This window comes from Hypanus sabinus, chromosome 13, assembly GCF_030144855.1.
Source record: "Hypanus sabinus isolate sHypSab1 chromosome 13, sHypSab1.hap1, whole genome shotgun sequence".
Taxonomy (NCBI): Eukaryota; Metazoa; Chordata; class Chondrichthyes; order Myliobatiformes; family Dasyatidae; genus Hypanus; species Hypanus sabinus.
Genome location: NC_082718.1, coordinates 49,071,788 through 49,143,876, shown reverse-complemented (window position 1 = coordinate 49,143,876; position 72,089 = coordinate 49,071,788). Strand labels below are relative to the sequence as shown.

The 72,089-nt window shown below is 39.1% G+C and overlaps 2 protein-coding genes across 7 annotated transcripts in view; one reads left to right on the top strand and one right to left on the bottom strand.

Moving 5' to 3' along the window:
* Nucleotides 1–566, bottom strand: part of LOC132403489 (troponin I, slow skeletal muscle-like) — a 12,957-nt gene extending 12,391 nt beyond the window's left edge. The window contains exon 1 of the mRNA XM_059986887.1: nucleotides 508–566. The gene's annotated coding sequence lies outside the window, so the exon portion shown is untranslated. The remainder of the gene's footprint in view (nucleotides 1–507) is intronic.
* Nucleotides 567–18,989: 18,423 nt separating this feature from the next.
* Nucleotides 18,990–61,436, top strand: cwf19l1 (CWF19 like cell cycle control factor 1). Of its 6 annotated transcripts, none has more exons than XM_059987579.1 (14): nucleotides 18,990–20,403; nucleotides 25,548–25,632; nucleotides 26,320–26,404; nucleotides 27,409–27,510; nucleotides 27,685–27,899; nucleotides 35,165–35,283; nucleotides 36,886–36,970; nucleotides 37,491–37,631; nucleotides 50,430–50,535; nucleotides 51,467–51,546; nucleotides 53,260–53,469; nucleotides 53,973–54,092; nucleotides 58,809–58,906; nucleotides 60,782–61,436. In XM_059987579.1, the coding sequence occupies exons 4-14, from the start codon at nucleotides 27,414–27,416 to the stop codon at nucleotides 60,924–60,926; spliced, it is 1,416 nt and encodes a 471-aa protein (XP_059843562.1). In that variant the 5' UTR covers nucleotides 18,990–20,403; nucleotides 25,548–25,632; nucleotides 26,320–26,404; nucleotides 27,409–27,413; the 3' UTR covers nucleotides 60,927–61,436. The 6 variants fall into 6 exon arrangements, with proteins under 6 accessions (XP_059843562.1, XP_059843558.1, XP_059843563.1 ...); XM_059987575.1 differs by lacking the exon at nucleotides 18,990–20,403 and adding an exon at nucleotides 20,436–20,570; XM_059987577.1 differs by lacking the exon at nucleotides 18,990–20,403 and adding an exon at nucleotides 20,460–20,666.
* Nucleotides 61,437–72,089: the final 10,653 nt, after the last annotated feature.

The window sequence follows — 72,089 nt, the reverse complement described above, 5'->3', positions numbered from 1 at the left end:
CACTAGCACTACGGAAAAGATGTATGTTAGATATTAGTTTGGATGCATCTGTTCACCACATCTTTTATAACCATATAGTACAACTACTTTTAAGTTAAAATCTACAGGTTAACATTTCCTACAAAAAACTATTTAACACTTATCATTTAACAATGAATTTGCTACTGTCATTTGTTATACTTTTCCAGAGTACTAACTTCCCCAGATGCTGATACTTAATTTTCCTTTAAAAGTATTTTAACTAATTGGATTGCATTATACTATAATACATACTTCTCACATAAACAAGTTTTACTATAAACATCTAATGTCTATAGTGTTAGTGATTTTTCAAGTTGATGCAAAATGTAAGTGACTGAAAATATTAATCTGTTATCATTCATAACTGTGAAACAAAGGGATAGATAGCCTTGAACTCCCAAAGCTTTCTTTTTTTTCTTAAATGCACAGATTTGTCTGTTATTAACTCCAGTTCTCACTTGTAAGAAATGTTGGAACCATTCTTACCTTCCTTAGCACTTATCAGACCTCTTAGTTGGGAAACAAAGGTAAGGGTGAAAGGATTCATGCTGGTTTTTATCATAAAACACCAAATGGAACCAGCATCCGATTGGATAATAATTTTAGCTGTAAGACGTGAAAAGATGTCATAGTTTATTTTTAGCAATCAATCAACATCTGACATACAATCCTTAGTTAAACTCAGGAAACACTTTATTATCTTTCTGCTAACATTATAATATGTTTATCCTGGCATTACATAAACTGTACAGTTTTATTTTGAAAAAAATTAAAGCATATGCACATTAGCATTTAAAATACTCAATGGCATTGTTTGTCACATTCAAACAAAATAATGTTCTTCCTCTAGTAAGTTACATTTTGCTATCAGTTTTATTTCAGTCAAAAAAATCCTCGTGGTGCCAACACTATTAATATAATATGTAGGTCAACTGTTCAACTATTAATTCTTTCAGCGTGTACTGTATAGATTTCTTTCAGAAAAGGAAAATGAACTCCCTAATAATCCACAGTAAGCATTTTAGAAATCACTCTCATTATTTTGTCCAAGAAAGACATGTAAGACATTGTTGTATATGAGTTTTGTTTAGCATTTGGCCTTCTTTTGCACATTGTATGTTTGTCAGTCTTTGTTTGTGTGTAGTGATTCTATTGTACTTCTATGTTGTATTATGTATGCCTGAAAAAAACTCAAAATGACATATACCCACTTTGATAATAAACTTACTTTGAACTTAGATAATTTTGCACAAAATAGTAAATTTCTAATAGATTTTATGTTCTGTTGAAAATTCATTAACTTATGACCCATAAAAATACACAAACACTAGCCAGCTTTGGCTTTGGTATATAACTTCAATTGGAGTTGAAAGATGGGAGCAAAGGAATCCTTCAATCTCCGTATAACAAATGGTTGTGACTTATCAAAAGCAATGAACAGCTGATACCACAAGAATCTGCTTGAACTACTTGCAAATTTATTTTTACTTTGAGATTAAATTTTTAAAAATTAGTTATTACTTCAAAAGTAGATCAGTGATCGTATAAACATTAATTAATTTAAGCTTGATCCGAGCAATCACTGACTTTGGTTGCAGATTTCTTACAGTACAAAAGTGACTACAAAGGGACATCATTGGCTGTAAACACTTTAGGATGTTTGACACCAATGCAAGGCATTTCAAAAATACATGCCTTGTCTCTCTATCTTTATTAAATAGTTGAATATAAAGTTTAATTTTGATAGGAAAAGAATAATGACATTCAAACAAATTCAATATATGTGAAGTCACGGAAGTAAAAGCTGTTTAACTTCATTGGTGATATCCCTCGTCCTAAAGTATTAACTATCAGAATGCTTTTCATTGGTACATTGCAAACTATTTCAATGCATTGGATTCAATTTGCAAAAACATATATGAATACAATTTGGATTGTTTTATTGGGGGTTAGGAGATTTTTGTCTAACAATCTGATAATCCAGGAATGCAAGACATGCTGTTATCAAATTGAGGAATGCGTGTCTGAAATCCTTACGACTAGCGCATATATTTCAGTTGTCTATGTAGCAAATGGTTTCACCTTAACTTCTGGCATCTTACTGCATATTGTGCATTTAAAACGCATATTGCAAGCTTGATATACTTATGATACCATGTCAAGTTATATAAAAATAAATTGTATCTACAGATAATGATGCAAATATCATTGTCAATACATTGTTGAGATTAATTATATTGGCAGTTATTAATGTGCAAACATTACAGTGAACCAGAGGTACAGTTAAATCTGCCAGTTGCTATATAAAGCCTGCTTCTCCATAAACTATGTAACAATGGTATCTTGCCATCTGAACTGCCATTGCTATATTAACAGTATGATACTACTGCAGACATTGTAGATATAGGGCAAGAAAAAGTTTGTGAACCCTTGGCAATTCCCTGATTTTCTGCATTAATTACTCATAAAACATGCTCTGATCTTTACCTAAATCACAATAATAGACAAACACAATCCGCCTAAACTAATAATGTACAATTGTATTTTTCATGTCTTTATTGAGAACATTGTTATATGACCCACAGTCTAGGCTGGATAAAGTATTTGAACCCTTGTACTTAATAACTGGCAGAACCTCCTTTAGCAGCAATAATCTCCACCAAATGTTTCTTGTAGCTACTGATCAGACTTGCATAATAGTGAGGAGAAATTTTAGACCATTCCTCCATTCAAAACTGTTTCAGTCCATCAATATTTCTGGATACCTTGCATGAACAATGCTCTTCAGGTTGTGTTACAGCATCTCAATTGGGTTAAAGTTTGGACTCTGTCTTGGCCATTCCAAAACAGAAGTTTTCTTCTTTTCAGGCTATTCTGTTGTTGATTTACTCTTGTGTTTCGGATCATTGTCTTGTTGCATCATCTAACTTCTATTAAGCTTCAGGGGACAGAGTGCCACCCTGGCATCCTTCTGTACAATGTCTTGATACTATTTTGAATTAGTTGCTCCCTCAATGATTGCAATCTGTTCAGGCCGTGAGGTAGCAAAGCAGCCCCAACCATGATGTTTCTTCCATGTTTCACAGCTAGGATGAGCTTTTGGTGTTGGTGTACAGTTTACTTTTTCCCTCCAAAACATAGTGGTGTGCATTTTTGCCAAAAAGTTCACTCTTATCTCATCTGTCCACAGGACATTGTCCCAGAAGCATTGTGGAACATCCAGGTGGTCTTTTGCAAACTTGAGATGTGCAGCAATGTTTTTTTGGAGAACAGTGGTTTCCTCCATGATGCCCTTCCATAAACACCATTTTGTTCAATGTTTTTCTTATAGTGGGCTCATGAACAGAGACTTAAGCAAGTTCTAGATTTCTGCAGGTCTTTTGCTGTTACCTTTGGGTTTTTTTCATCTCCTTCAGCGTTCATTGATTGGAACACCTGACTCCAAAAAGGTTTTGTAGAAGGCATTACCCCAGAGCTTCACACTTTTTTGAACCTAGACTGTGGTTGGTATTGACAAGAAGTTTGTGTGTTATTAGTTTGGGCAGATTGTGTTTTTCTATTATTAGGACTTAAATGAAAATTAGACCACATTTTATGAGTAATTAATGCAAAAAAGCAGGTTAATGTCAATGGCTCATGAACTTTTTCTTGCAACTTGCACAAAATAAAGTGGAGTAAGTATTAATTCCCAACATACAGCCTCTCTAACATTAAAACTTAACTTCCAGATTTGTAGCTTTATTATTTCAGATGTTAATTATTGTTTAACATTTAATATTTTTTCTTATGTTTATTGTTTTATCCAGCCTTAATTTCTGTCTCTTTTTCTTTCTGTGTCTAAAGCTGCTGATACGATTCACTGGCCTAATCACTTTGGGTGATTTCAGATGCCCCTATGGACAGCAACTCACCATAAAAGTCCCATTGAAACTCTGTGGATAACTGCAAGCTAACCAATAACAGGAAATGTTTGTTTAATATGCATAGAAATTGCTGGCTAAGGGTATAACATAACATTATCACCAATGAATTAAGGTTTTCATAAGATTTTTAAAGTGAATCTTTCATTAAGTCTTTTGAAGGGAAAAAGAGGGGACTTGCAGTTATTGCAGCTTATTCAAGTCCAAAATTATTTCACAACAAAGTACCGTACTTTCAAATTATCATGCAAACATAGAAGTCAAACTGTGCACAACCAGGAACAAAGAAATAAAACTACAAAATAGTTCATGTTACTTATTCAGATATTGTCTCTTCAGTGGAAAAAATTTGTCCATGGTTTCTGGTGAATTACCTAGACCAGGGGTCAGCAACCTTTACCACTGAAAGAGCCACTTGAACCCGTTTCCCACAGAAAAGAAAACACTGGGAGCCGCAAAACCCGTTTGACATTTAAAATGAAATAACACTGCATACAACGTTTTGTTTTGCCTTTATGCTATGTATAAACAAACTATAATGTGTTGCATTTATGAAATTGATGAACTCCTGCAGAGAAAACGAAATTACATTTCTGCATGCAACAAAAAACATTTTGAACTCCGAAAAAAAGACGTTGGGTTGAAGGTTACTTTTAAGTAAAATACTCAACGTCTATTTGAGTCCTTCTTGTGTTTATGAAAAACGCCAAACTTAAATTTGCCGCCAGCAGCAAACCAAAAATAACGTCAGCCAGCTGTCAACCTGAAAAATAAAAGGACTATTTCACTGAACAATGAAAACATATGAATATACGTAAAATAATAGGCAATTAAAATATTTATCATACTTGGTCAGGTTGACTCACACCTGACAATGCAGTCGTATTCAGTAGGGAAGGATCGATGCTTAGGGGAGTGACCGGGAAGGATAATGTGTTTTTTTCCTCTCTGAACTCACAGAAGCGTTTCCCAAACAATGTTTGCATTGCGATGATTGCAGAATGTAAATACTCCGAATTTATCATGTCGTGACCTTGTTTGAACTCTCTCAAATTGGGGAAGTGAGACAATGTGCCTTTCTGTAAATCTCTGGCAAGCACTGTAAACTTGCGCTCGAATGCCAAAACATCCTCCAACATGTGCAGGGCTGTACGTCCTTACCCCTGAAGAGCTGTGTTCAGCGTGTTCAGGTGTGCTGTCATGTCTACCATGAAGTGTAGCTTTTCCAGCCACTCTGGCTGTTCCAGCTTAGGAAAGGTGAGCCCTTTGCTGCCCAGGAAAGTTTTCACTTCTTCCAGACACGCGACAAAGCGTTTCAGCACCTCCCCTCTGGACAGCCAGCGATAAAAACACGTTGTAGCGGTGTGCTACACGCAGTCAGTAAACTGCAGTCAAAGATAGCTTTATTCGAACTAAACAGCCTTGCTTTTAAGCCTCCCTCAACCCGCCCCCCCATGGACGCGGATGCTGCAAAAGACACGTACTCACAAACCCCCGTAGGCTATCTCCCTTAGCCTGAACGCTGGCTAATTGTGAGCCAGTTCGGATGTGTCAGGAAATGGGTCGCCACAACGTCTTATTTAGATTGTACAAGATCACCATAATCTTCAAATTTAGATTTACATTTCAAAAACTAACAAACTAACATAAAATACATTTTAATTAAATACTGACCATGTAGCGGTGTGCTACACGCAGCGCTAAAATTACGACACGGAGTCGGTAACTGCAGTCGAAGGAAAAAACTTTATTCGAAATCTTCAGCCTCACTTTTAAGCCTCCCTCAACCTGCCCCCCATGGCGCAGAGGCTCCAAAGCTCTGTGCTCGCAAACCCCCGTAGGCTATCTAATTGTGAGCAGGTTCGGATGTGCCAGGAAAAGGGTCGCCACAACCAATTATTTCCCAAAGCAACAGGGAGCCGCAGCACAGACGTAAAAGAGCCACATGTGGCTCCGGAGCCGCGGGTTGCCGACCCCCGACCTAGACAAAGAATAACAGCTTGAAGTGCTTTGGTGGTTGTTCACACAACAAGCAAAGTAAGAAAGACGAGTGAGCAGTTTAAAAAAATTTATAAATATTAAATAGATCCCTAGAACATTAAGTTTGATTCTTGACCTTACAATTTTCCACGTTATGATATTGTATCTTATGGTTTACCTGCACTGTGCTTCCACTGTAGTTGTTACACATTATTCTGCATTGTTATCCTTTTACCACCTCAATGCACTGTGTAATTAATTGATCTGTATGAATGGTATGCAAGACAATCTTTTCACTGTAACTGAGTACACGCAACAATAATAAAACAATTCCAATTTCCGAGCATTGGACATTAATTTCAAAATAAAATGTCATTACTTGGAAACTTGCATTTATGAAGAAGGAGAGTCATGAGTCAAATTGAAGAGTCTTTGAAAGTAAGCATGGGGAAAACAATAATCTCTAAACAGTGAGGCCAACATTACCCAACCACAAGAAAATCGGTGTGTCATGTAGTGCTAATGACTAGTCAGCAGGTCAATAGAGAATTTCCTTTTGGTTGCAGTTTATACAAGTCTGTCCTGGACATTTGTACCTGTACACATCAGGATGAACATATGCATCATGCATGAAGTTAGATCAGGGAAATTCTCTAATGACTTCAGCAAAGTGTTTTGGAGTGGTAGCAAGACACTTCATATCTGGCCCCTCAGCTTTCTTGGGTGCACCTATGGGGTTGTCAGTTTACAATAAAATGATGAGTAAAAGTGATTGGCCATTTTTTCAGGAACTTTTATGTCACTATTTTAAATAAATTATGTCTTAACTGTGTTTTGAATTTATTATTTATAAATAACTTTTTACTCATTCTAGCTATTAAATTTCTTTGAGTGTTTCAACTTTTTATTTATTTTATGTATGTATTTATTTAGAGTTTCAGTGTGAAATAGGCCCTTCTGACCCTTTGGGCTACACTATCTAGCAATGCATAGATTTGACCCTAGCTAGCCCAATCACAGGACATTTACAATGACCAATTAACCTAGTAACTGGTATGTCTTTGCACTGTGGGAGGGAACAGGGTCACCCGGAGGACCCCACGTACTCACAAGGAAGGAACTTACAAACTTGCTTACAGAGGTCACGGGATTGTCTCTGTCTGATCATTAGGGACATTTGGAAATAATGATAAGATTTGATTTTGTGATCTACCAAAAGGTTATCAAGGCTGTCTTTGGGATAGGCCTCACAGTTGCTTGAGCTTATTTGGTACTTTGCTGGAAGAAAACTACAGCCAAGATCAGTGGTTATTAGGGGCCATGTGGTTGAGGGATTGGTATAAGAGATAACTCTCCATGTGGGACAAATTCTGTGTGATCTGACCCAATGAACCACCAGATGCCTTATCTTACCACAAACCCTACCAGTCTCATAACTCTGCTGTCTGACAGAGCTTAGTGCATCTTCCCATCACTCATCTACCAACAATTTGTATCTACAAAACAAACTCAGGCCTACCATTCTATTACCCTACATTTTCACATATCTAGCATTAATTTAATACCCACAACTATATCTCAGAACTTTTACACAATAGCAGCTACATTGCTGTGGCAAGCTGACAAGAACATCGTATCTGAACACTGTGTTCTGAAGCACTTGCCTCTCTCTTACAGGAAAAAGTATACATAGAAATAGTTAATGTACATGGCAGTAGGATATCCAGGTGCCTGACCATGATGGAAGAGATAATATAAGCTATCAGTGAAATGGCCATTGTTGGGGTGCTGACCTGAAAGGTAATGGTATTCTCCATAACTGTTCCACTTTCTCACATCCTACTTCTCCCCCAAATTATAGTGGTTTAAGCTTATAACTCTTACTTCTGCTCCCTTTCTCAGATGCCACCCCACTCCTTTCTTCTTTCAGACAGTCAAGAGCTGCCAACATTTGAAGCAGTGGTGAAAGGGTAAGAAGTCAGTGAAATTCAGAAATACTGTCTTCTGACCCACTTTCCAGCACACTCTAACTGACTCACAAAATGGCACACGCCGGCAGAGAGGCCGGACCCAAAAAGGGCATCAGGCCTTCTTCACCAGCAAGGGGAAAAGCCCGCGTGCAGGAAGGTACTGTGAATATGCGCCCCCTATAGCATTCCTGCCCGGGGAGGGCGGAAATGGGAAGGCTTAAAAGTGAGTCCATGAAGTTTGAATGAATTTTTTACGCAGCTGCAACTCACCGTCTGCGTGTCGTTATTTCACACACCGCTACAATTGGTGACCCCGACGGTCCAAATATCATGGAGATGAACAACGCCGCATCTGTTCATGCAGTTTTGTTAAAACTGCCAAGCTTCTGGACGCTGCGACCTCACCTATGATTCCAACAAGCAAAAGCCCAATTCCACATTCGGCAGATAACCTCGGATGCCGCACGTTACTACTATGTGGTGAGCTCCCTCAACCAGGAGACAGCCGCCCAGGTTGAGGAGTTCATACAGTCGCCCCCAGAGGATGGCAAATACACAGCATTCAAAGCCCTGCTCATAAAGACTTTTGGACTCTCATGGCACAAGCGAGCTGCCGGCTTACTGCACCTGGATGGTTTGGGAGACAGGCTGCCGTTGGCATTAATGAACGAGATGCTGGCCTTGGCAGAAGGACACAAGCCCTGCCTCATGTTTGAGCAGGCGATCCTAGAGCAGCTGCCCAAGGACATATGCCTGCTGCTGTCCCACATGGATTTCAGCGACCCCCGGAAGGTGGCGGCCCAGGCAGATGTGTTGTGGAAAGCCAAGAAGGAGAGTGGGGCGTCCGTCGCACAGATCACCAAGCCACGCGCCCAGCAGCAGACCAGACCAGGCCCAGCAGCAGAGCCCACAAAACCCAGAGGCAGAAGTGCAGAGGCCAATGAACAATGGTGCTTCTACCACTGGCGGTGGGGTACAGAAGCCATCGCTGTAGCCCACCCTGCAACTTCCCGGGAAACGCCAGGGCCAGCCGCTGCTGATGGCTTCGTTGGCTGGCCATCAGGATAGCCTCCTGTATGTCTGGGACAAAAAGTCAGGATGCCGCTTTTTGGTCGACACCAGAGCCGAGATCAGCATCTTACCTCTGACGAGTTACGACATCCGCAACAGAGAACCGGGATCCACCATGAGGGCCGCAAATGGCAGCACAATACAGACCTACGGCACCCGTACAGTGCGGCAACAGTTTGGTTCCAGCCGGTTCACGTGGGACTTTACCCTGGCCGCTGTGGCTTAACCATGCTGGGGGCGGATTTTTTGCGAGCTCACAGCCTGCTGGTCGACCTGCAAGGGAAGAGACTTGGCCATGCCGAGACCTTTCAAATGTTCTTCCTGGGTGAAGCTCAGTTGCCAGCCCCACACCTGGACTCCATCATGCTGTCCGACAACAAATTCACCAGAGTCCTGGCGGACTTCCCATCAGTTCTGGCACCGCAGTTCACGGCAGCCATGCCCAGACATGGAGTACAGCACCACATTCCAACCCAGGGACCACCCCTCCATGCCTGTGTTCGAAGGCTTCCCCTGAACAAGCCGACTGGCGGAGGAGGAGTTCAAGAGGATGGAGCATTTGGGGATCATACGGCGGTCCGACAGCCCACGGGCCTCTCCCCTGTACATGGTACCCAAAGCAACAGGGGGCTGGAGACCATGCAGCGAATTCCGCAGACTGAACGAGGCTACAACATCGGACTGCTACCCTGTGCCACACATCCAGGACCTTGCAGCAAACCTGCACGGCACAAGGATTTTCTCCAAGGTAGACCTCATCCGGGGATACCATCAAATCCCGATGCATCCGGACGACATCCCCAAAACAGCACTCATCACTCCGTTCGGCCTTTTCGAATTCCTCCGAATGCCATTCAGCCTAAAGAATGCCGCACAGACATTCCAGTGGCTCATTGACGCGGTGGGACGTGAGCTGGACTTTGCATTCATCTATTTGGATGACATCCTCATAGCCAGCAGTACTCATCAGGAGCATCTGTCCCACCTCCATCAACTCTACGCCCGACTGAGTGAATATGGCCTAACAATCAACCCGGCCAAATGCCAGTTCGGACTCAACACCATCGACTTCCTGGGTCACAGGATCACTCTAGATGGGGCAACCCCTCTGCCCGCTAAGGTAGATACAGTCCGCCACTTCCCCCGACCCAACACAATCAAAGGCCTGCAGGAATTCGTGGGTATGGTGAATTTCTACCACCGCTTACTCCCCTCAGCAGCCCGAATCATGCGCCGCCTATTCACCCTGATGTCGGGTAAGGACAAGAACATTACCTGGGACGAAGAGGCCGCAGCCGCTTTCGTTAAAACCAAAGAAGCCTTGGCAAAATCCATGATGCTAATGCACCCCAGAATGGACGTCCTTACCGCCCTCATGGTGGACGCATCCAACACAGCAGGTGGTGGAGTGCTGGAACAACTCATCGAGGGTTGCTGGCAACCCCTGGCGTTCTTCAGCTAACACCTACAACCACCCAAACTCAAATACAGTGCTTTCAACCGGGAGCTGTTGGCACTACACCTGGCAATCCGGCATTTCAGGTATTTCTTAGAAGGTAAGCACTTCACCGCGTTCACGGACCACAAACCACTTACCTTTGCATTCACGAAGGCATCAGATCCCTGGTTGTCCTGCCAGCAGCGACATCTGTCCTACATCTCCGAATACATGACGGACATTTGGCATGTCTCGGGAAAGGACAATGTCGTGGCGGACGCACCATCCAGACCCTGTCTCAGAGGTGGATTATGAAGCACTGGCGGAGGCGCAGCAGGCAGACAATGAGATTCCTAGTTACAGAACTGCAGTCTCTGGTTTGCCACGACTTCCTCAAAGGCCCAGGTGAGAAGACCCTACTGTGTGACATAGCTACCGGCCAACCTCGCCCTATTGTCCTGGCAGTGGCAAGTTTTCAATTCCATTCACAACTTAGCGCACCCCTCCATCAGGACAACCATCCAGATGGTCTCTAACAGGTTCATTTGGCACAGACTCCACAAGCAGGTCAGTGAATGGACCAAAACGTGCATGCAGTGCCAAACAGCCAAGGTGCAGTGCCACACCAAAGTCCTGCTGCAGTTCCACCCCACCCGCTGGTGTTTCAACCACATTCATGTGGATATCGTGGGGCCCCTGCCAGTGTCACGAGGAGTGCGGCACCTCCTAACTATCGTAGACCGGTTCACAAGATGGCCAGAAGCAGTCCCGCTCACTGACACCACCTCTGAATCCTGTGCCTGAGCACTGATTGCAACCTGGGTATCTTGCTTTGGTGTACCAGCCCATATTACCTCCGACAGAGGCGCCCAGTTCACCTCCAGCCTGTCATCGCTATGGCCAGCCTTTTGGGGACACAGCTGCACCACACAACTGCCTACCACCCACAATCAAACTTACTAGTGGAGCGTTCCCACCATCACCTGAAGTCGGCTCTCATGGCCCGCCTGAAAGGGCCTAACTGGGCGGACGAACTTCCCTGGGTCCTGCTTGGAATCCGCAAGGCGCCCAAAGACGATCTGCACACCTCGTCGGTTGAGTTGGTGTACGGTGCACCCCTGGTTGTCCCAGGAGAGTTCATACCAGCCCCAAGGGGGCAAGAGGAAGAACCCGCAGCAGTCCTGGGCAGACTACGTGACAGGCTCGGTAACCTGGCCCCCATACCCATTTCACAGTATGGACTGTAGCACTGTAAGTTTGTTTTTGTACAACAGGGTGGACATTGGGCACCGCTACAGTAGTCCTACGAGGGGCCGTTTAAGGTGATCTGGAACAACGGGTCCACGTTCGTGCTGGACATTGGGGGGAAAGAGGTGGTTTTCACAGTGGACTGACTCAAACTGGCCCATGTGGACTTGGCGCAGCCGGTCGGAGCTCAGGCACCGTGGTGTAGAGGCAGACCTCCCAAACAGAGGCCGACTCAGACTGTGGACATTGAGGGGTGTATCGCCGGTTCTGGGGGGGGGTAGGGGGTTATGTGGTGACCCACTTTCCAGCACACTCGAACCGGCTCACAAAATGGCAGAGAGGCCGGACCCAAAAAGGGCACCAGGCCTTCTTCACCAGCAAGGGGAAAAGCCCGCACACAGGAAGGGACTGTGAATATGCACCCTCTATAGCATTCCCACCGGGGGAGGGCAGAAACGGGAAGGCTTAAAAGTGAGGCCGTGAAGTTTGAATAAATCTTTTATGCAACTGCAACTCAACGTCTGCATGTTGTTATTCCAGCGCTGTGTCTAGCACACCACTACAGTCCCACAATTTAGAAATTGCTGCCACCAATTAAGATACTAACAGAAAGAAAGAAACAGGAAGGATTAATTTTATTTGTCTCATATACATCGAAACATACAGTGAAATGTGTTGTTTGCTTCAGTGACCAACACAGAGACTGAGCATTGTGTTGGGGGCAGTACACAGTGTCACCATTCTTCCAGCAGCAATGTAGCATGCCCACACAATTCATGAACCCTAACCTTTATGTTTTTGGTATGTGGGAGGAAACCTGAGCACCTGGAGGAAACACAGGTGGTCGCCGGAAGAATGTACAAACTCCTTGAACCTGAACTGTGATTGACAGTGCTATGCTAACAATGCAAGTTCGCTTACAATGTGGTTGATAGCTCAGAGGTGAGATCTGCAAATGGTGAAGCATGAGATATAAATGGCCTGTAACCATGGGAGATACATGATCATTTTTCTATGCAGCACTTTTTGCTTTAATTTTCAAATTTGGTTTGAAATAATTCAGTTATGTTGGCTTTTGATTTTGTGTTGTGGTGAAATGATCAGTATCATGATAAACATCAGAGGAAAGGTGAGCTTTATTGGTGCTTAAGGAGATGAGAAGGCAAATGCAAATATTGCAATTGGATGAGCTATTTATTGTTAGCTTGGCAATTCAGAGGATGCCTGGATTAGATCTACCATTTATCTTTCTCCAGGCAACATTAACATTCTTTCACCGTGCCAATGATTTTAGCAATCATATTCTAGCTGTGTAGTTTTACATGCCTTGATGTCTCAATCTTCCTCAATGCTTTAATTGGCAAAATGGAGTCAAACATTGGGTCACACTGCATCTTGAAGTCTCTTCGCCTCAAGGCAGTCCAAGAATGCACTGGCTTCCCAGAATCTTCTTGAAGACATGTTAAGTGCTGGATCATTCGTACAATCTCCAGACTGTAGATCACAGTTTCAGAAACACAGGTAAGATGAAAAACAGATGTAAAAAAAGTAAAACAGAGATTTTCAAGGGCCATCTGGAAGATGTTGAGTGAGGGAGTGTTGTATGCTGGCACCATCTTGACCAGCAATGTGCCATGTGTTCAGCCATGGCACTCAATGTCATAGAGGAAGTCTGCAATCTTTCCAGTGCTCTATGTCGATTCATCTGATGTTGTTTGACAAAGGAGGATTAAATGTACTCATTGGCTTTGAACAGAGAGTATTATGTATCCGAGGCAACAGAGGATGGCAAACAGGGTGTTGTTAATACGTATCTCCAGTTCTAGTTTGGAGATGCTCAATTTATAGAGTTACTTTGAAGATAACCAAAGACCTTCTTGCCTGTCTTCTCTTCCAACGGTTGAACTTTGTGCATTCTCCCAAGCATGCTGGACTTGAAACCTACTAAAGCACGTACATCTATGAGCAATTGGTTTGGACAGAAACTTTAAAGCTAAAACAATTCTTTAGCCTTCAGAATCCAGATTGTCAACTTTAAAGAAACTTGTGAAACTTTAAAGAAACAAAGCAGCAACTTCAGATAGTGCTGATGTAGGAATGGGGAATGAGGGAGGACTGGTGAAGGTGTGAGTGGGTTCCTTTCTGCATGTGTCCACCTGTGCCTTAGGATATCAATCAGCATTGTATACCAATGTTTCAATCTGCCTACTCTGTACAATACCAGCTAATATTAGCTATTCACCCTTAGCCAATATTTAATTCAGCATGATTTGCACCATATCAGCATCTTTAATTCATAAAAAAGTGGTCACCTTAGGACAAAATGTTATGGGCATTTACTCCATACAAGAACTTGTAACAGTGCATGCTATAAAACATGCGATGGATTTCTAAATCAGAAACAAAATGAAGGTCATCTGAGAAATACCCTTCAGCAATATCTGAAATGCTTGAACTGCACCAGCTGCTCCAAATGTCACCTCTGCCTACCTTCTAGAAGCTACTATATTTGTGGTAGTTTTATTCCAGTGAAGGCAGGGCACATTGTACTGTCGACATTGTTACTAACTTTGGAATCCTGCTAAATCTAGATCACTGTTTGTTTTAACTTTGGGCATTTATCCCAACATAAAGAGAATTGATTCAATGGAAAATGTCAAGTGTTTTAGTAATCTTAAACAGTCAGCCAATCATATCATTATTGATGTGTGAAGAATTAGCAGATTTGAAAAAGTATTTTTTATATGCATGGTAGCTAGAAAAATGCGATTGATTGTGTTAGAATAGTTTAATTAAACGGGAGATTACAACGTTAATGTAAGTCTTTCTACTCAGTGCTTTTAGTAATTCTTCCTTATAAAGAAATAAAATACATTCACAATTTTCACAGTGTCTCATATTTAGCTTTCATTACCTAACAAATTATCTTCGTCAAGAAAAAATGAAGGAAAATAATTATTTTTCTGTATTTTTTTTTAGGCTTTACAAAGGACATTCAACCACTGCAGTTCATTAAAGATACTGTCAAGTATCAGCAGTATTAAAGGACTTAATCTAAAAGCAGAGTGAATACAACTATGAAAGTGCAACTGGGAGGGAATGAGTTTGACTAGCAGTAAAATAAAACTTCGTATTGCTTGTGAACTCATGCCATGGTGTGCCACTCACAGCCACCACTGACATAGGAAAGAAATTTTCATTGGCATCTCACGATTCTACCAATGGGATTTATAGAGGGAAACCAATTCTATCACTGTGAGGTGTTGCAAGGATAGGAATCCTTCTGTTATCCCATCACGTACAGATATACAGTACTGTGCAAAGGTCTTGGGCACATGGCCTACCTAAGACTTTTTGCACAGTACTGATTTGTCAATATGGAGAGCAAGTTTATAAATCTGGCAGGAGTAAAGGATGTTGGTAATGGCGAGGGTGGAATGCTGTGGGAGGGATGTGCGATAGGTGGCAGAGAAGGAATGCTAGGGGTGTGGGAGGTGCCGCAGGTGCAGACAGTCCAAGCCCTCTGGCACCAGGCAAGGTTATTTGATTCCAAACAGTTAGTTTATTGATTATTACAAAAAGTCTCTCTGGTGCTTCCCGTTCCCTTCCCTGTCCCTTCCCCTTTTGCCAACTATGATTCCACCCTCCCTGCCACTTCCCATTCTCAGTCCACAAATAAGACCCACATCAGAATCAGATTTATCATCACTCACAAATCAGAATCAAATTTAATATCACCAGCATATGTTGCGTAATTTGTTAACTTTATGGCAGCAGTAGAATACATGATAAATACAGAAAAAACAAATTACAATAAATATATTTAGGTCTATTAACTAGTTAACTTACAATAAGTAGTACAAAGTGGAAATAAAAAAGTTGTGAGGTAGTGTACATGGGTTCAATATTTATTCAGAAATCGGATGGCAGAGGGGAAGAAGCTGTTCCCGAATCATTTTGTGTGTGCCTTCAGGATTCTGTACCTCCTTCCTGATGGTAACAATGAGAAGAGAGCATGTCCTGGATAGTGGGGATCCTTAATGACAGCACCCAAGGCACTGCTTAAGTGTTTTAGTTGACAAACCAAACCTCCTCAAACCGCTAATGGAAAACAGCCTCTGTCTTGCCTTCTTTATAGCTATATCAATATGCTGCGTCCAGGTTAGGTCCACAGAGATATTGTCACCCACTCCACTTATGATCTTTACAGCTGCATCAATACGTTGACTTAGATCTTCAGAGATCCTTACACCCAGGAATTTGAAATTCCTCACTCTCTCCACTTCTTATCCCTCAATGAGGATTGGTTCATACTCCCTCATCTTACCCTTCCTGAAGTCCACCACTGACATTGAGCACATGGTTGTTGCTGCAACACCACACAACTAGCTGGTATATCGTGCTCCTGTACACCTTCTTGTCTGACATTCCACCAACAGTGGTTGTATCATCAGCAAATTTATAGACGATATTTGAGCTATACCTAGCCACAGTCATTGGTATAGGGAGAGTAGAGCAGTGGGCTAAGCACACACCTCAGAGGTGTGCCAGTATTGATAGTCAGCAAGGTGGAGATGTTATCATCGATCTATGCAGATTGTGGTCTTCAGGTTAGGAAATCGAGGATCCAATTGCAGAGGGAGGTACAAAGACCTAGGTTCTTTAACATATTAATCAAGATTGAGGGAATGATAGTGTTAAATGCTGAGCTATAGTCAATAAACAGCATCCTGACATATGTAGGTGTTTGTATTGTCCAGGTGATCTAAGGCCATGTGGAGAGCCATTGAGATTGCACCTATTGTGGCGACAGGCAAATTGCAGTGGGTCCAGGTCCTTGCTGAGGCTGGAGTTCATTCTAGTCATGACCAATGTTTTAAAGCAGTTAATCACTATAGATGTGAGTGCTACTGGGTGATAGTCATTAAGGCAGTTCACACTATTTTTCTTAGGCACAGGTATAACTGTTGCCTTTTTGAAGCAGATGGGAACTTCTGAACATTGCAGTGAGAGGTTGAAATGTCCTTGAATACTCCTGCCAGTTGGTTGGCACAAGTTTTCAGAGCCTTCCCAGGTAGACTATCGGGGCCTGCCCCCTAGCAAGGTTTCACCCTCCTTAAAGACAGTCGAGCATCGGCCTCGGAATAGAGATCACAGGATCACTGGGTGCAGCAGGGATCTTCATAGCTGTAATTATATTCTCCCTTTCAAAGTGGGCTTAGAAGGCATTGAGCTCATCTGGTAGTGAAGCATCCCTGCCATTCATGCTACTAGGTTTTGCTTTGTAGAAATTAATGTCTTGAGAACCTGCCAGAGTTGTTGTGCATCTGATGTCGCCTCCAGCCTTGCTCAGAATTGGGCATTCACCCTTGAAATAGCCTACTGCAAGTCATACGTGGTTTTCTTGCGCAAACCTAAGTCACCAGACTTAAATGCCTTAGATCTAGCCCTCAGCAGACCTCCTGATTCATCCATGGCTTTTGGTTTGATAATGCACAGGCTTTAATGAAATTTGGAACAACTGCAGCATATTCATCCAGATTCAAAGATGAATCCCATCCCTGAGTACAGTCCAGTCCAATTCAAAGCAGTCCTGTAATCACTTGTTCATACCTTCCTGGTCCTCACGACTGGGGCTGCAGTTTTGTCTCTGCCTATACTCATGGAGTAGAAGTACATCCAGGTTATCAGACTTTCCGAAATGAGGGCGTTGATAACACAGTAGGCATTCTTCAAAGGTTCAAATTAACGTCAGAGAAATGTATACAATATACATCCTGAAATGCTTTTCCTTTGCAAAACATCCAGGAAAATAGAGAAGTGCCCCAAGATTGAACAACAGTTAAATGTGAGAACCCCAAAGCTCCCCCCAGCTTCCCCCTCCAGCGTAAGTGGCAGTGAGCAACAATCCCCCTTCCCCCACCAGCAAAACAAATACTGTTGCAGGGTACTGTATGATAACTAAAATAATTTTAAACTGATGGTTTGCTTAAACTTTTATTTCTTTTTGCAGTGCAACTTGACTGAATCACAAGATCTAACCAACAGAGTGGGATTTAACACCATCATCCCTTCAAAACCAATCATTAACTCCATAACCTGGGCCTCAATATCCCCTTGTGCGACTCTATCCTGGATTTCCTCACTTGTCAACCCCAGTCAGTTCAGATTGGCAAAATTATCTCCTCCACAATCTCCATCAGCACACGAGCTCCGCAGGGATGTGTACTTCGCCCCCTGCTCTACTCGCTTTACACCTATGACTGTCTGGCTAAGTACAGCTCCAACACCATACACAAATTTGCTGATGACACCACTGTTATGGGCTGCTTCAAAGGGGGTGATGAATCAGCATACAGGAGGGAGTTTGAAAATTGACTGAATGGTGTAATAATAATGTTATCTCACTCAATGTCAATAAGATCAAGGAACTGATTGTAGCCTTCAGGAGAGGGAAACCAGAGGTCATGAGCCAGTAATCATCAGAGGATCAGAGGTGAAGAAGATCAGTAACTTTAAGTTCCTGGGTGTCACTATCTGAGAGGACTTGTCCTGGACCCATCATATAAGTATTTTTGAAAAGAAAGCATGACAGCGCCTCTACTTCCTCAGGAGTTTTCAAAGATTTGGCATGTCATCAAAAACCCTGACAAACTTCTATAGATTTGTGGAAAGTGTGCTGACTGGCCGCATTATGACCTGAGGTGGGAACACCAATGCCTTTGAGCTGTAAATCCTACAAAAGGTAGTGGAATTGGCTGAGAACATCCCAGATAAAACGTCCCAAGCATTGAGCACATCTACATGAAACATTGCTGTAGAAAAGCAGCATCCATCATCAAAGATCCTCACCATTCTAGACCATGCACTTTTCTCACTGCTCCCATCAGGCAGAAGGCACAGATGCCTCAGGATTTGCACCACCAGATTCAAGAGCAATTATTACCCCTCAAACATCAGGTTCCTGCTCAAAAGAGGGCAGCTACATTCATTTAAGGACTTTATTATATTGTTACTTCATGCTCATTATTTATTGCTATTTATGTCTGCATTTGCAGTTTGTTTACAGTTAACAGTTGCTGATGTTTAGTTACTGTTCTATAGATTTGCTAAGTATGCCCGCAGAAAAAGAATCTCAGGGTTGCATGTGGTGACATCTCTGATAATGAATTTTACCTTGTACTTTAAATTTTGAGTGGTAATTGCACTGCTAAATGTTAGAATAATGACATTTTCAAAGATTCATAACAGATGCCCAGAATGAAATGCAGTAGCCAATGTTAGAAGATACAATTTACATTAAGTAATCTAGAACAGTTCATTGATAACCCTACATTCGCATCAGGGAGGGCCAATGCAACATCCATGCCAGGTTCAACACTCAAAAGCCGTTACTTTTTCCAAGCAGTAAGGCTGATCAACACATCATCCCCAAATGCAACCCCACCACAACCACTACTTTATTACTTCTGTCACTCACCTTATGTAGACACTCCTGTGCCTAGCATCATTTTATGGGCATACAATCAATATATGTATATAAACTGGCTTATGTATATATGCGCATTTTTGTGTTCCTTAACTTACTGTTTTTTTTTGTGTGCTGCATTGGATCCGTGTAACAATTATTTCATTCGACTTTATACTGGTGTACTGGAAATTACCTTAAAACAATCTTGACATGAAGTACATATTATATGCAGTAACAACGTCTCTTGCCTCAGTACCATGAATATACTTATACCAAGCCTCTCAACAATTAATTTGAAATTGTAAAAAAAGCATTTCAATTTATAATTTGAACGCATGCTCAATGGTTACCGGAAGACTTAAGTGCACTGACAATCCTTCTGGCAGACTATGCTATTCAGACTATCGATGAGCAAGGAAGGTGCTGGTTCATTAGGAGAAATTGTACTCAATACAAGAGCACTGCACTGTTCAAGAATCCACTTTTATTTCCATCGAGTGCAAACATGAAAAGTGAACAGGTGCAGGACAGAAATGGCAACTGGGGAATGGAATTTCTGGATGGCTGTCCTTGGGTGTCTTTCTGGCACAATGACAACTAATACTATGGTTTGTTTAATCATCTTCAGATGCATCAAAATGATTTGGTGATTGAAAGCAAATGTTGTGACAGATGTCAGAGGAACCTGAAAGAGTGCAATTGTCCCATACAAGCATAATTGGAAAATGCAACCTTGGGTGGTTGAGGCTGTTCACAAGCCCCAACGTACACAGACCCTGAACACACCTACACCTGCATCCAGACACAATCCCTGCCCACATGTGCTGCTGCTTGCTGTCTGAATTAGGATTTTTTTGGGTTGTTATTCTACTGTTCAATAAACTCTTTACATCTTATTAATATGCAGGTACTACAGTTACCTGTATTGTAATCTATTGTTATTAGGCCAAAATCTTAATAATTAGCGTGACATAGCACACTAATTATGGAACCTATAAGTCTTTGAAACAGATGTTGCTTTAGTGGCGGTCGATTATTTCAAACCTAAAGTCTGTCCATACCTCTAACTGCGTCTATACCCAGTCAAATACAGTACTTTGCAACACCAGGGCAACAGCTTGACCAAAACCTTGGTAGCTACTCGGCACCAAAGCCTGGTGCTTCATCGAACGTCCCCATTCTACTTCTGACAACAGTTCTGGTGTTTATATCTCTTGAGGTCCGCACTGAAGCAAACAGAGTGATGCTGTAAATCCGGACCACGTAGTCGTTCGGTTCGCACAGGTACCGGTACCGCGACTGTCGCCGCCGAGCGGCTCCGTTCCCCCTCCCGCCCGCCAAGCGTTTTACCCACAATGCCGCAGGTGAGCGGCCGTTGCCGCTGAGAATTTAAACCCAGGTCGCGCTCCGCCCGGCCCCGCGGGAGTCATGTCCGCCAGGCCTCTGAGGATGTGAGTGCGCAGGGAGTAGGGTGGGGTCAACGTGTACCCTCCGAGGTAGGGGTGTGCGAGCCCGGGCCTCCGCCGCGTCATCGTTTACCCTCCGAGGTAGGGGTGTGCGAGCCCGGGCCTCCGCCGCGTCACCGTTTACCCTCCGAGGTAGGGGTGTGCGAGCCCGGGCCTCCGCCGCGTCACCGTTTACCCTCCGAAGTAGGGGTGTGCGAGCCCGGGCCTCCGCCGCGTCACCGTTTACCCTCCGAGGTAGGGGTGTGCGAGCCCGGGCCTCCGCCGCGTCACCGTTTACCCTCCGAGGTAGGGGTGTGCGAGCCTGGGCCTCCGCCGCGTCACCGTTTACCCTCCGAGGTAGGGGTGTGCGAGCCCGGGCCTCCGCCGCCTCACCGTTTACCCTCCGAGGTTAGGGGTGTGCGAGCCCGGGCCTCCGCCGCGTCACCGTTTACCCTCCGAGGTAGGGGTGTGCGAGCTTCCCAGGCCTCCGCCGGGCAAGGTGGCCCTCTCGGTTATAGGGGAACGCAAGGGCCAGGTTAGGTTCATCCCTGGGATTGTCTGATAAGCAACCCGTTTTTCAGCAGCATAGGGGCAGCTGACGACTTGGGCCTGGCGTCCGGGCTGGTCTTCCAAGTAAAGCTCCGACGGCTTCACCCATTAGCTCGGGATGCTGGTTACGAGGTTCCAGGCTTATGATTTTCCTGAATTCCGAAGTTCGGGCAGGCTGTGTCTTATTGCAAAAAGCTTTAAGAGCATGGTGACAGTAGGCCACGTGGCCAGTCATTTTACTTTATTATCCCATCCCCCAGTCACTGGATTCGCCCACTCTCTAATTTATATTTTGCATGTTGTAAATTGGAACGTCATCCAAGATTTGAGGATTAATGTCTAGTATTGCTGCTAAGGACACACACCTGGGCTACCAGGGCTGGCGAGTAGTGATTGTGTTTAAAAGAAAAGTTGTACATGGTCTAATCTTTAAACAGAATGATTCCTCTGTAACACACAAAATGATGGAAGAACTCAGCAGGTCAGGCAGCATCTGTGGAAATGAACAAACGGTCGATGTTTCGAGGCCCTTCATCAGGACTAGAAAGGAAGGGGGAAATCGTCAAAATATAAAGGCGGGGTAGCAGTGAGAGAGGGTAGCTGGGTGATAGTTGAAGCCAGGGAGGTGGGAAAGGTAAAGACCTAAAGAAGGAATCTGATAGAGAAGAGTGGGCCATGGGAGAAAGGAAAGAAGGAGCAGGGAGAAGAGGTAAGAGGCCAGAGTGGGAATAGAAGAGGAGGGGAGTGAATATTTTTTCTCTGGAAGGAGAAATCTATATTCATGCCATCAGATTGAAGGCTACCCCTACAGAATATAAGGTGTTGCTCTTCCACCCTGAAGGTGACTTCGTAGCACAAGACGAGGCCATGGGCCAACATGTTGAAATGGGAATTAAAATGTTTGGCCACTGGGAGTTCTGCTTTAGGCAGATGGACCTAATTTAGGCAGGTATTCCTCGTAGTTGGGTGGTTGGAGGCAGAAAGGCAGGTATCAGTGTATTGCAAGTTGTATTGTTTAAGACTGTTCATGCAGAAGGTTCACACAACCTACTCCACCTGATTTGGAGTTATTCAGGTTGGCATTGCAGTGATTCAGTAGCATGGTCAGTAGAATTGCTTGAGTATGAAGTTGTAGTTGCTATGGTATTGTCATTTGCCTTAAGGGAAGCAAGCATGCTTCTGTTGCTCCTTGTCTGTCAAAGTATCATTGCATGTTTCTTTTAATGTGCAAGTGGACATGTTAGTGACATGAATTTTTGCTTCATCAGTTTCTGAAGCAAAATAACTAGAATGTTCTGATTTGGTTTTCTGTAGTAGCTATGTTGCTGCATCAAAGGAGAATAGATATTAATGCTTCAGTAATGTGCTAAATAGTTATGGAATATGAAGCCTGTTACCAAGTTAGTACTTTGGACATGCATTGAACAAATTTTGTATTCTAAATTTAGTTTGCATCAACTTGATCTTCTGTATCTTGATTCCTGGGTGAAAAAAATCCTGTCTTTCAAAAATATATTAAAATGCTTGAAATATTCAGCAAGCCAGGCAGTCTCTATGGGCAGAGAAACAAAGCTTAATGTTCTGCCCAATGATGCTGTGTGTATTTGATGGTTAGGTTTTTCTGTGAGAAGGTTGGGTGACATGCCTGAAGCATTATGCATGTTAGCGGTACTTGGGTCCCTTAAAATGGGAAAAAGTTATTTTGGTGAATAAAGCAATAACAAAGAAAGTAAGTAAATATTTTGTTTCAGTGCTATGTCTATTGAATATTTTGCATACATCACCATTTGACAACAGTTAATGTTGGAAAATGTCCTAATTTCAGCCTGCACTGTTCCAAATGAAATGGTATTGAGAGAAATAAGAAATTGCATTTTATTATCTGCTTAATTTGAATTTGTTTCAGATTCTGTAATTTTTTTAAGTTTGTCAAATAAATTACCAAAATATTTTTCTATTCAGATTTACAAATATAATTATTAACTGAATGACAAAGATCTATTTTCTGACACTGCTGTCCAGAGAGGTTAAATTTTTATACTTGGTAGTAAACTTCCTTCTTTCTTTTATTTCAGAGTTTGACAGCACTTTTTTTTGTGTAAAAGCAATTTTTAAAAAAATACTGTAATTAACATTAACTCACTAAGATGGTATTTGAAGTAAATTGATTAATATTGATTCTGGTCTGGTTCATAAAAGATATTCAGACATTGGCAGTTTTGCTTTGACACACAAACTATTGTCTCGTTAACCACATTCAAGAAGGGCCTGGGCTGCTTCCAGGTACATTTTGCATGTGTTGCTCTGAGAGATGCCTATCTCTTCAAATACTGTGCAAACAGACCAAAAGGGGAAATTTGAAATCTGCCTCTACTATAGTTATATAAAAGTTTGGAATTCTGGATGAAGTTAATTTTGGCAGTGGATGAATGTGCTCTCCAAAATGGGGTTTAGGAAGGAAATCTTTAATTGGATACAATTGCTGAACCAGACAACTGGTCTGTAGCACAGTTAAGTTACCAGCTGCAAAACAAAATCTGGAGTTGGACAAACGTGCCCTCTCTCTGGTCTTGTATGTCGTATTAAGTATTTTGACAAATTTCTCATGAGTGATGTGGGCATAAGAGCACCCTGATCATAGAAGATTTGGCTGACTTGATTGGGTGGACCGATGGTCTGCTATTACTGCAATGAGTTTCGGCACGCATGAAGAACTGATGGAACATACGGCCAAGATTTAATGGCATCTGAGAAATTGGGAGTGATATTCCCTCCCACTTTCAAGTCAGAACCATGTCATCGGATGTAAGGTACGCTCAATATTGCTCTACACAGCACTATTATGGTCTGCACCACCTGTTCTTTCATCACTTGAATTGACTTCCATTACATCTGGAGATCCAAAGTGGATCATGTGTATGGGAATGCCATATACAAATTTCCAGAGAAAATGGCTTTTATCCTGATGGTTTTGTGTGTGGCTCCATCAAGATGTGCATGAGTCTTGTTCACTTTCCCTGTGTTCCAGTGATGTGGAACACTGCCTATGTCATGTTGCCAAGTAATACTCCCTCACTGAAAAGTTTCAGCAGAAATATACTTTCGACTATGACTTGATTAGGCACTGTTCTGTAGGTAGTGCACTTCAGGCTTTTCAGGAAAGATGGGCATTCAACCCTATCATTGGTTTTCTGAAAAAATTGTCAAAATAAATAGGCATACTGTCTATGCCTAGTACTATGCTATAAACCATGTATCAGACTTATTAGAGGTGAAAAGGGCCTATCACTGCTGATTAACACACAGATCTTTAATGCACAGCTGAAGATTTAACCTCACTGTAGGCTGACTGATGGCTGTGATGTTTGTGAGACTCTCCTACGTCTTCAAGAGTGTGAAATTGCCAAGAGTTCTGGAAAGATGCAGTGATCTTTGGCAAGGTTAATCGTGAGCAGTGGCATAACTCTGTACCCCATGGATAATTCCCAGGGATACATATATCAACTGATTATATACTGATCAAATATCAACTGCTATTAGAAAATCATCAACAGAGTGAAAGATACACTTTGGTCCACTGACACTTTTTTTTCCAGTATAATGACATGGTTAGCAATTGAATGCTGCCAATTGACACTGCAAGGAAGGGGAAGTACATGCTACTGGAGTATGATGCAGCTTTGCAAATTGTGTAGAAGGGTCACAGTGCATGCCATTGGAGGGCTGTGTCATGTGTCATAAATCATATTACCCATTCTAATATTAGGAATGAAAATTATGACTTTTTTGTGAATGTAAGCATTACTAGTGAATATAACAATATGCTGAGAATAAGAAATTGCCCCAATTGCCCTTTTTGGTAGATTTGAAACACTTTTCCCCATCAGAGGGCAAGAGGTGAATGTCTTGTATATTTGGAAATTTTAGGCATTAAAAGTAGTCTTTTTTGGGGGGGGGGGATGCTTAGTTGGCAGATGGAATTTCTTTGAAATATGGTGAAACAGAAAGCTAAGGAAACTCAGTTACCTGGTCATTGTTCATGGGATAGTCTCTTTAAAATGTGGCATTATGTCTGCTATGGTCTTGTAAGCAGATTAATAATGGAATAAGAGTTTGATTCATATATGTGGAACTAATTTTCATTATGTTGTAGTCTTGACAGGCAAGTCAGTAATATATTATTGAAGGAAACTTTCTAGCCTCTAATAGGGAGATGTGTGGTTCAAACCTTTCTAAAAAGATTTAAACTTTCGAGGCAAATGATTGGCTCTCAGCTTTGGCTGTGCCGATCATTCTAATAATACGTATAACTGTTCTGTTTCCCCTTCAGTCTTTTGTTATTAATTGGCTGATATATTGACTTCTAGTTTTATCTAATAATGGGATTCTGCTGGTTTTAACAACATAATGGTGTACATTTCTTTGACTTTTCAGACTGGCTTGTGGCGATGTTGAAGGGAAATTGAATGTATTGTTTAACAGAGTACGATCAATTCAAAAGAAAAGTGGAGATTTTGATGTGAGAACATTTTTGTCTATAAACGAGTTTTGTCAAATGATCTTGTACTTCGCTTTTAAAAGTAATAATTGAAATAATGTGTATTAGCAAGCTCTTTGGCTATTAAGTTCAGTTATTGTAATTCTGTTCCAAACTAAGCTGGTGATGGCTAAAAATGTGAATTATATTTAAGCTTAGCACAATTTGGCCACTTGTGGGTAGTTATATTGGTTAAGGTTATCTGTAAAGTTGATTTCAGTTCTGGGGTCATGGTTCTACATTGAAAGTATAATTTCTTAAAGCAGCTATACGAAGTGAAAAATATCATTTTGACCTTTTATTCTTTTAAAATTGCATGTTGAATACATTACATTAGGATTTAAGCTGATCTGTGATGTTTTATCATCCCTTTAAAATGACTCAAAATATAACATATCCTGTTGAGACTTTATTGATAGGTATGATATTTTTGTTAGTCTTTTTGTATACCAGAAGTGGAATTAAAATTCTGAACTTGTTTAGTAATTTTTTTAAGAAAATAAATTTTAATTTATTTGTTGGACTAGAAATTAATAATAAAGTTCACGTAAATTCATGAAAAATGACAAATAATTAAAAACAATGTTAAAAAGCTTTTTACTTGTTAACATCAGCATTTTGGATGGCATAGAAGAATGTTATTTTTCTTGTTCATTTTTATATTTGTAGCTGCTACTGTGTGTAGGAAACTTCTTTGGAACTACTGCAGAGGCAGAATCAGAATGGGCAGATTACAAATCTGGAGCCAAGAAAGGTAAATGAGTAACTATTTATATCTTTTTAATATTCATTTGGTGTTGGAAATAGAATTCACACTAATTGGGCCTGTTATAGTAGATGGCCATCTGTTAACAATAGATATTTTTAATCAAAAATCTTTATAACAAATGTGATGCTAGCAGTGCTTTAATTATCTTGGCCACCTCATGCAGATTTGTTCAATAAACTCTGCTGCAGTAATTGTTAGCACTTAACTTTTGCATGTTTTTTACGGTCTGATTTAGGGCAACTTTTTGGTGGTTCAGCTGCTCAATAAATTGCATTTAATAAATGTGCAGGTGAATCTATTGTCAGGCCAGAATATTTTAAAGAAAACTTCTCATTGTAGATATATTTTGTTAACGTCAATTAGTATGAGGCCTGTATTCTGGAACTTGGAATTCTCTGCAAACAGAAAATGCGTTAATGTTTGTAGAGCATTTTCATCCTGCATAACTTTGAACAAACCAAGGAAGGATGGTAGCATTGCCTTATGAAGCATAAATGTTAGAACTGTTGTATAACATTGTCTTACTGGGAGAGTTGATGAGAATTAAAAAAAGCAGGAACAATGTAGGATCGGTGTAAATGGATGGTTAGTTCTCAGTAGAGAGGCGAGCCAAAGGATCTGTTTCTCTGTTGTGTATTTCTATCACTCTAAATGTGATCAATGGTTGAAATAAAGGGAAACACAAAAGCCTACACCTCTGAAAAATAGTTAGCATTTATGCGTGTTGTGGTTATGACAAGGAACACTTCGTAACTAATCTGTATTGTTGATCCTTCTATGGATTTGCCATACTCCCAATATAATTTCCATTCCTGTCTTTTGGTGCATTTAAATTTTGTTAACACTTTACCGATAGGCTTCAACTTGAACTGAATGTGCAAACAAAATGCAGAAACTCGATAGATATGAATTTTCTTCCCTGTGCAGTTGAATAAAAGTGTTCTTTTGGTGTCATAGCTTCTTGACGTGTATGGATTTCCTTTTTCCAGCTCCAATGCAAACTTGTATATTGGGTGCCAACTCTCAAGAAACCACAAAATATTTCCCCACTTCAGATGGATGTGAATTGGCAGAAAACATTACATATTTAGGTAAGTTCCATGTTCTTGTCAGTTGAATTATCCATATTATGGTAATGTGCATGCTTTACAGTGTTTAGCAATTTATGATCTGGTGTACAGATGTTTGGTTTCAAAAGCTATACTAAATATTTTCAATGCTAAATTGGTAGGATGCTTCTTCAGTTTTTATATGCTCCCCCCTAGGTCGGAAAGGCATTTTTACAGGAGTATCTGGTTTACAAATAGTTTACCTGAGTGGTACTGAAGCCCAGAATGATCCGGCGCCTGCTTACTGCTTTACCTCTAGTGATGTGATAACATTGAAGACGTCATTAACAGCCAGCTCCAGTTTCAAGGGTGTGGATATCTTATTGACATCACAGTGGCCAAAAGGAGTGTGGAGATATGGAAACAGTCTGGTCAGTTTATTATCATTGTATTTTTTTATACTTATTTAAGAAAGTGAAATGGCCAGTTTAATAAAATTACTTACAGGTTGACCACTGATTTTTCTGGAAACTAATAGCTTGGGACCTCTTTTAATTCAGGTGAAATTACAAGGCCAAGTATTGCTCACATGAAACATCTGTTAGATGAGGTGAATGCTGGCAATTCTGTACAGGCATTTATTAAAGAATTTAACATGAAGGACATTGCTCAAGGGTGGAAGAAGGGAGAACATTCAGCACTAAAAGAATGGCTGGCATATGTTGTGACCTGCCTTGATGTTTGATAATGTGCTTGAAGAAAAGCTTGACAACGATTTTGCAGGATTTCGTGTACCAAAGGAGAAAGTAGCTGTTCATGATTTGCTTGTGCGCAAGAAGTGTTACAGGACCTGCTTTCAAAGATATAGCAAGTAGTCTTAATGAAGAAAATCTACTTGTGTGGATGATTGTTGGTGATAAAATACCTGTTGTGCCTTACCTTATGGACTCAGAAATTACAGACTCAGTTTTGAATACTGTTCTGCAAGTGATAAAGGTGGCAGCGATGATGATAAAACTGAAAGATTTGCTATTGACAAGTTAATTGAGTTGGGTGATTTAATCAAAAGGTTAGATCAGTGTACCTTCGTGACAGAACCAGAGCTAATGAATTTTTATTTGATGCAAGAAAAGTTACATGGAGAAATCAAAACACATTTGTTCTTTTACCAAAATGCATTATCATACATTTCCCAACAATATTCCATCTGCCACTTTTTTGCCCATTCTTTCAATTTGTCTAACTCCTGCTGCAATAGCATTGCTTCCTCAGCACTACCTACCTTTCCACCTATCTTTGTATCATCCACAAACTTTGCCACAAAGCCAGTGATTCCATTATTTAAATCACTGACAAACAATGTGAACGGTGGAGGTCCCAGTATTGACCCTGAGGAATAGCGCTAGTCACTGGCAGCCAACCAGAAAAAATCCCCTTTATTCCCACTTGCTGCCTCTTTCCTGTCAGTCATTTCTCTATCCATGCCAGTATCTTTCCTGTAATGCCATAGAATTTTATTTTGTTAAGCAGCCTCACATGTGACACCTTTATCAGTGCCTTCTGAAAATCCAAGTAAGTAACATCCACTGCCTCTTCTTTGTCCACCGTGCTTGTTACTTCCTCAAACCCTAAGAGATTTGTCAGGCAATAATGGACTCCCAACACTTTCCCAACCACTGTGTTTAGGCTAACTGGCCTATAATTTCCTTTCTTTTGCCTTTCTCCCTTCTTAGAGAGTGGAATGACATTTGCAATTTTCCATACCTTTAGGACCATGCCAGAATCAATATGACCAACGCATCCATTAACTCTTCAGCAACCTCTCTAGGAACTCTGGGATGTAGTTCATCTGTTCCAGGTGACTTATTCACTTTAACACCTTTTGAGTTTGCCTAGTACTTTATACTTAGTAATAGCAATGGCATTCAGTCCTGCTCCCTGACACTTAAGGACCTCTGGCACACTGCTAGTGTCTTCCACAGCGAAGACAGATGCAAAGTACCCATTAAGTTCATCTGCCATTTCTTTGTCCCCCCCATTACAACCTCACCAGCATCATTTTCCAGTGGTCCAATATCAACTCTTTTACCTTTTTAAGCATTTCATCCAGGCAAAGTTCTAAGGTAACCAAGAAGTAACATTCTTTGTAAGCATCATAATTAAATTTACACTTAATTTTTTGTTTAATTAATAATCTTCTTGTTCCACGGTCCATTTTTGCCATTGTAATTGTGTGAATTTAATCCAGCAAGTCTCGGAAACCAAATGTGCTGGAAAATTGGTGGTCAACCTGTGTGTTGTATTTGTGTACCTAGTATTTTCATAGCAGCATTGAGTATTGCTTTTACAATATATTTATAAATTATTTTTAAAAACTGGTGAAAATTTAGTCTTTTTATTTGTGGATTCAAACTGTTAGAAAAATTCATGTTTAAGGAAAATTTCAAACCAACAGTAATATTCTGATGATGAGGGATGATAATTAAGCTCTTCAGATGAGACAGTGCTACTATAGGGATGGCCTAGTGCCATGCTATTCCCAGGCAGAAGTAGACAAGTGATTGAAGAGTCAGTGCGTTAAGATTTTGACAATAATTTTAAATTCCAAACTAATAATGGAAAGGTAGTCAGGAAATTGTGTCTAAGTTGGAAGAAAACAAATTTCTGTAATTTTGTGTAATCTGGAAATGTAGATGGAGAGTGACTACCGTAAATTCCGGACTATAAGCCGCTACTTTTTTCCCACGCTTTGAACACTGCGGCAACACCGCGGCCTATACTACGGTGCAGCTAATGCATGTTTTTTTTCATGCCGCTAAAAACATTTTGCCTCGTAACAATAGACCAATAAAATTGATGAGTAGTTCACAGAGGTCCAATGAAATTGTACGATAAATCAAGCGCACTTTCACAATTAAATTATTGTAAATCAGTCACTTGTACTCACCCTCATCAACATGGAAAACACTCGAAGAAAAGCATATGATGCAGCTTTTAAGTTAAAGGTGATCAATCTGGCGGTTGAAGAAGGAAATTGAGCTGCTGCACATAATCTTGGCATAAATAAATCGATGTTGAGACGCCTGCGTGAAGAACTGAGTCAATGCAAAAAGACAACAAAAGCTTTCAGAGGTAATCATAGCAGATGGCCCGAACTTGAAAACTTTCTTGAAGACTGGGTTAACGCACAGAGAGCAGGCGGCCGCGGTGTTTCCACCGTGCAGATCAGACTGAAGGCTAAAGCAATCGCCACCAAAATGAAAATCGAAGATTTTAGAGGTGAGCCATCGTGGTGTTTTAGATTTATGAGACGAAAAGGCCTGTCTGTCAGGGTATGCACGACTCTGTCAGCAGCTCCCTCCCGACCACGAGGAACAACTTGCTAACTTCCGCACATTCACTCAAACAAAGATAGCGGAGAATTCTATCGGGTCAGATGATATCAGAAATATGGATGAAGTACCTTTGACGTTTGACCTGCCTCTCACTCGGACTTTTTTAATAAAAAAGGTGACTCGTCCATCACACTGAAAACAAGTGGCCATGAGAGAACGCATTTTACTTGTGTTCTGAGCTGCACAGCATCCGGACTAAAGCTTCCACTGATGGTGATTTTTTAAGCGGCTGACAATGAAAGTTCAGTGAAAGCTGCCATCAAGAGTACAAACTCAATTCCAGCTGTGATTCCTGGGGGCACCACGAAGTATTTGCAGCCACTGGACATCAGCGTGAACCGGGCATTTAAAGTGGCGCTGCGCGTTGAGTGGGAGGCTTGGATGACGAGCGGCGAGAAATCCTTTACCAAAACAGGACGCATGCGAAGAGCATCTTTAACTCAAGTCTGCCAGTGGATCCTAAATGCATGGAGCGGTGTCACAACTTCCACCATCACCAGCGGGTTTCGAAAGGCTGGACTGCTGCGTGATGAAGAGGACCGCGTGCGCTCAAGTGAGAGCGACAACGAAGAGACTGAAGTGAGTGATGAGATCCTGAGGTTTTATTCAATTCGGACACTGAAGGACTTTGATGGTTTTAGAGCGCAGGAGGAAGATGAAGAAGGCGATCAATAACTTTTCCTGGTAGGCTGCAGTATATATATTTTTTTTACCGGTCAATAGGAGATATTGGAACGATGTTCGTGCACTGTTCAGTAAAAAAGTATACGCAACGTAATTTGTGTGTTACCGATACGTATGTATATTTAAAAGTAGCTGTGTTACAGGCACTGTTCGAAAAAAAGCATTTGCAATATGTATTTGTTTATGTTACCATACGGATTTAATTAAAAGTTAAAAAATCCTCACGTGTAATATCTTTCTGTGTAAATATCTCATATTACAACGTGGGACACCTGCGGCTTAAAATCCGGTGCGGCTTGTACAAGTACAAAATTGATTTTCTTTCTAAAATTAGAGCGTGCGGCTTTTAATCAGGTGTGCTCTGTAGTCCGGAATCTATGGTACTTGCAGGTAGATCTACATCTGGGGAAATGTGAGTCTTTGAAATAGTGTGAATTTAGGGATAAGCTATTCCTACGAAGGGCAAGGATAATTGGACCAAGGAGCCCTGGATGTCGAGGGATATAAAGGGTCTCTTTTATGTAAGAGGAAGCATTGTAAGAATAGAGTGCTGAAAATGGGGAAGACTCTAGGAGTAGTAGGCAGCTGTCAATCCCAGGGGATCATGGGTTTGTGCCTCTGGTGGTCTGTGTCCTCTCCAGGATGCAAGCCTGGGCAAGAAGATTTGAAGAACCGGCTGTTATCCATGTAGCAGGTTCCCCCTCTCCACAGCACTGATGTAATCCCAGGGAAGGGCAAACACCGATACAACTTGGTACCAGTGTTGTCTCAGAGGTTGCCATAGTGAAGTTGTAATCAGCATCAAGCTGTCTTAGGGACCCCGGCTCTGATTTCTTCCTCGGGGGTTACTCCTGAAGTCTTTCCTGTGATTGGGTATGGCCGAAAGGCAGCAGAGGTTTGTTTGTTTGTTTTTTTTTAATTAGTTTTTTTTATGCGTTTTCTACATCGCTACAGATAGGGAAAAAAACCCCAAATCTAAATGAAGAACATTAATACAGTGCAAAAATAAACATGCAATAATGTAATACAAAAAAGATAATTGAGAAAGCACCCAAATTGAAGACATGTAAAATTAGTATCCTCCCCAAGCCCCACAACAAAAAAACACTCCAGAACAACCACAACACAATATAGAGAATATAAATCAGGACATTCAAACCCCCAAAACTGTAAATACACTTAAAAACAGAAGATAATAATGCCTACTACCAAAAAAAAAGAGCTGAAAGCAAGGAACCGGAAAAAGAAACAAAAGACAAAACCTTAGTTAAGAGGAAGGTTATGAAAGTACTCAATAAAAGGTCCCCAGACCTTATGGAAGTTTATATCCGAATTAAGAACTGAATAATGAATTTTTTCAAGGTCTAAGCAGGACATAATATCATTAAGCCATTGAGCATGCGTGGGCGGGGCAACATCTCTCCATCTAAGGAGGATTAAACGTCTAGCCAGGAGAGAAGCAAAAGATAATATTTGACACTTAGTCGAACTCAAATGTAAATCTGTCTCACCCAAAAAACCAAACAAAGCAATTAAAGGGTTAGGTTCTACGTGGTGATTCAGAATATAAGATAAAGTTATGAAGACATCTTTCCAAAATTTCTCCAAGCTAGGACAGAACCAGTACATATGAATAAGAGAGGCCTCGCCCCTTTTGCATTTATCACAAAGAGGACTAATATTAGGGTAAAATCGGGATAGTTTGGCAGCAGAGGTTTAAATTCAGAGTTTTCCTCTTCCTAGGTGGGCTGCTGTCCCAGGCTGACAAGCCACACCTGCCCAAAGCAACTGGTTTTGAGGCGACAGTAGTCCGCCTTTGCCCCTTTTGTCAGTAGAAACAGTTCTGCCGGGCCTAGTAGCTAAGCCACACATGAAGGCCAAGAGTTGGACTTGGTTGTCAGAGGCTGTTAAAGTTGCACGCCATGGAGAACACTTTATAGGTAGTGGGAGCTTATCCTCAATATCCCCACTATTGCCCCAGCTATGACAACCTTTGGAACCACTCTCGGAGTATAGAAGTAAAAATACTAATTGAACTGCAAAATTTCTTTGCAGATGAGATTGAGATGAGAGCAAGACTGTAACCAGGAAAGGAAAGGGTACCTTTAGGATCCAAAGGAGTAGTCTATGCAGGGGTATAATTTTTAATGGTTACTTAATTAGAAAGTGCATGTGAAAAGACACTTTTCACTTCAGTTAAAATAGTGAAATTCTAGAGAACATATTAAGATTAAGTATTGGATATTTTAGCTGCAAAAAGTTGGATAAATTCTTAGGATCTAATTACATGCATCCCAAGCTGCAAAGGGGCCCAATAGCTGAGGCCTTGATGGATATTATTAAATCTTTGACTACAGGTGAGGTTTCAGTTGACTGGATGACAGCAAATATAGCAGCAATTAGCTAGGCTATTATAGGCCAGTTAATGTTATGTCCCAAGTAAGAAAATTATTTAAATTATTTAAATTTGTGGCACAGCATTAGTAAAATTGGAGAGGCAGGAATTGATCAAGGATAACCAATGGGGATCTAATTTAAATCATCTCACAACATTTAAGCATTTGGATAAGTACTTGAAAAGTCAAATAGGCTACATCCAATTAAATGGTGATAGTACATGTTAGTCCATGTGGACATAATGGTTAGCATAGACATGGTGAGCCAAAAAGCCTGTTTTTGTGCTGCATGACTCTGGCAATAGAGAAATGCTTATGTTTCGACATTTGGCTTGGTTATGATATTTGATAGTGTGAGAAGCTTGCCAGGTTTACATGAGTGCAGTTTTATAATGTGTTCGTTGTCCATTGTTTTCCAACTATGATGTAAACCTGTGCAGGAGGAGTTTTATAGTGGAAAAAGCTGTTGCCTGGGGCAGTTCCACTCTCTTGGTCTCAAAATCTGGTTTAATTGTACAAAAAATCGTCGCAACTGGAGACTTCATCACCTGCAGGGGATAGCCCTGACACCTTCTGTGCCTTGTCATGCTCTTTGCTCTCCACAAAGTGTTGCAGCACTGCCTTTTTGGCCGTTGGATCTTATAGATGATCTCATCCACCCAGTCTGCCAGAACTGGTTTCACATGCTGGGGTAGGGATATCCCTAACTCATTGGGGTTGGACATTCCCTTCTACCCTCACTTGGTTTAGCCTGCCTATCGAAGTTGTGTACCCAGGTGTGGCCACTGTTGCATGCAAACGGTTACTTGGAGTCACAGGCGAGAGCTGGTGGGGAACAAAGGTGGACAAGCTGCCCCTGGGCAGTGCATGACAAGCCTGCTACCAGAGGTGCTACCCCTCCCTGGACACCCCATACACCCCCTTTCTATAATATGGAACATCTAAAAAAGTGAATTTAAAATGTATTTTGATTTTAATAGGAAAAATACCCAATTGTCTGGAAAATTTGTCTATCTCTGCACCACCATTGTCTTGAGCATGTTAGATTATCATATTTACTATAACAAGTAATTTTTTTTTATGTTCAAGTTTTTTCACATTTTTCGAGTTACATTGGAGCTAAGTTAAAATAATTTAAACATGCTAATATAAGTTGTATAAACTGTCAATATATTGTGGGATTCTTGTGAAAAATGAGTAATTATGTCAATATCTTTGCAGGAAGATATTGACACAAAATCATGCGGCTCCATTGCCATAGCAGATCTTGCATCTACCCTAAAACCCAGATATCATTTTGCTGCTTTGGAAGGAGCTAATTATGAAAGATTACCTTACAGGTATATCACTTATTCAATGCTTAACTTGTACAGGAATTGAAAAGTAATGTTGCTTCCCTGCACTTATCACATGCACTCTTGTTTTTTTTTGTTTGTCAGAACTAGAAGAACCTTTTGTGTAGATATTGTAACATATGTTCTGTAGTACTTTATGAAACTATTTCAACTTTTGGGAAAGATAAAATCTTCATTATTGGGAGGGAAAATTTCAAAAGCAAGATAATTTTTGTGCATTAATTTGACATTATAGTTATTTAATTTTGATTCTTCTAACAAACAACCAGTTGAAAGATAACTGAAGATTTTTACAGGACATCCACCAGTACATAAGCTGTCTGCATTTGACTTCCTGCCAACCAAGATTGAGAAGGGAACTGAACTGCCATTACCCCTTTGATGTTCGGTGAATTATTAGCTATGAGTTTCTAGATTGTTTTAAGTTATTTAAAATTGGGTTATTCAAAGGTAATAGAGATTCTTGCAAATGAGCATAGCTTTTAATTAAACCCATGACCCAATAGTATAACTGCATTGCCTATACATATTTAAAAGAAATGCAGAATAAAAGTGGGGGGGGGGGGGGGGACTCAGTATGTTCTGAAACATTGACAGTTGCAAAGCGTTGTGGGAGGGTTTCCCATTTGTTAATATGTAAACTAACTCCTAATTATGAGTCATAAATTTAGCATTTTGAATAAAATTTGTAGATTATCAATTGTAGCCAAAAAGGTTGTGCTGACATTTATTGTATATCCTTAAAGGCAAATAGCCTGGTGTATTGCTACCTGAAATAAAAGAATACAGGTCCCTTAGCTATATGAGCATTTTGAGTGTGAAAGGATTGCTGCAGGTTTGCATTATAGCATTAATACTGCCATATCTGATCTTGACTTTCAACCTGTCTGTTAGAGCTTTGTACATTCTAACTCATTGGATAATAGAATGACTTTTTTGTCTCTTCTAGTCAATATGTGGACAGTTTTGGGACCATTATCCAAAAAAAATGGCCTGGCATTGGACAAGGTTCAGAGGAGGTTCATGAAAATGATTCCAAGAGTGGAAGTGTTAATGTATGAGGAGCGTTTGATGGCTCTGAGCCTGTACTTGAAGTTTAGAAGAATGAGGGAGGGTTTTACTGAAACCAATTGAATATAGAGATAGAGTGGATGTGGAGAAGATGCTTTCTACAGTGGAGCGTCTAGGACCAGGGTAGAGGATGTCGCTTTAGAACAGAGATGAGGAAGTATGACTTCAGCCAGAATATGGTGATTCTGTGGAACTTGTTGCCATAGACTGCTGTGGATGCCAAGTCATCAAGTATTTTTTAAGTGAAGGTTGATAGGTTCTTGATTATTAAGAAGCAGAAGGTTGAATAGGAAATCAGCTATGTTGGAATAGAGAAGCAGATTTAATAGGCTAAATGCCCTAATTCTGCTCCTTTTTGTCTTGTGGCATAAATGAAACTTTATGGACCTGACCCAATGTAATCCACTGTAAACAGGAATGCTTGAATCCAAAAACATGTATGAAGTAGAATTGGAACTTGCTCTCCATGTATTTAAAGTAATTATGATCAAGTTGACTTTTTATTTTTTAATTTAGAAACCATGTGGTACTGCAGGAAAATGCACAGCACGTTACGAGGTTCATTGCACTGGCAAATATCAGCAATTTTAGTAAGAAAAAGGCAAGTAAACTCTCTTGACTTACTAGCACAATTAAGTTTTAACAGAAAACTTCTAAACTATCACATTTTTAATATTTTCAGCAAGTTCATTTTCCATTGTTTTTCTAAAGTAGTGGATTTATAGTATTCAATTCTAATTAACATAATGTCATGTTCCACATGCTAGGAATCATGGGCTTGGCCATGCAAGACTGAAAATAATGATCCTGATGACAAAAATAAGGAAACTCGTGGGTTTTAGTCAAGTTAAAGAATAAATTGTCCTTTCATCATTTGTCTAAGCATGAAAAGGGCATTTGAGGCAATTAATCGGTGCAGAGAATTGAAGTTGCAGAGGGGTGACATTAAGGAGATGGAGTGTTGGTGATAAATGCATCCTTTAAAGAAATCACTGTCCTAAATGTTAAAATATTGCTAGAATAGGTTTTAGTTTAAATGGTTTTTGTGACCTCTTTGATCTTTTGGTTGTACATACTCAAAAGTGCATTAACATATTACTTATTTATTTTTACTTTTACAGTACCTGTATGCATTTAATATTATGCCCATAAGTTCCATGGATCCAACTGAATTAGTGAAACAACCTCAAGATGTCACAGAAAGTCCATACAAGAAAATGACAAAAGAATTTCAAAAAGGAAAATTGGGGGAACCTGCACCAGTAAGTATATAGAGAAAATACTTATTAGCATTTTAGTTGTAATAATGTTCTATTAACTGGTCTCGAGGTTAAAAACAACAAAAATATGCTGGAAAAAAGCAGCATGCCAGGCAGTATCAATAAAAAGAAATAATCTGTGCTTCCATCCTTTGCCAGAGCTTAAGCTCTATAAGCTTCCGTTTCCTCTGTAGCAGGCCCTGAAAGACATCAGGTATTTAGTTGTCAGTGATTTAAAAAACAACTTCTTGGCAGTGAAATGTGTTCCTACTTTTAGTGGTAATTAAAACTCTTCTCATCCTCAAAACCCCAAGACTATATATTCTTTCTCTACAAATTTATATTTTGCTACATATTCTAGCACAGGGGTGGGCAAACTTTTTGACTTGTGGGCCACAAAGGGTTCTAAAATTTGACGGGGGCCGGACCAGGAGCAGATGGACGGAGTGTTTTGGTAATACACCTCATAAGAGAAAATAAAATATCATGGGATATGTAGAAAACATGTGCTTTAATTTCAATTGAAAATGAACAAATGCATTACAACAAAATATCTGTCTTTGAAGTCCGATGGTATTTAGCTATTTATTGAAATGACTTTTAAAACACTGAAAATTAAATGAATAAAATACAGCTTTTTTTTAATAGTAACAGTTATTATTTTAAAGCACTGAAAATTCTGTTATCCTTCAAGATATTATCATCATCACTCTCCTCCTGACTGTCTTTATTTTAAAAACGGTAGGAGATGCAGGTCTACTTGTCCTGCTCCTTCTTACTCAATTGTCCCCTGTGCCAAAACTCAACAATGACCAGCTCAAGGACAGAACAGTGACAGCGCGCCAGTATGCGGAGCGCGTTATTTGATCTGGAGCGCATTTTTTATTTTGAGAACGTACGTGCACCTGCGCACTACTCATGTCCATCACTTAACGGAAATGACATGTAACATGTAAGGCTTATTGAAAAAAATATTTTCAAATGCATTTTTTACATAACACAACGAAGAAACTTATTTTTAATTTCAGTGGGAACAGTGTTGTTGGTCTCCCTTTTTAGCTAGCGCATCAAAGTCTGGATTTAGTTTTGTTGTGGCGATTCTCAGGATGGATCTGAGGTGTTGGTCAGTTAACTTGGATCTGTGGCTGGCTTTGTTGATGTTCATGACGCTGAACGCCTGTTCACACAAATAGGTCGAGCCGAACAACGCCAGCATCTTCTGTGCCATCCTCCGGAGGTTTGGAAACACCTCTTTACCAAGTGAAGCATAAAAGTCATTCAGTTTAAGAGAGTTGAACTTCTCTTTTAAGACGGGGTCAGACTGAAGGTTGATCAGTTCCAGCTGTAGCTCCTCTGGTGCTGTTTCAGGATCTTGTGACGGGACAGGCCACCAACTGAAGTGTCTTGTCAATTTTTTCAAAATCAGAAAAGCGACGGCAGAATTCTCTGTGCAGCGCATCCAGTGACTCGCTGTATTTTTTCACATTTGCGCCAGCCTCTTCCAGCGTGGCTAGTGTGGGAAAATGAGTGAATAACTTATTCAAAATTTGCCTGGAGAAAAAAGCCTGCTTGGATTTAAAGGCTTCCACGTTTGTGTACATGTCATGCACAAACTGATTCTTCCCCTGTAGCTTCACGTTCAGTTCATACATGTGTGAAAATATATCCACAGCAAATGCAAAGTCACAAAGCCAGCTCTTGTTGCTCAGCTCAGGAAATTCGCCGGCCTTCCTCAGTAACTCCAAAAATGCACCGATCTCCTCTTTGAGCTCCCATACTCATTGAAATACTTTGCCCAAACTTAACCAGCGGACATGGGAGTGATAAAGTAGGTCCTGGTGATCCGCATCAGTTTCCTCCAGGAACGCGATGAACTGACGGTGCTGGAGTCCCCTTGCACGTATAAAGTTGACAAGTTTTACGACAGGATTCACAACATGATTCAGCTATAATACCGATTTACATAGAGATTCCTGGTGGATGATGCAGTGAAGGAAAATAACATCTTGGTCAGGATTTTCATCTTTCACTTTATTCTGTATTCTCCTCAGCAGGCCGACAATTTTTCCCCGTCAAATTAGGAGATCCATCGGTGGTGACGTTGATAAGTTTACTCCAAGGGAGCTTCATATTTTCGATGACAGCAGACACCCGGTCATACAAGTTCTCTCCCCGTGTTTTTCCTTTCAGAGACTCCATTGTCAAAAACTCCTCCGTTATTTCAAAAGTATTGTTAATTCCTCGGATAAAAATGAGGAGCTGAGCAGTGTCTTTTACATCATTGCTTTCATCCAGTGCTAATGAATATAACGTGAACGACTCTGCCTTTTTATTTAAGTCGCTGGTTATATCTTCATCTATCAGTTCCACATGGCGAGTCACTGTCCTGCGTGATAAACTGATTTTTTCAAATTTGTCTTTGCTCTCCGGACACAATACACCTGCTGTCTCCACCATACATTCTTTTAAAAACTCGCCTTCAGACGGAGGCTTGCTGGCCTTTGCTAATTTGAATGACAGCATAAAGCTCGCCTTGGTACTTGACTCAAGAATGGCAGTTTGACGGTGAAAAAAATTTTGTTGAGCCTGTAAATTAGCTGCCAACCTCTGAGCATTAGCTTCCCGTTCTTTCGTTAACTGATTGCTAGCATAGTTGGCATGTTTTGTGGCAAAGTGACGGCTGATATTATATTCTTTAAAAACCGCCACAGTCTCTTGGCATATCAGGCATACAGCAGTTGATCGGTGTTCGGTAAAAAGATATTTAGTTGTCCACTCCTTATTAAACACCCGATATTCTCTATCCATTTTTCTTAGCTCCACTCATCTTTACAGAAGGGGTGAGAGGTCAAAGAGTAAAGCGCAAATGTGGAGTAATACACTGCACCTCAACAAAGGTCAATGTATATAGAGTGCATCATCTATTGGGAAAACGCCAGAATTGCGGGGGAAAAAACGTTAACAAGGTTTATTAATATAATTTCATCAAGTTCTGCGGGCTGAATTAAAAAGCTTAACGGGCCGCATATGGCCCCCGGGCCGTAGTTTGCCCATGCCTGTTCCAGCATCATAATAGTTTACTGACTTCTCTGTATTTTGAGTTAAAATTGTTTTCAGCTTGCTCAAACTTTATTTACTTAGAATGCAGATGTGAAATTCCATTATTTCATCTGGTTAGGTCTTGGCATTTTTGTGATTTTTTTAATAGATTTTTCCTATTGTAATGAAATGCATGAGCAAATTGCTGATTAGTTTAATCCATCTTTGGCACCATATTAGTGTTTTAAGAGTTCATTTGAAATGGAAATGAATCAATACAAGGAAAAATGTTTTGACATGATTGTTGTTGAGTGAATGAAGTCACTGGAGAAAATTACTGGTAGATAGAAAGTAGCTTCTTTATTTGACAAACAGGGTACAGCAGGCATCATATGGAGACGCTTTCTGTTGACAGGTCTCATTCGCCCAACGTGGAGCTTGATATTTTATGTTCCAAACATCAAAGGACAGCTCCATATTTACAATGTATGGGCAATGCATCCTTTGAAACTACATTCAAACCTTCACACCTCCTGATTAGCATCCACACCACAGACATCAAAATTAATTTTAAACAGCATTGTATGGACTGAGATTCACAGCTTTTAGGAACCCATTGTTCAGAGCTGCAGTCCAAATTAAATCTGCAATACATTTTCAGATATGAAGACTGACAGCCAAAGTCAATTGCTAAGTGTATGTCCTAAACCCAAAAATCACTCTAACAATGATACTATACACAGGTTAATGTTACAGAAAATTGTCTAAAATTCAGTCATCTGTGCTGCGTATTTATAAAGTCAATTGGAATACAATGAATGTAATAAAATTGCGGCTTTATGAATGTGGCATGACCAATAAGGGTTCTAAAAATCTGGACCCATTTTGTAATTGGCTATAGTGACGGCTGCGGGATAGAATCGGTGTCAATTAATGTTTCACAAATTCTGTGACTAGTGATTTCTTAATGTGTTTTTAGCTTAGAGCCTATATCTGTGATTGAAGGCTTGTCAGAAGTTGAATTCTGTTTCCTGAAGCTTTAAGATTTCATAATTTTCTGTAATAATCGAGTAGCTGATATACTTTCTTTCTAAATCTTTTTATTAATATTAGTAATATGGACAGAATACTAATGATATATTGATAAAGAAATTACCAACATATAAATTCCATTACATATGAAAAAAACATACATAATAGTTACAATATAAATGTTTACCAAGACATAAGCCATAAAATATATGTATAAACATAGTAAGTCTAAATATTTCATAATATAAGATATAAAGAAAACAGAAAAAAGAAAGAAAAAAACCAAAAAAAAAATATATATATATATAATGCAAAACTAGCTAATCTAATAACTAATATCTAATATAGAAGAAAAAAGAAGCAAAAAAAAGGGGGCTGTTTATGATATCTCACAAAAATAAGTATTCATCAATGCCGTCACTTCCGGTCCTCTCAAAATACATAAGCTGAAAGCTGGGAAATCAAATGAACTTGGCACAGGGTCATATTACATCATATGAAAATGTTGAATAAATGGTCTCCATAACCTTTCAAATTTAATAGAAGTCTCAAAAGTACCACTTCTAATTTTTTCTAAATTTAAACATAACATAGTTTGAGAGAACCAATTAAATACAGTGGGAGGATTAATTTCTTTCCAATTCAACAATATAGATCTTCTAGCCTTCAGAGTTAGAAATGCAATCATTCGACGGGCAGAAGAAGATAAATGCAGTGAGTCTAACATTGGTAAACCAAAAATTGCGGTAATAGGATGAGGTTGTAAATCGATATTCAAAACCGCAGAAATAATATCAAAAATATCTCCAAAACATATGAGTTAAAGACGCAATTTCAGAATGACATCTATCACAAATAGGACTAATATGAGAGTAAAAATAAGCTAATTTATCCTTGGACCTATGGGCCCTATGTACGACCTTAAATTGTATTAATGAATGTTTGGCACATAACGATGATGTATTAACTAATTGAAGAATTCTATCCCAATTCTCACTAGAAATACTGAGACTAAGCTCTCTTTCCCAATCCTTTTTAGTCTTATAAAGAGGCTCTGAATGTATCTTCATAATTATATTATAAAGTTTTGAAATAAGCCCTTTTTGAAAAGGGTCTAATTCAAATAAACTCTCCAAAATATCTGAAGGCACAAAATTTGGAAACGTAGAGAGTACAGAACTTAAAAAATGTCTAATCTGTAAATATCTAAAAAAATGAAATCTAGGCAAGTTATTTGTTGGATTATTGCTCAAAAGACATGAAACAATTGTCTAAAAATAAATCAGAAAATCTTAGTAATCCCTTAGTTTTCCAAGCCGAATAAGCTTGATCTATAATGGAAGGGTGAAAAAAACAATTAGATACAACAGGACTATTTAAAACGAATTGAGTCAACCCAAAAAATCTCTGAAATTGAAACCATATACATAAAGTATGTTTAACTATCGGGTTGTCAATTCGTTTCGGCAATTTAGAAAGAGCAGAAGGGAGAGAAGTCCCTAAAATAGAACCCAGAGCATAAGCTGATACCGATTTAGTTTCTAAACTCACCCAACAAGGGCCAAAAGATCCACCCCCATCTTTCAACCAACATAACAAATATCTAATATTAACTGCCCAATAGTAAAATCTGAAATTAGGTAATGCTAACCCGCCTTCCTTTTTTGTCTTCGGTAAATATGTTTTACCTAACCTGGGATTTTTATTCTGCCATATATATGAAGAAATTTTAGAGTCAACATTAGTAAAAAAAGATTTTGGGATAAAAATTGGTATCGCTTGAAAAATATATAAAAACTTAGGTAAAATAACCATCTTAATAGCATTAATCCTACCTATTAGGGATAAAGATAAAGGTGACCACTTAGTAAACAAACCTTTAATCTGATCAATTAAGGGTAAAAAATTAAATCTAAATAAATCTTTATGGTTTTTTGTGATTTTGATCCCTAAATAAGTAAGAGTCATTAACTAATTTAAAAGGTAAATTTCCATAAATTGGGACCCGTTTATTCAAAGGAAACAATTCACTTTTATTAAGATTTAACTTATACCCAGAAAACTCGCTAAATTGAGCCAATAATGATAAAACTGCTGGAATGGATTTCTCCGGGTTAGAAATGAATAGTAATAAATCATCTGCATACAAAGATAACTTATGAATATCTGTCCCACAATTAATACCCAAAATATCCTGTGATTGTCTGATGGCAATTGCCAAAGTTTCTAAGGCAATGTTAAATAGTAATGGACTAAGAGGACATCCTTGTCTAGTGCCCCGAAATAGGCGAAAAAAGGGAGATCTTTGATTATTGGTAAACACTGAGGCTACTGGAGTATGATAAATCAATTTAATCCATGATATAAATATCGGACTAAAATTAAACTCCAACACATTAAATAAGTAAGGCCATTCAACTCTATCAAATGCTTTCTCTGCATCTAATGAAATCACGCATTCTGAAGTATCATGTGAGGGAGTATAAACAATATTCAACAATCTCCTAATATTAAAAAAAGAATAACGATTTTTAATAAAACCAGTTTGATCATCTGAAATAATTTTGGGTATACCTTCTCCAATTTAGATGCCAGTAACTTGGAAAAATCTTGGAGTCTACATTCAATAAAGATATAGGTCTATAAGAAGCACAGTTAGTAGGGTCTTTATCTTTCTTCAATATTAGAGAAATGGAAGCTCTATAAAAAGATTGTGGCAAATTCCCCAATCTAATGGCTTCCTCAAAAACCTTACCTAACCAAGGGGAAAGAGTAGCGGAAAAAAATTTTAAAAATTCAACTGTATAACCATCTGGACCCGGTGCTTTCCCAGAATTCATTGAGGAAATAGCCCCCTTAATTTCTACATCCGTAATAGGAGTATCCAATATCAAAAGATCATCAGATGATAATCTTGGAAAATTTAATTTCCCAAGAAAATCAGACATGGTATTATGATCTTGAGGAAATTCAGATTGATACAGGGAGGTATAGAAGTCTTGAAATGCCTTATTTATCTCATCATGATTAACTGTCAGATTCCCATTCTGCTGACCAATCTTAGTGATTTGACATTTAACCAAAGCATTCTTCAATTGACTAGCTAACAGTTTACCAGATTTATCACTATGTATATAAAAATCAGATTTAGTTTTCATTAATTGATTTTCAATCGAGGATGTAAGTAATAAACTATGTTCCATTTGAAGTTCAACCCTTTGTTTGTAAAGCTCCTTATTAGGAGCAATTGAATATTTCTTATCAATCTCTTTAATTTTATCAACCAATAAAAGAGTTTCCATCTTAGTACGTTTCCTCAAACCAACAGAATAAGAAATAATCTGTCCACGTATATACGCTTTAAAAGTGTCCCAAAGTGTTCCGCAGGAAATATCATCTGTAGAATTAGTTGAAAAGAAGAAGTCGATCTGCTCCTCCATAAATTTTATAAAGTCAGAGTCTTGCAACAAGGTAGAGTCAAATCGCCATTGTCTAGCATTAGAAGCCGTATCCGTAAATTTCATAGAAAGTAATAATGGAGCATGATCAGAGATAGCTATAATATCATAGTTACAACCAATGGAATAAAACAAGAGTCTACAAAAAAATAATCAATTCTCGAATAAGAGTGATAAACATGTGAGAAAAAAGAATACTCTGTCATTAGGATGCCGGAATCTCCAAATATCAAAAACTCCATTGTCAGTCAAAAAAGAGTTAATACAAGTGGCCGACTTATTAGGTAAAGTCTGAATAGATAAAGATTTATCTATCCGAGGATTTAAACAACAATTAAACTCACCACCCATTATTAACTTATATTTGTTTAGATTGGGTAAAGAGGTAAATAAAGACTTAAAAAAAGTCAGGACAATCCACATTTGGAGCATAAACATTAACCAAAGCAACCTTTTTTTATTACAAAGTAAACCCGTAATTAACAAAAATCTGCCATTCGGTTCCGAAGAAATATCATGTTGAACAAATGAAATACAGGAGTCAATAAAAATTGAAACTCCTTTTACTTTAGCATTCGAATTTGCGTGATACTGTTGACCCCGCCAAAATCTAAAAAAAATGAAATTTATCCTCCTTCCTCACATGAGTTTCTTGTACAAAAATGATATGAGCATTAAGTCTTTGGAATACTTTGAAAATCTTCTTTCGTTTAATTGGATGATTTAAACCATTAGTATTCCAAGACACAAAATTAATGGTCTGAGCCATAATTCTAAAATCAACCCTTTGGTATAGAAAGGGTTAACCAACTTATAAACTTCATGCACCCGGAAGAGGAACAAAAGTAATGAGAAGACCTGGAAGTGACGACAACACAGACATATTTGAAGTTCAAAAACAGCCCAAATAAAAAAAACTAACACAAACTGGTACAAAAAAAAATAGAATTAGAAAACAGACCATCCCCCCCCACCCCCCAAGAAAAAGAGAAAAAGCCAAAATATGACTTAAAAAGGGAAAAAGTAAGACTAATCCTACCCCCATGTCAGCTGAAGAACATTCCATATATAAAGGATATATATAAAAGAATCACCCCAACTTTAAAAATTAAAATCGCTATAATAAAAACCATATTTCTAAGTATAGTTAGTTGTAAAAAGAATAAAAGTATAATCACTAAAAAAAAATTTAAATTGGGCTCTAGCCCAGACAAAACAAAAAATATTTAAGCTATGATAAGCGATGCATTGTAGGAAAAAGACAAAAAAAATAAAAACATAACGCCATCTTAAGCAAAACCAAAAATCTTAATCAACGAAAAATTCACCTTCAAAGAATTAAAAATATACCTTCGAAGGAACAAAGTTAATGGACAAGTATGTAGTTAAATGATTAAAGTGTATAAGGCAAAACAATTAATATCACGAAAACACACTTTAACTTAAGTATAAAGTATAGGATGAACCTACACTAATAACCAGATTTTAATTCTGGTTTAAGAGATCGAGAACCATCTTACACGATCAGAATCGTTCATTTATTAGAGACTGGTGTCTGTAGCAGTAGGGAAGTTCTCCTCCAGATATTTTCTCGCTTCTGAAGTTGAAATGAAAACCTGTCGTGGAGCATTCGACGGAGATATTCGATTTTTCTCATAACATTCAGCCATCAACTGTTTAAAAAGAAGCCTTTTTAAAAGGTCAGGACTAAAGTCTTCGACCAGGCGGAAGCAAAATTCTTTGAATTTAATCATTCCTGCTCGACGAGCTGCTCTTATAAGTTGTTCTTTATCATGTACATAATGGAACCGGACAATTACCACTGAAGGTTTGTCTGTAACACTCGGTGATCGACGCCGAATTCTATGTGCCCGATCCAATAAAGGGGGGTTATTCGGGAAAATCGTCGGAAACGTTTCTTTTAAAAGTTGAGCAAAATATTTCAAAGGGTCATCTTTTTCTATGCCGTCTGGAAGACTAAGTATACGTAAGTTCTGTCTTCTGGACCGATTCTCAAAATCGTCACTCTTGGCTTTAAGGGCTTCCATCAACTTAATGGTCGAAATTAAATCCTGTTGCAGTTTTTCAATAGTCAAATCTCGCTTCCGAGCATCTTCTTGCAGAGACACAATAAGAGCTTGTTGCTGTTTAATTACTAAATCCGTCTTAACCATGTACTCTTGAAAAGCCTTTATATCTTCTTTAAAAAATTGTTGTAGTTCAGCAAATTTTTTTTATCCAAAACCTCCATAAACAATTCAAAAGTTAATTGAGTTTGTTGTGGCGGAGCCTGCTTTTTTCCGTTACCGTCCGGATTGCGTCCGGGATCCCGTCCCTTAGACCTGAGAGTCACTTCTGTTTGCATATCTTCAAAAGTTCACAACAAACTCTTGGCAGTAAATCCAAAAAAAATTAACAAAGAAACTTTTGGTATAGGTAAAAATAAGCTGAATAAGGGTGATCAAAGGTTCAAAAAAGTAAAGGTTATGGAGCGAATCCAAAACAGTACTCACTCCATGAGCGTCTCCAGCTTGCTGATATACTTGTAGCCACTATTCGATAGTTTCAGGGATGATTCCTGAAGACTGAAGTGTAGGAAATATGGTCCCACTACTTAAGCAAAATCAAGAAATTAGTGATTTGGTAGCCTGATGTTATAATAGGGAAAATGCTGATTTTTTTCTTTTGTAAAATGGGTAAACAAGGAGATGAGAAAAGGGGAACTCGTGCTTGAAGTACTTAGCTATTGTAGTTCCTTTTGGATATATCTAGTAGTATAGATATAGGCCAACCAGTAGATGTGGTATGTTTGAATTTTCAGAAGACCTTTGATTACGTCCTACAAAAGAGATTGATGCACAAAATTGGAATACATGGAATTCTGAGCAATTGCAAGCAGAAATTGAGAGTGAACAGAGAGAAGACAATAGGAATAAAAGGATGTGTCTCAGGTTAGTAGGTTGTGACTAATGTGTTATCACAACATTTGGCTCTTGGATTTCCACTGTTCAATCTACATGCAGCAGTGATATAGCTGAGGGAATCAGATGTAATATTTCTAAGTGGCAGGAAATTAATTGGGAATAGTGGTCCAGACTCCTTGGTTAATGGTAAGGGTCCATGGTACAAAAACGGTTGCAAACCCTTGATTTGGGAACAAGATTAGTAATAAGGATTCAGGCACTACAGCAACTTTTAGACCGACTGAATGGGAAACAATGAGGCGTGCGGAATATAACGTAGAAAAGTGTGAGGTAATTAGATAGAAAAAGTTACTGAATTGTTTTGAGCAGTGATTGATTGGAGATGACAATATTTAGGTGACTATGGTGTCCTCGTGCACCATTGCTGAAAGCCAGCGTGAAGATACAACATTCAAAAGAAATAATGTGCTGCTTCTTATTCCAATAAAGGAATTTGAGTGGGGGGGAATGGGTTGCTGCAATATAGGGTTCTAAAATCACACCAGACATAATTCACAGTTTTGGCCTCCTTTTTAGGTGTACTTGCAATGGAGTACAGTGAAAATATACCAGATTATAGCCAAGATGACAGGTCTGTTATTTTTGGTTAGACTTGAGCTTTAATTCTCTGGAATTTAGAAAAAGGTAACCTTATTAAAGTGTACAAAATTCTTAAAGGGCTTGATAAAATGGGTACTCCCCTTGGCTGAGGAATCTTAAGACAGACTGAAAAGCACCAAAGTTAGCCACCTGGAGGTGTAATGAAGAAAATTTTAGTGTGTTGAATCTTTGGATTTCTCCAACTCAGAAGGAAGTGAAGGGTCAGTCAGTGATTTCTGATTTCTGTTTTTGGATGCAATTTCTGGTTCTGCAGGAAGGTAGCTGAAGAGATTGTAAAGGCATTAATAATGATCTTTCAAGAAGCACTCGATTCTGTAATGGTTCTAGACGACTGGAAAATTGCAAATGTCACTCCCCTCTTCAAGAAGGGAAGAAGGCTGAGGAAGGGAAATTATAGGCCAGTTAGCCCGACCTCAGTGGTGGGAAGATGTCGGAGTCCATTGTTAAAGATGTGGTTTTGGGGTACTTGGAGATGTATATTAAAATAGACTGTAGTCAGCATGGTTTCCTTGGGAAAATCTTGCCTGACATATCTGTTGGAATTCTTTGAGGAAGTAACAACAAGCAGGATAGACAAAGGAGAAACAGTGGATGTTGTATACTTGGATTTTCCAAAGGCCTTTGATAAGGTACAACACATGAGGCTGAAGAAGGACTTGGATAGGAGAATGGGCAAAGAAGTGGCAGATGGAATGTGTGGGAAGTGTATAGTCACGCACTTCGGTAGAAGGAATAAAAATATAGGCTAATTTCTAAACGGGAAGGAAATTCAGAACTATGAGTTGGAAAGGTTGAGTTCATGGTGAGGAAAGCAAATGAAATATTCACATTCATTTTGAGAGAACTAGAATATAAAAGCAAGGATGTAATGTTGAGGTTTTGTAAGGCACCAGTGAAGCCTTATTTGGAGTATTGTGAGCAGGTTTGAGCCCCTTATCTAAGAAAGGATGTTCTGACATTGGAGAGGATTCAGATAAGTTTTAGAAGAATGATTCTGGGAATGAAAAGCTTATTGTAAGAGGAGCGATTTATGGAATTTAGAATGAGAGGTAATTTTATTAAAACCTGTTGAATATTGAAAGGGATAGATAGTGAATGTGGAGAGGATGTTTCCTGCAGTGGAAGGGTCCAGGACCAGAGGGCACAGCTTCAGAATAGAGGGACGTCCATTTAGAACAGAGATGAGGAATTTCCTTAGCTAGAGAGTGGTGAATCTGGAATTCATTGCCACAAGTGGCTGTGGAGGCCAAGTCTTCAGGTTTGTTTAAGTCAGGGGTTCGTAAGTTTTGGATTAGTCAGGGCATGAAGGCATATGGGGAGAAGGCAGGTGAATGTGGTTGAGAGGGAAATGATTCAGCAATGATGAAATGATGGAGCAGAGTCAAAGGGCTGACTGGTCTATTTCTGCTCCTTTTTCTTGTGGTCTTTTGATGGATAATGAAATATGCTAGTAGAAAGTGAATGCTAAGATGTTAGTTTCACAGACATCAAAATATTACGTCCCCACTTTCTCAAAATAGTATTATTTGCAGAGTGATGGAGAAACATAGGACAGAACTAGGAAGACCAATCTCCACTGGTTCATTATTTCTTTACTGTAAAAGCTTCCTTTGTATTGATTTCTATCTGATCTTGAATTTAAAATTTATTATCCTTGTTGCCTAATTATCCTTGTTCTAATTTTATAGGAGGATGCTCAGTTCTTCTTTGATTTGGGCAAACGAGAAGGAAAGAAAAGATCATCCGGAGAAGGAGGGCCTCCATCTCATCAATCAAAACAGCCCCGAAAGCCACGTAAGTGTAAATTTTGACCTTGAGCTGGAGTTGCTTCGTTTACTCCATTGGGGACATTAATAACTACATAAAGTACTAAGACTGAGGTATTTTTATCTCTTGTGCATAACATGATGTTCCACTGATAAGTAAGGCTAATAGTTTTCTTTTAAAGTTGGAAAATATTTTGAAGTATCAAAATGGTAAACTTTCCAAAGAATGATATGATTAACATCTACTGCTTTTATCCTAAACTTTCTCTTTCATCTCATCTATTGGCAATAATGAAAATCTTTTTTTTCCAAACGTGCTTTACAGTCTATATCTTTATTTTAGAAAGAAGTATTGGGTACTTACTGTAACGTGTTGTCCAAAATTAAATCATAAAGATAAGGTTGCCAAACGTATTTTTTCCCTTCTGATAAAATTCTTAAAAGGATTAGATGAACCACATTCTTATTATAGTGGTAATCATTGCTAACTTGGGTGTAGCTTCATAATGTTAAAGCAGGAGGGCATGTACACTTAGTTCAATATCTAGCCAGCATGGAAAGTAAGTGACATGGAACATAGCAACTAGATCTCGGTTTCTTTTAAAATCCTTTTGGCTTAATTGTTTATGTAATCACAAGTGGGAGTGTTGCACAGATAAATTCTTCATTGCAACCATAGTGAAGCCCTAGTACTCTGAGGATGATTATCCATAGCACATTAAATTTACAAATTTTAATGAAAGCTCATTTTAAACACTTTCAGTGTTCTCCAATGGGTAAATAATTAGGATAGTGAAAGATGTTTTGAAAAAAGATATTGTAACACTCTGAATTATGGTATGTTTCATAAAGTTTGTAATTAAGATGTCTGTCATTGTTTCTAAAATGCCCTCTATGTATACATTTGCATGTGTTCTTAATGTGGTATTGTTAAATTTTTCATTATTTTTTTCTTTTAGCTAAGCCAACAAGCCCTTGCTGGTTTTGCCTTGCTAGTCCTGAGGTAGAAAAGCACTTGATAATCAGTATTGGTACGCACGTAAGTACTACAAATGTGCTTCAACACCCTTTGCCCAAATCTTTTGCATTTAGCTGCTGGTGAAACAAAAATCATCACGGTTACTAGAGTACCTGCCCTGATTTAAAAAAAAAATCCTGCATTTGTTATAAAACAATTTGCTGTCTTTAACTCTACAGTGTAGTCTGATAAAGAGTTACTGTGGCGATCCACTTCCTAGCGCACTCGAACCGGCTCACAAATAGCCAGCACGCCGGCATAAAGGCCAGTCCCAAAAAGGCTCCAGGTCTACTTCACCAACAAGGGGAAAAGCCCGCGCGGGACTGTGAATACATGCCTCCTACAGCATCCGCGCCCGGGGAGGGCGGGATCAGGGAGGCTTTAAAGCGAAGCCGTGAAGTTCGAATAAAATCTTTAGCTGCAGTTTACCGACTCCATGTCGTTATTTCAGCGCTGCGTGTAGCACTACACTACCATATTTGTTCAGATCATTTTCCATTTAATAGTGCAATTCATCAAATCTTCACACTGTCCACAAACTTGGCTCTAGAACTACTGGTATACACTAGCAGCCAAAATATAATTGTGACTTTGGGCTGGCCTTGTAGTTGCAGTTATATTACTGATGATAGTTTAAATGCTTTGATTCCACAACAAACAAACCCTGTGGAGACTACTTTAAAGTAGCGCATACTCAGTCCTTATCACTCCTAATGGTTAGAGCATAAACTTTGTAAAGAAAACAAAAAAAAATCACTAAGGCCCTCGCTTCCTACCTATTCACTGTCCAAATAAATGAGCTGCATAATGTTTTAAAAGCCTAATAAACATTAGAAGTTCAAATACCTAAAAGGAAATGATGCTAGTTAACAATACATAAAATATTAAAATTGCACATAAATACTTTTAATGGGATAATTTTGAAATCTACATAATCTCAAGGGGATTATGTGGTGCTCAATTTCTTCTCAAATGCTGGTGATTATTTTTGGGATGGAGGTAGAGTATGATATCTGGTCTTTCCTTTGGTCCAATACCTGTTGCCCCTCGAAAACAGGCCAAGAAGCGATGGTTGGGAGCAATGCAGGAAAGAGGCATAGGGTGTGATATTTGCTGGCTTTGAGCTTGGTTTGATATTTTATAAAGTGCACTTGTGTATGAGGAAAATCAAATCTGTAAATATTGCCACTTTTGGAAGCAAATTAATGGATAATGAGGACAGTACATATTTCAAAATACAAATTGTTTAAACTCAGTTCTATCTTGATATTCTGACCAACTGCAGTGCAATTGTATAAAATATGTTGTATTTTATATGGATAATCATCAGAGAAACTAATGTTCAAGTCTAGAGCAATTTTCTCAAGTTCGTTGCTTCATTTTTCTATCCTGCCTTGTAAGCATTTATTACGATTTATCAAATGTAATTAGAAGTCAGTGAACCCTGGAACAAAATACCAAGCTATTCAAGTTAAATACAGTATATTTACCAATTTATTACAAATATTTTAAATATTGTCTACTTAATCATATTTTCTTTCCCACTTTCTGTTTGTATGCCTACTATTAGAATTTTTACTAGTGGAGTTTAAATTACCTGTGGGTAACATTTTCATGCATTCTTTACTTAAGATGTGTGTAAGATGATTCTGTTTGCATAGAAACGTGCATAATTAAAACATTGTAGCAACTGCATGTTTTATTAAGAGTACATAAAAATTCTTATTTTTTTAGTGCTATATTGCTCTTGCCAAAGGTGGCTTATCTCCTGATCATGTACTTATTTTACCCATTGGACATTATCAGTCAGTAGTGGAGCTTCCTTCAGAAGCCATTGAAGAAGTTGAAAAGTGTAAATTGGCTTTGAAGAGGTTTTACAAGAGCATTGGGAAAAGGTTTGTAATGTTTGAAAGGAACTACAGGAGTCAACATTTGCAGCTGCAGGTAATTTCCAGTATATTTGAAGAAAGCTTCATTACTCTTTTGCAAAATAAAATAAGCTTGCTTTTGTATTTAAAGCAAACAGTTATAGATGTTTAAGCACTGTTTAAAAACATTTACTAAAAAAACAGCTTTTGTGGTTACTCTTAACCTGATTGGTTTTGAAAGTACCAGACCAATCCTAAAGTTACCACACATAATAATATTGAAGGAAAAAAATGCAATTGAGGAATGCAAAGTTGGCATATTCCTTTAACTTTTTTACTTCTCATATATTTTGTTTTCATTAGTTTAAGTCTGAAATAACCCCAGATATTTTCTATTTGGTATGACGACAAGCTTTTCTGAGGGATCCAAGGTCCCAATGATGTATTTTTTCCTGAAACTGTAGATTTGTTAAAAATAAGCTAAATTTGAAATGCTTAACCTTTTGGTATAAATATCTGATTTTTAATATTTACTGTGAAGGGTATTGAAGAATCCCATTTCCTCTCATTTCCATTCAGGTGGTTCCTGTCCCTGCTCAGTGTTGTACTACTGATGAAATTAAAGAAGCTTATATTGTACAAGCTGAGGAACAACAGATGGAGCTCTTGGAAATCCCTGAACATTCAGATCTCAAGCAAGTGAGTTTAGGGAATCATTGTAAATCTCAAGAGCAAATTACTAAAATATTAAAGTTAAAAGCAACATCTTGTTTCTCATTGAGAAATAAGATGGTATTTAATACATAACCAGTCCCATCAAAGCTTGCCCATAGTTTTCATAAAGTCTTTACTATAAAGGGTTGCAGAGCCTGTGATCACAGTGTGGTGAAATAGATTTTCAATTCCTTTTTGTTTTGAGACTTTAAAAAATGGATTTGCCTTCTGTACTCCTGCTGGTAGTGCTTTTTTACAACCAGCCACGCAAAAATTAAATTTCTTGTCGCTTTTTTAGTTCATTAAGTAACTATTATATATTCTCTGGTTCTTGTCAAATTCATCAGTGAAGCAATTTTTCTTTTTTTTTTTGCCCAGACTTTTCATTATTTTAAATATCTACCGTAAATTCCGGACTATAAGCCGCTACTTTTTTCCCACGCTTTGAACACTGCGGCCTATACTACGGTGCGGCTAATGCATGTTTTTTTTCATGCTGCCAAAAACATTTTGCCTCGTAACAGTAGACCAATAAAATTGATGAGTAGTTCACAGAGGTCCAATGAAATTGTACGATAAATCAAGCGCACTTTCACAATTAAATTATTGTAAATCAGTCATTTGTACTCACCCTCATAACATGGAAAACACTCGAAGAAAAGCATATGATGCAGCTTTTAAGTTAAAGGCGATCAATCTGGCGGTTGAAGAAGGAAATCGAGCTGCTGCACATAATCTTGGCATAAGTGAATCGATGGTGAGACGGTGGAGACGCCAGCATGAAGAACTGAGGCAATGCAAAAAGACAACAAAAGCTTTCAGAGGTAATCATAGGAGATGGCCCGAACTTGAAAACTTTATTGAAGACTGGGTTAACACGCAGAGAGCAGGCGGCCGCGGTGTTTCCACCGTGCAGATCAGACTGAAGGCTAAAGCAATCACCACCAAAATGAAAATCCAAGATTTTAGAGGTGGGCCATCGTGGTGTTTTAGATTTATGAGACAAAAAGGCCTGTCCGTCAGGGTACGCACGACTCTGTGTCAGCAGCTCCCTCCCGACCATGAGGAAAAGCTTGCTAACTTCCGCACATTCACTCAAACAAAGATAGCGGAGAATTCCATCGGGCCAGATGATATCAGAAATATGGATGAAGTACCTTTGACGTTTGACCTGCCTTTCACTCGGACTGTTAATAAAAAAGGTGACTCGTCCATCACACTGAAAACAAGTGGCCATGAGAGAACGCATTTTACTTGTGTTCTGAGCTGCACAGCATCCGGACAAAAGCTTGCACCGATGGTGATTTTTTAAGCGGCTGACAATGAAAGTTCAGTGAAAGCTGCCATCAAGAGTACAAACTCAATTCCAGCTGTGATTCCTGGGGGCACCACGAAGTATTTGCAGCCACTGGACATCAGCGTGAACCAGGCATTTAAAGTGGCGCTGCGCGTTGAGTGGGAGGCTTGGATGACGAGCGGCGAGAAATCCTTTACCAAAACAGGACGCGTGCAAAGAGCATCTTTAACTCAAGTCTGCCAGTGGATCCTAAATGCGTGGAGCCGTGTCACAACATCCACCATCACCAGCGGGTTTCGAAAGGCTGGACTGCTGCATGATGAAGAGGACCACGTGCGCTCAAGTGAGAGCGACAACGAAGAGACTGAAGTGAATGACGAGATCCTGAGGTTTTATTCAATTCGGACACTGAAGGACTTTGATGGTTTTAGTGCGCAGGAGGAAGATGAAGAAGGCGATCAATAACTTTTCCTGGTAGGCTGCAGTATATATATTTTTTTACCAGTCGTTAGGAGAATTGGAATGTTGTTCGTGCACTGTTCAGTAAAAAAGTATACGCAACATAATTTGTGTGTTACCGATACGTATGTATATTTAAAAGTAGCTGTGTTACAGGCACTGTTCGAAAAAAAGCATTTACAATATGTATTTGTTTATGTTACTATACGGATTTAATTAAAAGTTTAAAAAATCCTCACGTGTAATATTTTTCTGTGTAACTATCTCATATTACAACGTGGGACACCTGCGGCTTAAAATCCGGTGCGGCTTGTACAAGTACAAAATTGATTTTCTTTCTAAAATTAGAGCGTGCGGCTTTTAATCAGGTGCGCTCTGTAGTCCGGAATCTACGGTATGTTAGATTCCCTTGACTTCTTCCAAGGAGAGCAACCTTAGCTGCATCAGTCTGTCAAACTCACAAGTAGCTTTTTAACCTTAGTTACTTTGCTTTGTATTTTTTTCTCTCTGCATTGTAAACCAATGTGTATAGTTTGGGCCCTAATTATAATGTCTCTCTACAACTGACTTTTCTCTTGTGTTTGCAATATGACACAATCCTGCAGTTAGTCTAACTTCTGACTTAAATCCAGCAACCCACTTTCAAACCTGTCTTGAGTTCTCGTGTCCTCCTTGTGATCATATGGGTTTCCTTTGAGTGCTTTTGTTTGTACTTGCATCCTAAAGATGTGAGGATTAGTAGGTTAATTGGCCAGTGTAAAATCTCATTTAATTCCAATGTATAAAATATGCACTGAAGACCATCTCATTCAAAATGCCAATAAAATGGGCTAGCGTAGGACTGGTGTAAAAATGGGTACTTTATGGTCAGTGCAGACACTGGACTAAATGCCCCGTGTCTGTACTATATCACTGACTGATTATGAACTAACCATGCTTGCATTGAACTCTAGTGGTTCCAGTGACTACTCTGGCTTATTTCACAAACAATGTGATCATATTCAAAGGGATTGCACCTCCAAACACCCCTTTCCAGCATTTTGCAGAGGCTATTCTCTGACTTCCTGGTCCACTCTCCCTTATTGCAGCACTTTTCTTTATAAATGCAGGCAAGCAACACTTGTCCTTTCACCCTCCTCTCCCCTCCCCTTCAGATGACCCAACCTATCTTTCCAGGTTGAGCTGTGATTCACTGGCACTTCTGCATTCAGTGTTCTTGATATGGTCGTGTTTAAATTAAAAGTGGCAATCACTTGCATTCAGTCTTCAAGCAGGATCCTGAGCTTTCCATTGTCTCCCATTTTAATTCCCCATCCCACTTCCACTCTGACGGATGGGTCTGTGGCTTCCCATACTTCTGTAATGAGGCTAAACACAAGCCTGAACAACAGCAGCTCCTTTTCTGTCAGGGAACATTGCACCCTTCTAGGCTTGCTATTGAAATCTACAACTTCGGGTAACTTGATATTGTTCCAATTTGTTGGTTTTTATTCTATTTTTTAATCCAGAAGTGGAGGATTTGTCCAATTTGACTGGTTGAGCACATCTTCATGCTGCACATTTTGTAGCTTCTAAAATTCTTTTGGCTGCATTCTTTTACCTGTGTTTTTATTTATATTAGCCAGCTAACCTTGTTTATGGTTTATCCTCATGGTCACCTTGGTTTTACCTTATCAGAGATGCTCTTCTTCCCATTGCCTAATGAGCTTCTTTTGCCTCCCTCTCAGATCTGCTGAAAGATTTTCACCTGAAATGGGTGCTTCTCTTTCCACAAAAGCATCCTGACCTGAGTATTTCCAGTATTTTTTCATTTTAGAGTTGCAGCATCACTGTTTGGATTTTCACGAACAATGCATCTTCTAAACTCCATCCATATACACTTCTCTGTCATTAGTTTCTCTCCACCCCAAGTCTTTCTTGATTTTTGATTTCTCTGATACTGGCTATTTCTGCCCTTTTTTAAAAAAAAGGCTAGAATGTTATCAATTAAAATACAAATGATATGTGTAAAACATGTTTTGTTTTTGTTATTCTGAGGATTGTTTCCAACTACTGTATAACATTTGGTAAGTTAAAAGAAAGTTCCTGAGCATCTACATTTATTATTGAAGTTTAACTTTGAAAGTATGTTATCACTATTCAATCTGGGATTGTATATGTAGTCATGGAAGAAGTTATGACAATTATTGGAAGATGGCCATGATTTTTTTCTTAGAAACCTGTAACAAATATCATTGCAGCTGTTGCAGATTGTAGCTTCTATATCATGTTCGTAACCTGTCATGAAAGGTGTAAATAGTGTATCAGTGATTTGTGACCAATGCACCTGTGGCTTTGTGCGACTCATTGTCACCACTTTTTGTGGAATGTTAATGCTGCATTTATGTATGCAGCTAATGTTTCCTGAAGATCCATGAACATTAGTGGCTGAAGACTATGACAATAAACCAAATTTATGCAAGCATGAATTATGATTTAATGGGAAGGAGGTAGGCCAGGAACCCAGGGCATTACTTATTGTGGCGTTTCAGATGGTATAGAAGTAATAACATTTTTTTTAAATTGCTTAAGTTATTAATCATAAACAATATGTGATTAAATTTCATTTTGTACTACAACTTGCAGCTGAGCAGTCCTATGTTCAGTTCAGTGGTGACTGTAAAATGCAGACAAATCCCATTGAAGCAATTTTCCGTCAGTGTATTTTAAAAGCCTCAGCCTTGATGGGGATAATATGTGCTTTTTAATGAATTGGCTTCCATTTTATTTCATTAAGACTTGGTGCACCCATCAATCTGAATTATTTGAAGGGTTTTAGTGATAAAATGTTTGATTCACCATTCATCAAATTGTTACTTGTTTGTCAAAAGTCATGGTTTCTATAAATCTATTTGGGGGAAAATGTTAGTGATACTTTTTTAAGTACTTCTCCCCTCCTTTTATAGATAATTCAGCCTGGATTGGCATATTTCTACGTTGAACTAGACAGTGGAGAGAAGTTATTTCACAGAATAAAGAAACAATTTCCTTTGCAATTTGGAAGGTAAGATGAATAGATTGTTGGTCTCGAGTGTCTATGGTTTTGGTGAGTGTTTTGCTTAATGTACTTCAGTGATACCTGGACCTACAGTACCTAATCATGAAACCTACAGGAGTGGACTCAAACCAAAGTAGTGATTTGGGCTATTTTTTTTTGGTAGAAAATAACTAATTCCAGTTGAATGTGATCTCAGATGTTACCTAGACAATAAATGTTAAATGAAGCCAACAAAGAAATCCACCCTAAATGTTCATGAAAGAATAAATGTGTTTTAGTGAAACCGCATAAAATATGTGGGCTTGGCATTTGACATCAGATGGCAAAGTCTCTTGCACAGATAAACTGATATGTCCAAAATTTGAAGTTGATGACGTTGTTAATGTTGTGATTGGCCCAAATTTGCCTCCAGTGCTTCCCCAGCTGACTTAAGCCCATATAGCAATATTTTGTACACTGGCAGGCCTTCCAGGGTGCAGTGGAATCACAAAGTGGAGTGAGAGTTGGTACTCAAAAGCTTAGGGAGCCTTATAAGCAGTGCCTTTGGCCTCTTGGGAGGAAACTCCACATGTCTGTGAATACTAAAAACATTTTATAACCTATTCAATCAACTTAAAATTGTTTTTTTTTTGGCAAGCATAACCCTACAATGTTAAGATACATATTGTTAGTGCTTAAAATTAGAATAGTGACATTTTCTTGCATTGAGAGCACTAGAAAGATGTCCTTGAGCTGAGTTCCTCCTGGCACAGATTTTCATAATGTATTTGCTGTGTCAATGAAATACTTGCTTAGAGTTCTGAAGTTCCAAATATTCATACAATAAATTAATATTTTTCCATAACATTCAGGCCATTGAGGTGCCTTTAAATCCTTTTCCTTATTTGGTAGAGTTATTCATTATAGCAGTGCTTCAGTTGACTTCATTCTTTATTAACTGACTGAGTGGAAGAGATTGTTATCTTCGTTGACTGCATAATTATATATTTTCCAACTATTGGCCAACCAGTTTACACCAAATACAGATTAGACTTAGAAGCATGAGGGAACAAACTTAATTGTCTGTGTAATTTCTAAGAGCAGGTATCAAACAAGTTTATCTCATTTGTTTTAAATAAAATTCTTAGTTCAGCCTGAAATAGCTTTATTTTTGACTTCATTTGTCAGTTTTACAAAGAAGATTATAATTAGCTTTTATACTACTTCAGTCCCATGCCTATTGAAACCAATATTTACAGTATTAAATTTTACAAATATATTTATCATTATGGGTTGGTAGCTTTACGTTCCTTGGTGTCAGGCAATCTGTCTTGGGACCACATTTAAGTGTTATCAGAAAGAAGGCAGATAGTCCTTTTTTTTTTGAAGTTTGTGTAGATTCGGCATTGTCACCAAAAAACTTTGATATTTAGATGCACAGTGTAAACTATCCTAACTGGTTACATCATGGCCTAATCATAGAAACACCAATGCTCAGAATCAAAAAAGACTACAGAAAGTAGTGGGTACTGCCCAGTCCATCACAGGTAAAGCCCTTTTCACCATTGAGTATATTTACATGGAGTGTTGACACAAGAAAGCAGCGTCCATCATCAAAGACTCCCACCATCCAGGCTATGTCCTGGCAAAAGTTCTGAAGCCTCAGATCTGCAAGAAAATGAATCGCAGTAAATGATAATAAATTTACATTGAACTTTGACTTAAGTAAATGCGAATTGCATGTATTGATGGAAACTTGTAGCTTGTAAATCGATGTGATAAGGAATAATTGTGTGCATCTTTTGTTTTTCTTAACACAGTATACAACATCGACTAGTGATATCTTTAAGCATTCATGCTTGTACCATGTTAGTTTACTTAATGGTTTTGAATTTCTAACAGGGAAGTTCTAGCAAGTGAAGCTGTCCTGAATATACCTGATAAAGCAAATTGGCGAGAATGTAAATATAGCCGAGAAGATGAAGAAGGATTTGCCAAGACTTTCAGAGTGGGTTTTCAACCTTATGATTTTTCTTTGCTTGATTAAATTGAATTTATCTTGTTTTTTTTTGTAAATACTTTCAACAACATTGGTCAATGTTTCTCTGAAGTTTAGTCATTTGAGAGAAATTATCCCAGGTGCTATGACTTTGATAAAGATATATTTTCATTCACAGAACTACGTATGTGCGGCTATAGTTGACTTTGAGAAGTATTGTGCATATCATGGGTCAGTTTGTAAAGAATAATCAAGGCAAATCTAATTTTTCCTAAATGGACTTCACAATTGCAGTTTCTTTTCAGAATCCAGCACCTTGTATATTTATTAATATAAATAATTCAAGGAACTGCTTTCAAGTTGTCATTCAAAATTATTGGCTTAATCTAATTCTGTAAAGTTTTACTTCAGTGATAACTTGGATGTATTTTTACAATTTTTCATTTTAAAAAATTAAACAAATTAGTTTTCCAGAAATTCTGTTTAGACTTGGTGCAGTGGATTTGTTGGTGTACTTTCTTCCTGTAATTTTGATGTAATAAATACTTTAATAATTTATTTTCTGGGATCAATAGTAATATTTGTATGTGTAATGTACTTGAATTTCCCATGGCTTTTCATTTAATGGATTTCCATTATAGCTCTACTATCCAGAGTTAATTTGCTGACCAATAGTGTTTATAACATTGAAAACTGTTTGAATACAGTCGGCCCTCCTTATCAGCGGTTTTGCATGCGCAAGTTCAACCAACCACGGATCAGGAAACCCGTAAGTTCTCTTTCCAGCACTCGTTGTTTGAGCATGTACAGACTATTTTTTCTTGTCATTATTCCCTAAACAATACAGTATAACTATTTACATCGAATTTACATTGCATTAGGTATTATAAGTAATCTAGAGATTATTTAAAAGTACAAGCAGTCCCCGGGTTATGAATGAGTTCTTTTCCTGAGTCTGTCTTTGTCAGATTTGAAGTCGGAACAATACATCCGGTATTATTTACCATCAGTTAGTAAAATGTTTTTCTTAGTATATAGTATATATCTTACCTTTCTATGCATATGAAACTTAAGAAACGTACATATTTCAATAATTAAACCACTACGTTGCTTAGTAATAATTGTAGCTTTCATCGGGGCAGGGCCTTTCACATGCTCTATTAAAATTGTTCTGATTGTTGACCGATTGTATCCTAACGCTTTTCCAATGACCAATGGTGTTTCACCTCTTTCTGATCTCTTTATTACTTCCACCTTATTTTCAATCGTGATTGTAATTATTTTCACAAACAGAAACACCGCGGATTTAGAGCTGCACTGCACTGAGACAGGTTAAATAAAGTCCGGGGTTCCGCTGGGTCCTAAAGAGCACCGCACTAGGCCAGGTTAAATAAGCGACTTGAGCATCCGTGATTTTTGGTATCCGCGGTGGGGGGGGGGGGGGGTGTCCCAGAACCAATCCCCTGCGGATAAGGAGAGCCGACTGTATTGTATGCACATTATTGTTGTAATATGCCATTCATTTTTTTATTTACATGAAAAAATTATATTGCACACACAGAATGAACAAGCTTTCATTGCTTATACAAGATAAGGATAGGTAGGTTAATCCAAATCATACTGTTATAAAAACTGAAGTTGATCAGAACTGGATTTTTGATATAAAAAGCTTTCCACCAGTGAGCACATTACAATGAGTGCTACCACAGGAAGCACTCATCATCAAGGACCCACACCATCCAGGCCATGCTCTGTCCTTGCTGCTGCTATTGGGAAGGAGGTACAGGATCTTTAGGTTCCACACCACCAGGTTCAGGAGCAGTTATTACCCTTCAATCATTGGGCTCCTGAACTGGTGTGGATAACTCACTTTGACACTGAACTTGTGGATTCACTTTAAAGGACTCTATAATTCATGTTCTCAGTATTACTAATTACTATTTTGGAGTCATATAGTACAGCAGAGAAACAGGCCCTCTTGGCCCATCAAGTCCATGCTGAAAACCTACACCGGGACCATAGCCCACCATGTCCCTACTATCCATGTACCTAGTCAAACTTCTCTTAAGCATTGAAATTGAACTCACATAGACCACTTATACTGGCAGCTCATTCCACACTCTCGTGACGCTCTGACTGAAGAATGTTCCCCTCATGTTGCCCTTAAATTTCTTATCTGTTCACCCTTAAGCAATGAAGTCTAGTTGTAGTCCCAACCAGAGTGCAAAAAGCCTGCTTGCATTTACCCTGCCTGTACCCCTCAATTTTGTTTACCTATCAAATCTCTTCCAATTTTCTACATACTAAAGAATGTAGTTTTAACCTATTCAGCCTTCGCTTATAATTTGGGTCCTCCAGACCTGGCAACATCTTTGTAAATTTTCTTTGCCCACTCAACCTTGTTTACATCTTTCCTGTAGTTAGGTGACCATAACGGCAAACAATACTCTAAATTGGGCCTCACCAGCATCTTGTAATCTTCATCAGAACATCCCATCTTCTGTACTGAATACTCTGATTTATGAAGGCCAATGTGCAAAAGCGTACTTTATGACCTGATCTACCTGTGACGCCACTTTCAACGAATCGTGTACCTGTATTCCCAGATCCAATTGTTCTATCACACTCTTCAGTGCCCTACTAGATGCTGTGTAAGACCTATCATGCTTGGTCGTACTGAAATGCAAAACCTTGCACATGTCTGCATTAAATTCCAGCTGATGCAAATCTTTCTGCAAGCTATGATGGCCTTCCTCACTGTCCACTGCCACCCCAATCTTGGTGTCATCAGTAAATTTGCTGTTGCAGTTAACCACGTTATCATCAGATCATTGATACAGATGATAAACACCAGTAACTGCGGCACACTGCTAGCCACCGGTCTCCAGTCACGGGGATAACCATCTACAGCTACTCTGGTTTCTCCTACAAAGCCAAGGTCTAATCCAATTTGCTACCTCATCCTGAATGCAGAGGGACTGAACCTTTTTGGCCAGCCTCCCATGTGGGACCTTGTCAAATGCCTTAATAAAGTCCATGTAGACAACATCCACTGTCTTGCCTTCATCCGCAACCTCCCTCAAAACAGCAAGATTGGTTTAGCATAGATGGATAGCAATTGCACAGCTTGTCTTTTGCACATTCTCCTTTGTTCATGTGTATAGTTTTAATTGATTCTATTGTGGGTTTTTTGTACCTACTGTGAATGCATGCAAAGAAAATCTCAGTAATATGTACATGCATTGATGATAAATTTACTTTGAACTTTGAGATATCCTGCCTATTGACCACCAGTATATTTTGCAAATTTTAGCAATAGAAGTACCTACAAGAATACATCCTGAACTTAATGCTGAAGGGATCAGAAAGAAAATGGATGTCTATAGTGCTGAATCCAGCAACTGTGTTTTGAGTTATTTATGACTTCCAGATATTTTTCTGTCCTTCATTCTTCTTGAATGCTATTTTCACCTATCCAATAATGGGGATATTAAGATGGCCTTTTGAGTTTATTGCATGTAGTCATAGCTTGCTTTTGCAATGCGCTCATTCTCAAGGTGTATAGATACCTCCCAATCAGTGCTTTCTTAAGGTCATTTGGAGGCGAGTATGGACCTTTTCAGATGTGTCATGAGATTTTTGTCCATTTGAACCAGTGAAGAGGGCTTCCTCTTGTAATATCACCGAATCAATGTAACTTCTGAAGTGTATTCTGTAGCGTTATATTTTTCAAGGTCTTAAGTGTGCCACAAAACAGTTGAAAAGTGTGATGCTAACCTGTAGTGAGAAAGAGATGCAGTTGGCCATCCTTATCCGCGGGTTCCGCATGCATGGGTTCAATCAACTGTGGATCCAGAAAACCTGGAAGTTCTCTCTCCAGGCCTTGTTGTTTGAGCGTGTACAGACTTTTTTCTTGTCATGATTCCCTTAACAATCCAGTATAACAACTACTTACATAGCATTTACATTGTATTAGGTATTATAAGTAATCTAGAGATGATTTTAAAGTATACGGGAGGGTGTGCGTAGGTTACTGCGGATTGGGATCGAAAAAACCCTAAGTTCTCTTACTATGTAACTCGGAACAGGAACATCCGGTATTATTTGGCGTCAGTTAGTCGAGCGTTTGTCTTAGTATATATATTTTACCTTTTCTATGCATATAAAACACTTATGAAACGTTTGTATTTCAATAATTGCTTAGTAATAATTGTAGCTTTCATCGGGGCAGGGCCTTTCTCACTTTATCTTTTAAAATTGTTCTGATCTTTGACCAACTGTTGCCTAACGCTTTTCCAATGACATTTGGCGATTCACCTCTTTCCGATCGCTTTATTATTTCTACTTTATTTTCAATCATGACTATTTTTGTGAACAGAAGCACTGCGGATTCAGAGCTCCGCCAGGTCCTAAAGTCCACTACACTGATACGGGTTAAATAAGGGACTTGAGCATCTGGGTTTTTTGGTATCCGCGAGGGTTCCCAGAACCAATCCCCCTTGGGTGAGGAGGGCTGACTGTATAAGCAATAACAAATTACTTAATAGCTCTGAAATTTAATAGTTTACATGTACGGTCACAAAAATATTAGCCCAAGTCCCTGAGTAGTATTGCCTGAAGATTGATGATGCATTCTCCAGGATGTTGTCCTGAAGCCACATCTCTGCAAGTACAACTCGCGCAGCAGTTCCTGATCTTGCTTTGGTTGCAACAAACATAGGCAATCCAACTTATTTTCATGGGAGCAGTGCTTATGGTAAAGCCAGTCTATAGGGACCACCCACCCAACCCAGCACAGATTCCAATGTGCCCACTGCACCTTTGTTCCCTCCCGCATGTCCTCCCCAGGTAGCTGTAACAGGCTATGCCACGGCTTGAGGGCCTGATCTGAGCAACAACTGAGGTCATGCAGCTTCCCGCTGCCATCAGTCTCACTGAGCTGGACTTGCAGTATTCTGTATTACCCATTTGCAACAAGGTCTTGCAATCACAAAAAAACTGTTTAAGAGATACATTTGTGCCAATTGCTGGACCTGTGTGGCCATCTTACTGGAAGTCGATATACACTGGTGCATTGTACATAGCAATTCTAATTTTCTTAAAATGAATTAAGTTGTCATGTTTAGTAATAGGCTTGAGAATGTTCATGTGCAAAAGTACATCAAAGCAATGCGGTCTTTAAATGATATTTAATCTTGTTCGGCCCTGATTAATTGGCAGAGAAGACTCCATGGGCTGAATGGCTGAATTCTGCTCCAATATCTTATGGTCTTGTACAGCAGTTGGTATTGTTCTCTTGGTTCAAAAGCTTTGAGTTCAGAGAACTTAATGTGGTTTTAAAATAATAGATAAAATTGACAAAATTAATAACTGAATTATCCATTGAACTGTGGTTTAATTTTTTCTGGTCCTTTATGCATGGTTAACTATCCATGACTGACTAGCTGTGTGCACCCAGCCAATTAACCATCCTTTTTACTTCTATGTGAGGAACGAGTACAAAACCAGTAACAATTTTCTGCATTCAGGCAGCATCTACAGAAGGAAATGGACAGGCAATGTTTTCGGCTGAGACACTTCATCTGCCTGAAATGATAGAAGGGAGATGGCCAGTGTGAAGAGGTGACAGGAAGGGGGTGAAGCATGGTCCTGATAGACTCAGCTTGTGCTATCATTAGGACTCAAATTTTTAAATGTCAGTGATCCACAGTGACATTTTAGAAACAGTTGAAATTGCTTTAAATAGTTATAAAAGTTAAAAATCAAGTAGATTTAAAGCACATTAAAGTACTGTTAATTTAAAACTAATGTAAACATACAGAAAAATAAATGATAGGCATGGCTAATGTAAAGCCAATACGAGCTGGTATCTGTATCCTCAGCTCTGTAACTTAAAAGTTGCTACAGGACTTCATGAAGACTCCAGTAGAATAGGAGATGAGGTGTGTCAGTACCTCACCGCCAGCATATTATGTACTTCCATGCTCCAGTGCACCAATGTGTCAATCCAGAACTCGATGTTCGCATTCAACAAAACCTCCAGCCACCTGTCAGTACAACACAGCTCATTGTTGTTTATAAGTGCTGATTGATGGTCTAACAATGATACAATGCCCTCTAATAGCATATTGTGACATTTCAGTTTTGTAATTTAACAGAATTCTCACTATTTTGTTGACAAGGGGAGTAACTAGAAAACTCTGACATTTTAACAGTGAAGTTCTCATTCTAAGTGATAAGATGATATATTTCAATAGCTCACTCTACAAAAAAGTTTTTGAGATACTAAGACTGCAAAAGCAAGAAATCCAAAGCACCACACACAAAATGCTAGAGGAATTCAGCAGGATCTGTGGAGGGAAATTAACTTCAATTAATTAACAATTAACTTCAGGCCAAGACCAGCAGGCTGTCAGGACAGGCCTGGTGAAGGACCTTGGCTATTTCCAAAAAGTATTGATCAAGCTATGTTTTGACTAGATGGTAACCATATATTAGATTTGATGATGATTAAAACTTTAAAATTTGCCTTCATTAAATGAACCTTAAAATATTTTGCTTAAGTGAAAAATGAGTCTGTCATCTTACATTTTTCTTTATATAATTTACAAACCACACCACTAGGTGGCATCAGAAGTTCATGAACTGAATCCTAAAAGCAAACCCACATTTTACAATATAAAAAAATGTTATTTTTAATTTGAATATTAAATTATTTAATACAAAGTAACCAATTAAACAATATATTATCATCAGTAGTGAGTTTGGGAATAGAAAAATACAGTGCAGAAACAGACCCTTTGGCCCATATCGTCTTTGCTGAACTATTTAAACTGCCTACTTCCATTGAACTGCACTGGGACCGTAGCCAACATACCCCTACCATCCATATAGCTATCAAAAACTTTCCAAACATTGAAATCGAGCTTGCATGCTCCACTTGTGCTGTACGACCCTCTGAGTAAATAAGTTTCCCTTCATGTTCCCTTTAAACTGTTCATCTTCCACCTTTAATCCATAACCTCTAGTCATAGTTCCATCCAAACTTAGTGGAAAAAACATGCCTGCATTTACCCTATCCATACCCATCATAATCCAAATTGTGAGCATCAAATAAACTCCTGTTGCCTTAGAAGGTAGAAGTTAAAGGATAATCCGCTGGAGGTCTTTTTCTATTGTTTCCTTTGATGCATCGATGAACAGTAAGTGGTAGCACCTCGTAAGTGACTTGCCTTCTGATCTACATGAGCCAAATCTGGAACTTTCTACTTGGAAGAGTGCAGCTCCAACAACATACAATAAACAACATTTAAGGAAAAGCAGCCCATTTTACCAGTGTCCTAACCACCAGACTCAGCATTCTTCCCTTGACCAAAAGCACTATACAGCTACGGTTACATGATAAATTGCAGTTTCTCACCAAGGCTCCTTCAGCAATACCTTCCAAACCCATGAACTCTGCCTCGAAGAAGGACAAGGACAGCAGGTGAATGGGGCAACCGCAGGTTCCCCTCTTAAGTTCCATATCATCAGTTCAGGTGACCAAGGTTCGATCCCTGCCACTGCCTGTCAGCAGTTTTGTACGTTCTCTTCTTGTCCATGTGAATTTTCTCCGGGTGCCCTGGTTTCCTCCCACAGTCCAAAGATGTAATGGTCATTATAAATTGTCCCATGGTTAAACTAGTGTTGAATTGGGGGTTCTGGCAGTGCTGCTTGAAGGACCTACTCTGAGCTGTATCTCAGTATGTAAATAAGGAGACTGTAATTTCTTTCAATACTAAAAATAACTAAACCATATTCTATTGGTGTGGCATGGTACTCTTAGAGAACAAAACACAGGCCATTTGTCCTGTGTTAATGTTTGGCGAGAGTCTCCTACCTTCTCATCATGTCAACATGAATTTTTATGTAGCTATGTACCAACTGACATTGAAGGATTTTCATTATTTAGAAACGGCTATTTGAATTTATCGATGTTGCAGATGGGTTATGGTGTCTAAAGGATTGACTGATGTATAACTGCTAGAAGTTACCTAAGGACTGGCATTACTGGGCAAACTCGGCAAAGTTCATCAGTAACCAGCTGGTGATAAATTATCCAGTGTGAGTAGTATGTAGGAGTCAGGGAAAGACTCCTTGGATGTATAAAATTTCAAATAATATTAGTCTGGAACTGGAAATGCCAGTTAGTTAAGTGATTGTAGATTATACTTGTGGTACCGTGTGTGAGAGTGTTGTACTATTCACAACTTGACACAGAGAAAATGTAATTTGAAATAGAATCTCTTCAAACTTATTTGCCTCCCAAAGACTGAATTTTTTTTAAGAAGTTCTCTGCCTTTTTAATTGAGGTCTGAAAATCAAAAGTGAATGTAAATACTTGTGTGAAAATTGAATTATTTTGTAAATGTCATATTTATTATCTTACAACCCATAGGTGATATTTTTCAATTAGGGTATTTGAGTTGTTAAAAATAAGTTTATAATAGGTGACAATGTAACAATGGATAGTATAATTGAAGTAGAACCCCAATGTGATTCTGAAGAGAGTATGGTGAGATTCTCTGAAGAAAACTGTGTGACACCAACTTGAGTCTAGCTACTATGCTGGTTCACTCCTAACCTGGTGTGAGGGAAAGGAGGTCCTGACTGCCTTCTGATAGGTCCAGTAATCCATTCAGTTCTGCTGTATTAAGTAAAGCTCTGATAATCCATCCTTGGCATTTTGGTGGTTTCAGACTGTAGTTAATACCAAAACATACTTCTATTTCACATAGTTATACAGTTGTATAAACATTTTTTACAGTGAACCAATGTGTTTACATGTTTCTGCACACAGGCTCCAGCTATAACCCAACCCATATTCCTGACCTTGATGTTCTGGATCCAAATCCTGGCTCTGGCCAAGCACTCACTTAACAGTGCATACTCAGGCTTGGCTATGACCTGGAGCTATGAGTTTGGCTGCAGCTCCACCTGAACTTTGGACCTTGGAACACATTCTGGATTATGTAGTGAACCATATGTTGTATTATTACAAGTTTTGTACAAATGGATGCTGGATTAATGATGTCTTGCTGTATTATAGAAACAAAGAATGAAACTACACAGACTGCTCAAAATTGACCTAGCTGTTGAATTTGGAAATTGTCACTCCCCAGACCATCAACTTTCCAAAGTCCTTTTCATAAACTTCTGGGATGGTGTCTATATTGGGACAACTGTCTCACAGACTACTTAAGTGACAATTTAACATAGTAAATTTCACAAAATTACACTTTACGGACAAGCCAGACACCGAATGTTTTGTTTCACCAGCAAGTCAGACCCACCAGATGGGAGGGCATGGTGGTATACAGATGGGAAGGTGTATCACTTTGAATCATCACCCTGACTCTTGGTCCTATAAACTTCATGGCATCAATTGAAATTCTATTTTTCTCATATTTCTCACTTTGCACAAGAGCATACAGGAATCTAGGAGCAGGATGGGGCCATCAGACTCCTCGCCTGCCTTTCCATTCAATAGGATCTATGCTGACCTTTCCAGTTCCCCATAACCTACAATTCTTCAATCTTTCAAATACTTTCTCCACATTAGATATATCTAGTCAGCTGGCCTCTCCTGCCTTCAGGGGCAGAGACTTCCAGAGATTCATTATCTGAGTAATTACATTATATGCACCTCTGTTTTAAAGCACAGACCCCCTTATCTTGTAGTTTTATCTCTTCATTTTTGCATCTACCATGTCAACCCCGCCCCCCCGGTATCTTAAGTATATGGTTGAAAATGTCATCCTCATTCTTCTAAGCTACAAGGGATGGGAATCAAACCATCTGTTCACTCATGCTAGGACGATCCCCTCATCCCAGGAATTAGCATAACAAATCTCTGGACTGCCCCCAATGTAATTTAAAACTTTTTTTAAGTTAAGATGACCGAAACTACACAGTATTCTAGATGAGCCTTCTCAAATACTCTACAACTGTAACAGACACTACTCATAAGCTCTAAGTCCTTGACAATAAAGGACAATATCTCGTTCAGCTTCTTAACTACTTGTTGGACCTACCTCCTAGCATTTTTGTAATTTATGCTCTAGGTCCCTTTGAAATTAGTTCATTTGCAGTGTCTCTCAGATAATCAGCCTTTTGATTATTCTTATCAAAGTACATGACCTCACATTTCCTTATGCTCAGCTCCATTTGCCAACACTTTGGCCAAGCATGCAATCTGTCTATCTGTTGCAGAATTGCCACACCCTCATGATAACCTGCCCTTCAGCCTCCATTCAGCTCCACTTCAGCCTCAGCATAATTACACTTGATTGCCTGGCATCAGATTACTAAATGGTGAAAAGCTGCCTTTACATCCTCACAAAAAAAATTTAACTTTTGACTTTAAAGTAATTAACTAATCCTGTTTGTTAATATTTTCATAGAATGGTTTAAGCTGCCGAGCCTGCTGTGTTCCACCAGCATTTTGTGGGTATGTTGTTTGAATTTCCAGCATCTGCAGATTTCCTCGTGTTTGCTCTTTTAACGAAAGAATGGCTTTTTAGTTTTATTTTACTGAGGTTCTGGTTTCAGACCTTTATGTTAGCACCTGTGCATCTGACACAGATGTGTAGATACCACCAGTGCAGGGTCTTGAGAGGAAAGTCTGATCCTCCATGCAACAATGAGAGACTGCTGCACTTCTGAGGTTTTGCATGCTTGAAGTAAAGTTGTAGCCCTTTTGGAACACAGATTTCCTGGAGCTATTTAATAAGAGCAGCGCATTCTTTCTCATTTTCCTGGCCAATATATATCTCTCCATTTATCTGTTTACTCTAAAGATGCTGTAAATGGCCAGTTCCTGTGTATAAATTGGCTGCCATGCTGCCTACACTGAAGCCGTTAACTGCAATTCTGATTCATGTCATTGGCTGTAATGTGCCTTGGAACACTGGGGTACTTTGGATAAATACTTCAGAAGTTTAAGTCTTTTTATGTGTTCTCTTCTATTCAGATGTGGGAAACAGGAAATAGGAAAGAGAAACTCAGTTTCTTTACATAGTTTTCCATGTAACTGGCTGAGCCAGTAATGGAGGGTTGGAGTCATAACATTGTAGTCATCTGCATTATGCTGAACTTGAAGTCAGATATCAATCAGAATATGTTACTATACCACATATTGCATTATTGCCTCAATAGTTAAACTATGCTAAC

Bases quoted from the DNA above. Each gene is read 5' to 3' on its own strand.
- cwf19l1 (XM_059987575.1), top strand. From the start codon at position 20,548: ATGTCCGCCAGGCCTCTGAGGAT. The intron at 54,093-58,808 runs GTGAGTTTAGGG...CTCCTTTTATAG, and splicing joins AACATTCAGATCTCAAGCAA to ATAATTCAGCCTGGATTGGC. The intron at 58,907-60,781 runs GTAAGATGAATA...AATTTCTAACAG, and splicing joins TTTCCTTTGCAATTTGGAAG to GGAAGTTCTAGCAAGTGAAG.